This window comes from Piliocolobus tephrosceles, chromosome 8 (genome assembly GCF_002776525.5).
Source record: "Piliocolobus tephrosceles isolate RC106 chromosome 8, ASM277652v3, whole genome shotgun sequence".
NCBI lineage: Eukaryota > Metazoa > Chordata > Mammalia > Primates > Cercopithecidae > Piliocolobus > Piliocolobus tephrosceles.
In genome coordinates this window covers 20,686,889-20,758,977 of record NC_045441.1, presented here as the reverse complement: position 1 = coordinate 20,758,977, position 72,089 = coordinate 20,686,889, and the positions used below count along the sequence as shown (strand labels likewise).

At 39.3% G+C, this 72,089-nt stretch overlaps 1 protein-coding gene across 2 annotated transcripts; it reads left to right on the top strand.

Moving 5' to 3' along the window:
- Positions 1 to 29,345: 29,345 nt before the first annotated feature.
- On the top strand, positions 29,346 to 71,692 carry GARS1 (glycyl-tRNA synthetase 1). Of its 2 annotated transcripts, XM_023188382.1 has the most exons (18): positions 29,443 to 29,742; positions 30,422 to 30,539; positions 33,366 to 33,467; positions 34,522 to 34,624; positions 35,608 to 35,749; positions 37,286 to 37,374; positions 37,749 to 37,825; positions 47,156 to 47,301; positions 49,686 to 49,835; positions 53,155 to 53,317; positions 54,373 to 54,537; positions 58,785 to 58,892; positions 59,713 to 59,858; positions 63,630 to 63,715; positions 66,224 to 66,333; positions 69,112 to 69,205; positions 69,911 to 70,101; positions 71,393 to 71,688. In XM_023188382.1, the coding sequence occupies exons 4-18, from the start codon at positions 34,567 to 34,569 to the stop codon at positions 71,516 to 71,518; spliced, it is 1,851 nt and encodes a 616-aa protein (XP_023044150.1). In that variant the 5' UTR covers positions 29,443 to 29,742; positions 30,422 to 30,539; positions 33,366 to 33,467; positions 34,522 to 34,566; the 3' UTR covers positions 71,519 to 71,688. The 2 variants fall into 2 exon arrangements, with proteins under 2 accessions (XP_023044149.1, XP_023044150.1); XM_023188381.2 differs by lacking the exon at positions 30,422 to 30,539 and having other exon boundaries at positions 29,346 to 29,742; positions 71,393 to 71,692.
- Positions 71,693 to 72,089: the final 397 nt, after the last annotated feature.

The following is a 72,089-nucleotide window of genomic DNA, read 5'->3' as shown; positions in this document are numbered from 1 at the left end:
TCGGTTATGTCCCCTTCAAGCTCTAGGGGGAGGGGAATTTGGCTCAAACTGGGTACATGTCCTCTTCTCCCCTCTGATTTAAAGTAGATCAAGGCAGACCTGCGGAAGTTTTCAGATGATCCTAATAGGTACATAGATGTTCTACAGGGTCTAGGGCAAACCTTCAATCTAACGTGGAGATATCTCATGCTATTGTTAGATCAAACCCTGGCCTTTAATGAAAAGAATGTGGCTTTAGCTGCAGCCCAAGAGTTTGGAGATACCTGATATCTTAGTCAAGTAAATGATAGAATGACAGCTGAAGAAAGGGATAAATTCCCTATCGGTCAGCAAGCTGTCCCCAGTATGGATCCCCACTGGGATCTCAACTCAGATCATGGGGACTGGAGTCGCAAACATCTGTTGATCTGTATACTAGAAGGACTAAGGAGAATTAGGAAAAAGCCCATGAATTATTCAATGATGTCCACCATAACTCAGGGAAAGGAAGAATATCCTTCTGTCTTCCTCGAGCAGCTATGGGAGACCTTAAGAAAATATACTCCCCTGTTACCCGACTCACTTGAGGGTCAATTGATACTAAAAGATAAGTGTATTACCCAATCAGCTGCAGATATCAGGAGAAATCTCCAAAAGTGAGCCCTGGGCCCTGAACAAAATCTGGAGGCATTATTAAACCTTGCAACCTCAATGTTCTATAATAGGGACCAAGAGGAACAGGCCGAAAAGGAAAAGTGAGATCAGAGAAAGGCCACAGCCTTAGTCATGGCCCTCAGACAAACAAACCTTGGTGGTTCAAAGAGGACAGAAAATGGAGCCGGCCAATCACCCAGTAGAGCTTGTTACTAGTGTGGTTTGTAAGAACACCTTAAAAAAGATTGCCCAATGAGAAAAAAGCCACCCCTTTGCCCATGTCCACTATGCCAAGGCAATCACTGGAAGGCACACTGCCCCAGAGATCAAAGGTTCTCTGGGCGAGAAGCCCCCAACAAGATGATCCAACAACAGGACTGAGGGTGCCCGGGGCAAGTGCCAGCTCATGTCATCACCCTCACTGAGCCCCGGGCACGTTTAACCATTGAAGGCCAGGAAATTGACTCCCTCCTGGACACTGGCATGGCTTTCTCAGTGTTCATCTCCTGTCCCGGACAGCTGTCCTCAAGGTCCGTTACCATCTGAGGAATCCTAGGATAGCCTGTAACCAGGTATTTCTCCCACCTCTTCAGTTGTAATTGGGAGACTTTGCTCTTTTCACATGCCTTTCCTGTTATGCCTGAAAGTCCCACACCCTTATTAGGGAAGGACATATTAGCCAAAGCTGGAGCTACTATCTACAAGAATATGGGGAACAAGTTACCCATTTGTTGTCCCCTGCTTGAGGAGGGAATCAATCCTGAAGTCTGAGCATTGGAAGGACAGTTCAGAAGGGCGCAAAATGCCCACCCAGTCCAAATCAGGCTAAAAGACCCCACAACTTTTCCTTATCAAAGACAATATCCCTTAAGGCCTGAAGCTCATAAAGGATTACAGGAAATTGTTAGACATTCAAAAGCTCAAGTCTTAGTAAGAAAATGCAGCAGTCCCTGCAATATCCCAATTCTAGGAGTCTTTCTAATTCCCAACATTAACATTGCCCCAGGAAATCAGAGCCTATCAGTGTCTCTCAAAGCTCAAGTCTGTCAGTGCAGAGTCATACAACTAATACCCCTACTTACAGGGTTAGGAATGGCTACTGATACAGGAACTGGAATAGCCAGTTTATCTCTTTCATTATCCTACTACCACACACTCTCAAAGGATTTCTCAGTTTACAAGAAATAACAGAATCTGTCCTTACTCTACAATCCCAAATAGACTCTTTGGCAGCAGTGACTCTCCAAAACTGCCAAGGTCTAGACCTCCTCATTGCTGAGAAAGGAGGACTCTGCACCTTCTTAGGGAAAGAGAGTTGTTTTTACACTAACCAGTCAGGGATAGTATGAGATGCCACCCGGCATTTACAGGAAAAGGCTTCTGAAATCAGACAACGCCTTTCAAACTCTTACACCAACCTCTGGAGTTGGGTGACATGGCTTCTCCCATTTCCAGATCCTGTGACAGCCCTCTTGCTATTACTCACCTTCAGGTCCTGTGTTTTTAACCTCCTTGTCAAATTTGTTTCCTCCAGGATCAATGTCATCAAGCTACAGATGGTCTTACAAATGGAACCCCAAATGAGCTCAACTAACAACTTCTACCGAGAACCCCTGACTTGACCCAGTGGCCCTTTGGCTGGCCTAGAGAGTTCCCCTCTGGAGGACACTACAACTGTAAGGCCCCTTCTTCACCCCTATCCAGCAGGAAGTAGCTAGAGTGGTCATTGCCCAAACCCCAACACTTGTTGGGGTGTCTTGTTTAGAGGGGGAATTGAGAGGTGAAGCCAGCTGGACTTCTTGGGTTGAGTGGGGACTTGGAGAACTTTTCTGTCTAGCTAGAGGATTATAAACACACCAATCAGTGCTCTGTGTCCAGCTAAAGGATTGTAAATGCACTAATCAGCACTCTGTAAAAATGTACCAATCAGGGCTCTGCGTCTAGCTAAAGGATTGTAAATGCACCAATCAGCACTCTGTAAAAATGCACCAATCAGCACTCTGTGTCTAGCTAAAGGATTGTAAACGCACCAATTAGCACGCTGTAAAACCGTGCCAATCAGTGCTCTGTGTCTAGCTAAAGGACTGTAAATGCACCAATCAGCACTCTGTAAAATGGACCAATCAGCACTCTCTAAAATGGACCAATCAGTGCTCTGTAAAATGGACCAAAGCAGGACATGGGTGGGGACAAATAAGGGAATAAAAGCTGACCACCCCAGCCAGCAGCAGCAACCTGCTCAGGTGCCCTGCCATGCTGTGGAAGCTTTGTTCTTTTGCTCTTCATAATAAATCTTGCTGCTTCTCACTCTTAGGGTCTGCACTACCTTTATGAGCTGTAACACTCACCGCGAGGGTCTGCAGCCTCATTCCTGAAGTCGGTGAGACCACGAACCCACCGGGAGGAACAAACAACTCCAGGCATACCACCTCTAAAAGCTGTAACACTCACTGCAAGGTCCGTGGCTTCTTTCTTGAAGTCAGTGAGACCAAGAACCCACCAGAAGGAATAAATTCCGGAAACACTAGCACCAGACTCTTTCTCTCTGTACCTTGAGATGTAAATTTCACTATCTGACTTTTAAAGGAACTAAGAGTTCCTTTAATATGCATATTTAGGATTATCTTAGCTGACAACTGCCTAAGGTAACAAGATCAAGAAATTGGAAGTCTAAAATAGGAGGAAAAAAAGAAGTCTTGTGAAATGATAAGCTCTACTTCTATCTGTATGTATAATACATCTATGTATTTATGTGTCATGTATATGATGTTTCACTACTAAAAACATATAAAAGTGCTATAATTAATTGGCTTAAAGAAAAAATGGGGCTTTAAATCAAATACTTTATCAGAGAAATAGAGATTTTAAGCCAAATGTCTTTTCAAGTTCATGTGACTTAAGTAAATCTTTAATAAATAAATAAGCTGGTTTTGAAAGTATTCATGAAATAAAGTTAGGATGACTTCAGAATCGTCAACATACACTATTGTTTAAATTTATTGGTAAAGTGATTTCATATTTATCTCTGCTAGATGTCAAAATTTGGCATGAGGGTTATAAAACAATGAAAGGAGTCCAAAGGAAAATTATCTTTGTGTAAAATTTCATAAATAAGGCATTTAATATTGTTTAGTTAATGAAAACAGCTAAATCCTGAGTTATTGGCCAAAAAAAAAGAAACAATTTATCTAGCCTTAAGTTTCTTACTTAGGAAAACCCAAAATTCATAGTCTATAAAAATGATTAACTGGGAAATAACTTTCAATGATAACTATCACAGTTTTCAAAAGTAATCTGAGTAAACTATTAAAAAACTAATTAGGTAAATGTAATGGAATAAATGCTTGTAATTAAACTTGTTGTATAATTTAGAATCTAAAATTATATTAAGTTAAATAGTAGGTACTCATTAAACATCTGGGTCATTTCCAATCTAAAAAATTAGGCTGGGTGCAGTGGCTCACACCTGTAATCCCAGCACTCTGGGAGGCCGAGGCCGGTGGATCACAGTCAGGAGATCGAGACTATCCTGGCTAACACGGTGAAACCCCGCCTGTACTAAAAATACAAAAAATTAGCCAGGCATGGTGGCATGTGCCTGTAGTCCCAACTACTCAGGAGGCTCAGGAAGGAGGATGGCATGAACCTGGGAGGCAGACCTTGCAGTAAGCCAAGATTGTGCCTCTGCACTCCAGACTGGGTGACAGAGCAAGACTCTGTCTCCAAAAAAAAAAAAAGAAAAGAAAAATATTTTTCTAAAAAAAGAAATATGTTATTATTTAAAGGAAAATAATTTTTTATCTAATTCAAAGGCTATTTAAAAGTTACTTATGAAACAAGGTAAAAGTAACCACTACATAAAAGTAATGTAAAGAAAGTTATAAAAGGTATTTCTGCCAAGAAAAGTTAGTAGGAAGATAATTTTATCTGAGAAAGAATCTTGTATGATAAATTTTTGGCCTAGAATAAAATGACTGGTTGTTTAAGAGGGATGTTCAGAACAAATCAGAAAGTTCAAGTGTTACTGGTAGACGATCCTGCCTATAAGTCATCCAGGTTCTTGGCATTTTGAACAAAGAATTGGACAAAATGCACAAACAAAGCAACGAAAGAATGAAGTGACGAAAGCACAAATTTATTGAAATGAAAGTACACTCCACAGAGTGGGAGCAGGCTCCAGCAAGCAGCTCAAGAGCACTGGTTCCAGAATTTTCTGGGGTTTATATACCCTCTAGAGGTTTCTCATTGGTTACTTGGTTACACCCTATGTAAACGAAGGAGTAGCCCATGACCAGTATGATTGGTTGTGTTAGGGGACCAATCTGAGGTACTTCCCAATTTTTATCTGCAACGCAGTACAAAGGGAGTAGCCTCTGATCCTTTTGTTACTTGGGTGTGGAGAGGTGGGGTTTTTCTTTTCATTCAATCCTAGAAACTCAGCACAAATCAGCCTTAGGTTCCCTGTCTCCAGATCTTATTCTCCTGCCTCATTTTCCCCTGAGAGATGTGATCCCCATAAATCTTTCTAGGAGGCAGAGGGACTGATGGTGTTTCTTACATAACTACTTCATGCTGACTTGGGGCACAGTCCATACCTATTGGGGATTACAGAACTCTCACCCTGCTCTGTCTAGTGGAGACAAGGTTACTTCTTGATGGCTGGGGTTGACATCATTATCTGAAACTGGCTGGTAGCCCTGCTGCATGATTATAATGGTCTCTAGGCAAGAAGAAATAAATCTGGTTAAAAGATTGAACAAACATGGTCCAAAAACTAAGGTAAGTATAATAATTAATAGTGGACCTGCCAGAGGAAGGAGACATGAACCCCAACTTAGCATTTTGACTAGGAGCCCCATGACTCAGACAGCTGTTGTCATAGCTTATGGTCCCAATCGGCTAGTTTTTGGGCAGCATCCCTTACTCATCCTGATTGGTTGACATAAAAACAGCATTCTTCCTCTAGGAAAAAGACATAAGCCACCTTCTTCAGCGTTTAGGAGATCCAGTCCCCTTCTATTCTGCAAAGCCACCACTGCCAAAGAGTCTATCTGATTTTGTAAGGTGATGACAGTTTTTGGCAGTGTCACCCAAGCTTTCCATAAAATCCTTGGACAAGCATTGGTAATAGGATAGGGAAGTTGCAAGGCTGCTAACTCTCATTCCTACTCCTGCTGTTATTCCTAGCTCTACCAAATGTGGTATGAGTTGGATGGCTCATTTGTGTCTGGTGGTTGCAGTTAAAAGTATAATGAGGGATTGCTTTTTGGGAGCTATATTAATTTCAGGGGCTAAATAAACAACTGTACAGGTTCCAGTCCAATTGGCTGGTAAAACACAAGTAGGAACTGGTCCCACATGGGAAAAAGGGTCCTTGTTTTTCAAGACAAAATTGTTTTTTATGGCGAACATGTGGGTTAGCTTGTTGTTTTCACTTTCCCAAGCGATTAAGGTCCCTGCTAAGGTGGCCAAGGGAAAATGTGAGCACAGCTAGTCGGCCTACCTTGACAGTACTTAGACTATGTATCCTTTAAAGTGTCCTTAACTAAGGATGGTTTCCATAAAAACTGTACAAGTTTTCTAAATGATGCAGCTTGGGTAACTGCATAGCTTACATGAGCATGTGAGGGTTTAATCTGTAGGGTGTAGTTACATTGGTGACTTTAGATGTCCCAGGGCCTGACTAAAATTTTGGCTTCCCTTAATACAAAGTGGTGCCTGGAATTTTAGTTCTATGTGCATTGATATTGGGCCCCAAATGGGTTTCTGAGGGGAGCAGCCCCAGAAAGGTTGCTCTGATAGGACTGGGGAAGGTTTAGTGCTCATTCTGACATTGTAACCCTTGTCGTTTCCATAATTTTAAGGCTATGTAAGTCAGCCAGGTTCATTAATTTGAAAGGAGTTTCTCCCTTGTAGTTAGGATGATAGGTCATTTTTTCAAGGGCCCAAGATTGGGCTGGGATCAGGATGGTAGTGTGTTTGGATGATGATGGAGATAAACAAAGCCAACAGTGCTTTGCCAAAGCTGGACTGGTGGTATTTAACAGTCTTTGTGTTGAAGTTTTTAATAAATACCCAGAATACATTAATCACCAGAGGGGTAAAGTGAAACTCTGTTGTAAAATAAAACTGATTCTCAGTATGCAAGGTCTTAGTATACACAGGCTGTGGGTGACCATTATAGCATAAAAAAATATTTGTTATTTTGTTCTATAGATAAAAATTAATTAAAACACTTTACTTAACTATTACAAAGAAGTGATTCAATCCATTTGGAAGAAAGCAATTAAATTGTAAAAATATAAAAATGGCTACTATTATATATATTTATATTACATATATTTATATTATATGTAAAAATATAAAAATGGCTCACAGTAAATATACAAGAAGGACACCAAGGAAAGTTGATAGGAATTTACTTATCTTTTGGCTGCCTTTTAAACAGGTACTTCAGGTCTTCCACAGGTTCACAGGTTTAGTGGCTGTTAGGATCTTCAGGTTCCAGGTCTGGGGCTTCAGTTATTGCAGGTTGGACCCTGGAAAGATGCATCCAACTAACTATTCCCAGTACTTTGACTGCAGAAGACATGGCCAGTACCACTCAAAATAGTCCCTTCCATTTGCATTGTAATTGTTCAACAGGTGATCCCTCATTCCATGTTTTAACAAGTATCTTATCTACTGGCCTGATTTTAGATTGCTGGTTAGTTCCTGGTGTGGGGAGTCTTTGAGTTCTAAACTTCTGTAAAGCCTGCTGAAATTGTCCCAGGTTAATTAGAGATATTACTAAACTGGCTGTTTCTGGATCAGTAATTAGATCATTATTTTAAAATGGCCAGCCAGGAGCAGTGGTTCATGCCTGTAATCCCAGCATTTTGGGAGGCTGAGGCAGGTGAATCACTTGAGGTCAGGAGTTCAAGACTAGCCTGGCCAACATGATGAAACCCCATCTCTATGAAAAATACAAAAACTAGTCAGGCATGGTGGTGTGTACCTGAAATCCCAGCTATTCAGGAGACTGAGGCAGGAGAACTGCTTGAACCAGGGAGGCAGAGGTTGCAGTGAGCCAAGACTGTGCCATTGCACTCCAGCCTGGGTGACAAGAGCAAAACTCCATCTCAAAAAAAAAAGAAAGAAAATGGCCTTCTGTATAACATTTCATATGAGCTCATACTAATTTTTGCTCTAGGAGAATTACGGGTTCTTAAGAGGACTACAGGCAATAAGCTGACCCAAATTTCTGATGTTTTCTAGCATAGCTTAGCTAACACCCATTTTAAGAGTCTGATTAGCCCTTTCTACTTTCCCATGTAAATAACTTTTTATTCTGAGATCCTTAACAGCCCCTTGAGGTCTAAAACATGGGTCTTTATCACATTAGAGGCTTTGGGGTAATCCAAACTAGGGGATTTATTTCCTTTAAAACAAGCTTAGCAACTTCATGAGGCTTCTCCGTTCTCACAGAGTAAGCTTCAACCCAGCCAGTAAAAGTATCTATTAGTACTACCAAAAACTCATATCCTTTGCAGACTGGCATATGGGTGAAGTCTAATTGCCAGTCTTCCCCTTTAACTTTAGCCAATATGTTCACACACATAATCTCTTTTACAATTAATTTTTCATAAGCCTTCCACAACTTGTTCAAACCTTTAGATTGTTCCTATCTCACTTAAAACCCCCTTTCACCCTCCAAACTTAGGCAAGAAATCTACATTTCCATGCTTTTTACCAAAAGTACATTCTCCTTTTCTTACATGAATTATTTTCATAACTTACCCAGACCATCTACAAAATGCTTGGACTTTCTGAGTTTTCCTAAACATCCTTCTCTTTAAACAACCAGTCATTTTACTTTAGGACAAGAATTTATCATACAAGATCTTTTCTCATACAAAGCCATCATCTCTACAACCTTCCCTCACAAAAACATATCTTCATATATATAACTTTCTTCACATCTCTCTCCCCTACTTACTAGTTCCTTACCACTTTGTTTCATAAATAACCCTTTTTTAAAAAAAGTCCATAATTTGAATTAACTTTCAGATAACCTCCAAATTACACAAAATCATTCTTTCTCACCAATAACACATCTTTTCTGGGCACATTTTGTGTACGGAATTATATATTAACTATAATTCATATCCTTATTATTAGTCTGTTTTCATGCTGCTAATAAAGACATACTCAAGACTGGGCAATTTACAAAAGAAAGAGGTTTATTGGACTTACATTTCCACATGGCTGAGAAAGCCTCACAATCATGGTGGAAGGCAAAGAAGAGCAAGTCACGTCTTATGTGGATGGCAGCAGACCAAAGGAGAGCTTGTGCAGGGCAACTCCCATTTTCAAAACCATTAGATCTCCTGAGACCCATTCACTATCATGAGAACACCATAATTCAATCACCTCTCACCTACTGGATCCTTCTCCAAACATATGGTAATTATGGGAGCTCTAAGAAGAGATTTGGGTGGGGACACAAAGCCAAACCATATCACCTTAGTAAACTTAAATTGTAGTGAAACCTTAGGAAGCAAAAAATCCTGAACTATCAGATATTAGCATTTTATAGATAAAAATAATTCCACAATTTTTGGGAACATATTCCTCCATATCATAACCCTTTCTTAATTGGAAATGACCCAGATATCCAATGAGCATCAAAAATACTTTTAAGATTTTAAATTACACAAAATTTACCTAAACATTAATCACATTTACATGTACTTAATTCTTTCATTTTTAACAGTTTATCTAGATTACTTCTGAAAACTGAGATATTAAACATCATCATTTAAAGTTAGCTATTTCTTTGTTAACCATTTTTAATAGCCAATGAACATCATGTGTTCACCTAAATAAGAACCTCAAAGTTAAATACATAGGTACTTTTGCCAATAACCCAGAAGATTTAGCTAACAACATTAAATTAGTCTCATTTGTCAAAGAAGGCACATAAACTAAGACCATTTTGTTTTGGCTGGGTTCATAGCTTTATAATCTTCCATGCCAAATGCTGACACGTCAACATTTCTAGCAAAGACAAATATGAAACTCAGACAAAAATGTATGCTGACAATTCTGAAGACATTTCTATTTTCATTTTACCAATAATTTTAAAGCCAGCTTGTTTAGTAAAGATTTACTTAAGTCACATGAACTTGAAAACTGCTTAGACTTATTTATTTAATTTATGAGTGCTCTTTTATTTATAAGCTGATTTGGTTGACACAACATGTAACAAGTGTACATACAAATAAATACATCTAGACATGTAGATACACACACAAATGAAGATCCAATAGCTTTTACCTTGGAACTCTGGCCATGAGATAGCAATACAAGCTCACAGGGTTTTACATGGTTACACTGTTTGCCCCAATAGGTAATCCACTGAAGGCTGTGAACCAAAATTTTCAGTAAAGCAGTTTCCATGGCAGTTTGATTTTTAAAAGTCAAACCTCCTCAGACTCCAAAGAACACTGGAGCCAAATAGCACCAAAGGAGAGCATCACATGCTGACCAGGCCTGACCCTTCTTAGAACAGCAGCACCAAAGCCTGGATACATGCAATGTCATCCCACTTTCCCATTCAACAGCAAACTCCAGATTCCAAACAATATTGGGGCCAAATATTATTGCAAAAGAATATCAAATGTTTCCTCCTTAGATTATCAGGGTCAAATTCATTTCAATGGTTGAGGATTCAGCCAAGTGGGAAGTCAGGTGGAATAGATGGAGTGTTTCCTATAGTGGTCTGCAAGAGAGAGAAAATTCTAAGGAGGGCTTAGTACTAGACCTGAGAACCTCTGCCTAGGGAATCCCGTTTGGAGAGGTTGAGGTCTGGAGTTGGATCCCCTAGGGCATCCCCCTTTGGGGTCCAGTCTAAAAGCGTCAGACATCTCTGACCTTAGGTGGGTACCAGTGTTGCTTTGTATGTTTTCCCTCCAGAGGCAATGGTCTAATATGAGCTTTTCTTTTGTCCCTGGATGAAGGTCTCAGCTTCTAGCATCCTACCAATTTAGATGGGCCATATCTTCCTGCATTCCTTGCAAGACTAAGGAGGTTCCCGAACACTGTGGAGTTAACAGTACCAAGGTTGGTGGGGTATTCCCCATGAAGAAATGGTGCAGAGGGCATATAAAAGATTGGGTTTATATTGGGTATATAAAAGATATATAGAATTTTTATGGGGTTCAGGGCAAGCAAATTGATGCCAAAGCAATGACCACCAAGCTCCCCTAAGTGGAGATCCAAGATGTAGAATGTATTCTAAAGCCTGTGGGTCCCAAAGGTCCTCAGCCAGTCAATAGATTGAGTAGGAGAAGGGAGGTCAAAACATCTAAGAGATACTATCTTTTGCCCTTACAGGCTAACTCTATGGAATAATTTAGCTTAAGAAAAGAGGGTTTAAGTCGCCTAAAATGTGTGTGAGTTCACCCTGGATGAGCCTCTGCTGCCAATTGCATCACTATAACTCAAAAAGATACAAAAGAGTCCCTCCGTCTTCTGGGCAGGGAAGCTATCCCAGGTTCACTCCTCCGCCTTCAGGTGACACTAGAGAGTGGTCCCGACCAGTTGCCCTCAATTACCAAGAAGCTACTAGGAAACAGCCATTGAAAGACTAAAAAAAGGAAAAGGACTCAGGTCCGTCACCCGAATCGGGCAGTGGTGGTCAGGCACTTTCACACAGAAACCTTTCAGTTTCACCGGGGAATGGCCCTAATTAGAAATCTGCATTTGCCTCTGTGCTTAGGCGCTGTCCACCGAGGGTCCCAAGCTGGAAAGGGAAAAAGAGAGAGAGAAAAGAGTTCCCCTGTAAGGAGCAGAGAGGAAAAGGGAAAACAAGAGAAGAAAAATAAATCCCAAACTTTGGGCTTACCTCCTGGCTGGCTCGCCAATATATGTTACTGGTGGAGGGTCTTGACTATGAGTCATCCGGGTTCTTGGCATTTTGCACAAGGAATTGGACAAAATGCACAAACCAAGCAACAAAAGAATGAAGCAATGAACGCACAGATTTATTTAAATGAAAGTACACTCCACAGACTGGGATTAGGCACCAGCAAGAAGCTCAAGAGGCCGGTTACAGAATTTCCGGAGTTTAAATACCCTCTAGAAGTTTCCCATTTGTTACTTGGTAACAAATACCCTATGTAAATGAAGGAGTGGCCCACAATAAGTCTGATTGGTTGTGGGAGGTGACCAATCAGAGGCTGAAGTGAAGTTACACGTGAAGACATGACTTGGAACCAGTCTGATTGGTTGCGAGAGGGGACCAATCAGGGGTACTTTCCATTTTTCATCTGTGAGGCAGTGCAAAGAGAGTAGCATCTGATACTTTCCTTAGTTGGGTGTGGAGAGGTGGAGTTTTCCTTTTGATTCAGTTCTAGAAAGTCAGGGCAAATTGGCCTTAGGTTCCCTGCCTCCAGACCCTGTTCTCCCACCTCACAAGCATGTCTGTGTAAATCATAAGAGGATTTATGGAAAAAAAAAAATTTTAGATGATCAAGTTGTCTATAATTAAAGGGAAATTATTTTTAGTGGTCTTTCCAGAAACTGGGTTTTGGTATTTCCTAAAAACCATTTATATTATAAAGAATCTCAGCACTTTCGGAGGCCAAGGCAGGTGGCTCACATGGTCAGGAGTTCAGGACCAGCCTGGCCAAGATGGTGAAACTCTGTCTCTACTAAAAATACAAAACTTAGCCAGGCGTGGTGGCAGGTACCTGTAATCCCAGCTACTCGGGAGGCTGAGACAGAGAATTGCTTGAACCCAGGAGGCGGAGGTTGCAGTGAGCCGAGATCACACCACTGCACTCCAGTCTGGGTGACAGAGTGAGACTCCATCACAAAAAAAAAAAAAAAAAAAAAAAAAAAAAAAAAAGAATTGGTTAGAACAATGGAATTTTCTTGAAGTATTGCTTCATTCTTAATAAAATTAATAAAAGACATCATAATTTTTAAGCAAATTTCACCTTGTATTGCATCTCACTGTTTTCAGCTTTCTCTCCCCTTTTAAAGTGCCTGAAATAATCACTCTATTCTTCAACTTATTTTCAGCTTCTGTAAGTTTCTTTTTTTTTGGGTTCTGTTGTGGTCTGATGCTAAAAATGTTTTCTCTTAAAGGTCTAAAGAAAATGTTCCCTTGCAACATAATATTCTGTGCTCTTGGCTTTAAATTGTTCTATGAAATCAAAAATTTTCACATATGACCCAGGAAACATTCTTCCTATGTCTAACTGTGTCTGGAATTGGTTCCTTCCTATGGATTCTTGGTCTCACTGAGTTCAAGAATGAAGCTGCTGACCCTCACGGTGAGTGTTACAGTTCTTAAAGATGGTGTGTCTGGAGTTTGTTCCTTCAAATGTTCAGATGTGTCCAGAGTTTCTTCCCTCTGGTTGGTTCATGGTCTTGCTGACTTCAGGAGTGAAGCCGCAGACCTTCACAGTGAGTGTTACAGCTCTTAAAGGTGGCACGTCTGGAGTTGTTTGTTCCTCTCAGTGGGTTCGTGGTCTCACTGACTTCAGGAGTGAAGCCACAGGCCTTCACAGCAAATGTTACAGCTAATAAAGGTAGTGCAGACCCAAAGAGTGAGCAGAAGCAAGATTTATTGTGAAGAGCAAAAGAACAAAGCTTCCACAGTGTGGAAGGGGACCCTAGTGGGTTGCAGCTGCTGGCTCGGGTGGCCAGCTTTTATTCCCTTATTTGGCCCTGCCCACGTCCTGCTGATTGGTCCATTTTACAGAGCACTGATTGGTCTGTTTTTAGAGTGCAGATTGGTGCGTTTACAAACCTTTAGCGAGACACAGAGCGCTGATTGGTGTGTTTTTACAGAGTGCTGATTGGTGCATTTACAAACCTTTAGCTAGACATGGAGCGCTGATTGGTGTGTTTTTACAGAGTGTTGATTGGTGTGCTTACAAACCTTTAGCTAGACACAGAGCGCTGATTAGTGCGTTTTTACAGAGTGCTGATTGGTGCATTTACAAATCTTTTTAGCTAGACACAGAGCACTGATTTGTGTGTTTACAATTCTTTAGCTAGACAGAAAAGTTCTCCAAGTCCCCATCCAACCTAGAAGCCTAGCTGGCTTCATCTCTCAAACTAATTCAAGTATCTCTTTCATTAGTTTTGACTTGCAGTTAATCTAAATGGATTCTCCATAGGGAACAGCAGTCACACTGCAGAAGCTCTTTTCTTTTGCTTTTGGGTAACTGGCCTAACAACGGATTTTACACTTCATATTGAAATAATTCCTATGTCATTATTACTAAGTTTTGGTCTGTTTAGAAAAAACTGAGATTAAAAGAAAAAGTATTTTCCATTAAGGTTATTACATCTGTGTAACTTTCTGTATGTGCTTTTAAAATCCTTGTGCCATCAAGTTACACGGTTTAGACTCCTGGGTCTAAAAAGGACGCCAAGTCCTGCTAAATCTTAAACCCTGGCAGCAGTTAAAGCTTTGTCTTCAGACCCTGTAGAAGTTACCAATCAAAAGTGTTCATGATACACAGGGCCAGAAATTAAAACTATTCAACTCCTCAAGACCCAGGAGCTATCATGGAAGACACGGATGTGTGACATAGTAAGAGCCAATTTTGAGAGCTAAAATAAGTTTAGTTTCTCTATAAATTAACCATTAACGTCAAAGGCACTGATGCAAGACTAGCATATGGGCCTCTGAGTCAGATTAACAAGGTTTTTTTGGAGCATTAACCCACTCCTTAATAAAAGGTTATAAAAAAGGCTTAGGGAAATTACATCTTATTGTCAAGATGATTAAACTATTTAATATTATAGACTGTTTATAAAATTTTGAAAAACACATTTAATTGGCCTCATTCTATCTTGATTAAGGCTTATAGTTTGGGAAATGAAGTCTCCTCTCAAAGAATAAGGGTTTTCGCCTTAAAAAAAATCTTTGAGTTATCACTTTGTCTAAATGAATGACTTTACAATGACCTGTGATCCTACTTTGTGCTATTAAGTGTTTTAAACTTTTTGTTTGACAAACCTTCCAAAATCAAATTCTAACTTTGGTTCTCATTAATTTTTTTGATATTAGTTCCCTGAGGTTCAAAAGAGACATATTTGGTTTATTTGATATAATAAAATCATACAGGAAGTATTGTCAAGTAAGAAATAATGTTTAACCTTCTTTGGATTATATTTATGCACATGTGTTATTGGTATGTGTTTGAGAATTGTATTAAATTCCTGTGATTCTGATATGTCTTGGCATATGTTATCAATGGTAATTATGATTATGTAATTATGGTAATTATAATTAGGTAAAATTGTTGTATGCCACAGAAGTAACCAAATATCCTTGTCAATTGTGTCTTTATAATTGTTCTAAGACTTTTGTCATCCACAGTTGCTTAACTTTTATCCTATTCAAAAGGTGGTTTTATAGTCAGCTATGGGACTCTGACAGGTGCTCTTGAATGCAGGCTTATAATAACTTTGGAGACTGTGACACTAGAAGAGAGGAAAAACTTCCAAGACTCCATTGGAGAGCTGAAATGTTCATGAATATCAACCAGAAAAGGAGTTAACTGCCTGGACTGAACTAATAGAAAACTGAAATAATCCTTTTATGACTTTTTGCCTAAAACATTGCTGACCCTTTATTTTTCAGAGCCAAGAAAACTTTTGAGCTATTTATAGTTTAACAGTGGAGTAAAGTATATTCCTGTAAACAAAATTTGGAGCATATTTCCCTCTACCTGATTTCTCCAAAATTTAGAAACCACTTGTGAGTATTCTTAACTTATGGCAATATAGTTATTTGCATACATGCAATAAGAATCTTCCCTTTGAGAAAGATTCTTTCTCAAGAATGTTCCTTTGTAACAGGGCACAATTGGAGACACTGGTTATTTTACCAAGGTTTTGACTGGAATGGGATGCTTTCAAATACAAACAGACTCCTTTAAAGAATGAAACTTGACTTTAGAGCCAATAAAAACTCCTTGAGAAAGCTGGTCTCATACCTTGTCTACACAGTCCTGAAACAGGGTGACCTGTAGTGAGCAAAGAATGTCACTTTCTGACAGGCCCAAGAGCCCCAAGTTTTCTTGGGACGTTGAAATGAGGAATTTACTCAACTAATGCAAGTATTTGCAGGCACAGGCCAGGCTTAATGCATTAAAGTTAAATCTGAGTGGAATAAAGTTCCAGCAAAGCCAATAAAAAAAAAGAGGAGCCTGTATAGCAAATAATTATTCTTCTGACTTTATGCAAATACTCCAGCCAAGTATAATAAGACTAAAACTTATTTTGCAAATGAATTCGTCCTACGACTTGTCGTTAGTGAAAATGAGACTGGAGAGAGGAAAATTATATTTCAACATAAACTATAGTACACCTATTATTATATTCCAGTCTTGCCTTGCCTAATGTTTTCCAATTTCTATTATTTTCTACAGTTTGGATTGAATTCTAACATTTTTCCTGGCTATAAGTCTCCAAAATAATGTTTTCAATTTTTTTCTTCTTTCCTTTACTTCCCCCCACCCCATTTTTCCTGATTTGAAATCACTCAAAATTAAGCAGTCTTTCTTAAAGCCCTACAAACTGAAGCTAGACAACATAAATTTCAGAAGAAAACAATAGCAACCTATTTACACACATAAACCACTTTCATACCTGCCTACTGACATGGACTTCAGGTAATACAGCCTATATCGATTTTCCAGGGTTCTTCTTCATTTTGTTTGTTTGTTTGTTGTTGTTTTTCTTCCTTCCTCCCCCTATTTTCTCTTCATAGGACATGAGACTTCATAACCTACTAAAAATGAGCTTTCCAAATAACATGATACTTGTCCATCTAGGAATAAACTATCCTAGCCATGAGAGATCAGACAAACCCTGAGACCAGAGACTTGTTTTCTTCTAAAATGCTCTCTCTGAAAGATTTTAAAAAGAAAAGGGGGGAGATGTGAGAGGAAAATAAATCTCAGGACTCCAGAATTACTAAGCCAAAGGGAAAAGTCAAGCTGTGAACTGCAGGCAAACTTGCCTCCCATTTTATTCCTAAACAAGATAGCTACAAAGATTAAAAAGCTACGTACCTCCCTCACAATTTGCCTACAAGAAAATTCCTTGTGGACAAAAGACAGACAGAACTCAAAGTCATCCCTTTGCTCACGTGAGATAAATGCATATCTAATTGCTTCCTTTCCCTATTGTTTCACTAAGCCAGACTAAGGCATAAGTGACCATTCCTGTAAGTTATGTATTCAGTGAAAGGCTAATTAGAAACTCAAAAGAATGCAGTTGTACCTATGACCTGGGAACCCCCTCCCTGCTTCATGTTGTCCCATCTTTCCAGATGAAACTGATGTATGTCTTACATATATTGATTGATGTCTCATGTCTCCCTAAAAATGTATAAAACCAAGCTGTGCCCCAACCACCTTGGACACATGTTGTCATGTTATCAAGACCTCCTGAAGCTGTCTTGGGTGCATCCTTAACCTTAGCAAAATTAACTTTCTAAACTCACTGAGACCTATCTCAGGTATTTTGGGTTCACATAAAGTTTTAGACATGGACTTACTGTAAAAGTAAGGCTTGTTGTTTCTAAGAACTACATTGCGGAGATGAAAAGAGGGGGACTTTCAGGCTGGAAACTATCACATCCATATTCCTTTGCACATCAGCAGCAGAGTCTTTCTTCATACATGGACACAATCCAGGCTCCTCCCTGAGAATTGCCTTGCAGTCAGCAGGAGATGCAGGGTGTTAGGACACTTAGAACTGAGAAGAGTTGGCCGGGTGCAGTGGCTCATGGCTGTAATCCCGGCACATCAGGAAGCCGAGACGGGCGGATCACTGAAGTCAGGAGTTCGAGACCAGCTTGGGCAACACTGTCTCTATTAAAAAATACAAAAAAATTATCTGGGCATTGTGGTGTGTGCCAGTAATCCCGAGTACGGGAGGCTGAGGCAAAAAAATCGCTTGAATTGCCACTGTACTCCAGCCTGGCAGTCTGGGTGACAGAGTGGGACTCCGTCTCAAAAAAAAAAAAAAAGAAAAGAAAAGAAATGAGAAGAGTTTATGATATAATGCAAGAAGGGAGGGGCAGACCTTGAAGACATAAACTTAATACATTTCAACACCATACATTTGAAAGGGGCCACAGGACTGGCCCAGAAAGCACTCCATGTGTATAAAAGGGCTGCAGTTTGTCCGGTGATATAGAACATTAAGAATCTATTTGTTTGTTGAGACTTCAGCTTTCTCTTACTCCAAACATGCTGTGCAGTTTTGCCATGGAGGGCTGATGTCTTCAGTAGTAGATACCCCAAGTCTCTTGATGCCTCTTCTTTATCCCTACCAATTCTCTCTCTTTACTTCCTTCCCCTTCCAATCTTGAGGCCTATATTAGTCAGCTCAGGCTGCCATAAGGAAATACCATAGACTGGGTGACTTATGCAATAGAAATGTACTTATTCACAGTTCTAGAGACTAGAAATCCAAAATCAGAGTGCCAGCGCGGTCAGGTTCCAGCATGGGCCCTCTTCCTAGCTTGCAGACGGCTGCCTTCTCACTGTATCCTCCCATGACAGAAGGAGAGAGCAAACTTCCTGATGTCTTGTAGGAGCACTAATCCCACCATGCGGGCTCTGCTTCGTGACCTCATCTAAACCTAATTATCCTCCAAAAGGCCCCATCTCCAAATACCGATACATCGGGGGTTAGGGCTTCAACGTATATATTTTGGGGGGCACAATTAGCCCAAAATATGGCCCAAGTCTATCATTTTGGTCATTCTTTTGCCCGTGGTCTTACTCTCGTTCCCTTTTGTCCTCCTGGTGCAACCTTTTAGTCAAACCCCAGCCTGGGATTGGGCCAGTAGTCCCTTTCCATGGGGTAGCTCCCAGCTGTTGAGCACTGTCAGGGAAAATCAAAACAGATTAAAGACCTGTGGTCACTGAAAATTAGGGTCTTCCCAGATTCATGTACTGATATGAAAGAACTATCACTTATACATTGTCTTAAGTTTAAAAAACAGCAAGATGCATTTCAATAGGCTTAATGCAATGATTTCTGTAGAAATGTAATGTGTTATCTATGTGAAATGGACTTGTGTTTGCTTAGAAATAGTACAAGTTGGCCGGTTGTGGTGGCTCACACCTGTAATTCCAGCACTTTGGGAGGCCGAGGCAGGCGGATCACCTGAGGTCGGGAGATCGAGACCAGCCTGACCAACATGGAGAAACCCGCCTCTACTAAAAATACATGGTATTTTTACAGGCATTGTGGCGGGTGCCTGTAATTCCCAGCTACTAGCGAGGCTGAGGCAGGAGAATCACCTGAACCTGGGAGGGGGAGGTTGTGGTGAGCTGAGATCACGCCATTGCACTCCAGCCTGAGCAACAAGAGCAAAACTCCATCTCAAAAAAAAAAAAAAAAGAAAGAAAGAGTACAAGTTGTGAACCCAGCTGACAAAAGTATTTTTAAATGTAGAGGTAACTTAGGTTGTAAAAATATAAACAACACAAATGCATTCTAAATATTTAAAACCAGAGGCTGGGCACAGTGGCTCATACCTGTAATCCCAGCACTTTGGGAGGCCAATGCTGGGGGATCACTGGAGGCAGGTGTTGGAGACCAGCCTTGGCAACATAGCAAGCCTCTCTCTACAAAAACCAAAAAAGTTAGCCAGGAGTAGTGGCATATGCCTTGAGAGGCTAGGGCAGGAGGATGGCTTGATCTCATGAGTTCAAGGCTTCAGTGAGCCATGATGGCACTAATGCACTCCAGCCTGGGTGACAGAGTGAGAAACTATCTCTAAAAAATGTGTGTGTATATTAAATATTAATATATATTAAATATATGTGACTTGTCCCCCTCCCTCCTTATTCTTTCTCTCTCTGGCTTTCAATTTCCAAGCCATATGCTGCTATAATATTTGTATTTTCCAAAGAGCTTGTATTATTTTTGTAATTAGAAAGAATAAAGATTAAGAGGATGGAGAAAGAGCTATGGTCTATAAAGTCTATGAATTAGCTTCCTGGGACTGCCATAACAAAGTACCACAAGCTTGGTGGCTTAAACATCAGAAATGTATCATCCCAGCGTTCTAGAGGCTGGAAGTCTGAAATCAAGGCCTCAGCAGGGCTGTGCTTCCTTGAGTCCCTGGGTGGCATCCTTCCTTGCCTTGTCTCAGCTTCTGGTAGTGGCTGCCACCTGTGGTGTTCCCTGGCCTGCAGCTGCATCGCTCCATCTTCACTTGGCATTCTCCCTGTGCAAATCTGTCTGTGACCAAACTCTTCTAAGGACTCCAGTCATATTAAGGGCCTATCCTAATGACTTCATCATGTTTACATCTGCAAAGACCCTATTTCCAAACAAGTTTATATTCCCAAGTACCAGGAGTTGGGATTTCAATAAACATTTTTGGGGGACTCAATTCAATCCATAACAGTCTCCAAGCTCAGCTGGGCCTCCAGCACTGGCCTGAATTGTTTACACATCTCCCCAACAGGGTTTACGCTGGTGTTCTTTATAGGGGCTCTTGCAACCTCCTCCATCCTGCACAACATTACAGCCTGGCAACCTTTCCCCTCACATTCAACAGGTGACTTTACCTCCTACTTCACAGAAGTCACAGAAAGGAAATCTCTGAATTTCATGCAGCTTCTACCTCTCACTTCACTCATCCTCCTTTCCTGTTCTCCATCAGCATGTTCTTCCACAGGTCTAATCTATGTCTTATTTTTTGGATCCCTTCTCACTGGTGCAGGGAGCCTGCTCCTCTCCCTGTTCCCTCCATACTAGGAAGTGACACCACAACTTACTCATTTTCTTAGAGTAAAACTATCTACAAGTAAGTATGATTTTCTTCTCTTGATTTTCCTCCCTCCTGCAGTATGTCTTTCTATCAGCAAGTCTGATTTGCTTCACTTTCAAAATAGCTTCTAAATCCAACCTCTCTTCGCATCTCCACTATTCATACCCTGACCCAGGCAAGCTAAAGGGCACCAACAATGACTCCCTAACTAGTATCCTGCCTCCATCCTCATCCCATTCCAGCCCAATCTCCACACACAGCCAAAATCATCCTTTTAAAGCAGACATCAGACCATTTACACCCCTGCTTAAAATGCTTCAGTGACTTCTCATTGCACTGAAAATACAATTTTCTTACCATGGCCCACAATATCTATATGATTTAGCTTCTGCTTACCTCTCTGCTCTTATTTTATACCAGTCTCCTCTTCACTCACAATATTCTAGACAGACGGGTTTTCTTACTGTTCTTTTCACTGGCCAAGCAGGTTTCTACCTCAGGACCTTGGCACATGCTCTTATTATGACTGATTCCTTGTCATGTTCATGTCCTAGAGCAGATGTTCCTTCCTCAGAGAGGCCTGACCACCTATCTAAAGACCACCTTCATCTCACATCACGCTGTCAATTTTCCCTACTTTATTATTTTTAGAGTATCAATATCTGAAATGATGTATTAATCAGCTTATTTTTATTTGGCCAATCTGGTCCCAAAGACTGTGGGCTCCTTGCAAATAGGAACTTCATCATTTTTGTTCACTGCTGCCCCTCCAGTGCCTAGAACAATGCCTGGCACATAGTAAGTGCTTGGTAACCTTTATTGAATGACTATGTGACAGGTGTAGGACTCTCGTGCAGCATAGAAGATTCACAGAGGACACTACCTCACTCCCACGACATACACGTTTAAGTCCTAAGAGGTCTCTTGAAGGCCAAAAGTTTGGTCATTCAGTGTCAAGTTGGAACACAGGAGTCCTTTCAAAGGTTCAGAATCCCATCACTAGGATCCAGTTTCCACCAGAGCAACACATGACCATTTCTCCCTGAGACCCTGGCATTGTCACAGTCAGTGAACAGGTCTCCATTTCTTCTGGCACCCACAGGTCTTGATTCTGCAGGCTTTCATCTCAGAGAAAATCTTGTCACTCTGGCCACTTCTGCTTCTCACCCTCCAAGCCCCTGAATGCCACCCCCGCAAGCCTACTTTAACAGATTAGAAGATAAAGTTTTCCCTTACCTATGCCCTGGGAATCAAGGAGGGAGGGAAGGGAAACATACCTCTTCCCTCCTGATGCTTCTGTACCAGTGAAATCAAAAGAGAATTAAATCTTACAACAAATGGCACTGCTTCAGCTATTGACACAATCCCACAGAATTCAAGGGACCTCACCTCCTCATTTTTGGAGGACAGAGGCTGAAACAAATCTTTGCTAAGGGAGGCTGGAAGTTGGGGCAAAACATTATTAATGGGTCACGGGCCAGAAAGGAGAGTCAATGAGAGAGGATTAATGAGGCCAGATCATCTGGCCCACCAGCTGGGCTCACTTATCCGCATTCTGAGGCTTCTTCATTGCACCTATCTGCTTTGGTTCTTGCTAGGGCTGCGTGAGCCTAAGAAAATAAGACTAAAAAAATCAAGCCTTGTGTATTAGTCTGTTTTCATGCTGCTGATAAAGACACACCGAAGAGTGGGCAATTTATAAAAGAAAGAGGTTTAATTGGACTTACAGTTCCACGTGGCTGGGGAAGCCTCACAATCATGGCAGAAGGCAAGGAGGAGTAAGTCACATCTTACATGGATGGCAGCAGGCAAAGACAGTTTGCCTAATAACCATCATATCTCATGAGACTTATTCACTATCATGAGAACAACACAGGAAAGACCTACCCCTATGATTCAGTTACCTCCCACTGGGTCTCTCCCACAACATATGGGAATTCAAGATGAGATTTGGGTGAGGACACAGCCAAACCATATCACTTTGGAACTCTCAGCTTCTCAAGGGGTAAATGTTGATTAAATGACTATACAACAGGTGCCAGGGCTCTTACATGGCACAGAAGATTCAGGGAGGATACTACCTCACTGCTGTGACACTCATTGTCAAAGCCCCAGGAGGCACCTTGAAGGAACCTCCCTTCTCAAGAAAAGGAATCGTATACTCGGTTCAGGGAAGATCCCTGTATTAGTTATCTACCGTTATGTAACAAATTACTCCAAAACTAGCAGCTTAAAAAACAACAAATATTTATTGTCTCAATGTTTTTGAAATTCAAAAATATGGGAGAAGCTTAGCTGGCAAGTTGTGGATCAAGGTCGTTTATAAGGTTAGATTCAAGAGGTCATCTGGGGCTACAGTCATTTGAAGGTTGGACTGGGGCTGGAAAATCTACCTCCTGCATGGCTCACCCCCATGGCTGTTGGCAGGAGGCCTCAGCTCCTCACTGACTATTGGTAGTAATCATAAAAAAGCTGGAGTGGCTATATTAATGTTAGGCTGAACAGATTATAAGATACAAAGTATATTTTGAGATGAAGAAGAATATTTCATAATAATAAAAATGTCATTTGCCAGTAAGATATAACAATTATAAATGTGTACATGCCTCATAACAAATTCAAAATACATAAAACAAGCATGAAAGAACTAAAGGGAAAAATAGACAGATCCACAGTCGTGGTTAGATATTTTAATTTCCTCGCTTAGTTACTGATAGAACTAGATAAAAAATTAGTAATGATCATGAAAGTTGTCAGAGTCTAAGTGGAATTACTTATGTCAAACTCTAACAAAAATAAATAAATAAGGCTGGGAGGCTGAGAAGTGAGGCGGTGGCGGCGAGAGGGGGGCTTGTACACATATCTGTGATAAGAACTCAATTACAAAGACTCTCTGAAGAGCTCTTACCCGCCCATGCCTGTAACAAGAAGTTTTGTCAAAGACTTCCCAAACTGCTACATGGATCACAAGGACAGCCAGCCAGATGTACAAGAACACCTGCCTGACACACTGTCTTCACTAATGAACTGGCTTCAACTCCTGTGATAAGCTGCTGTAACCAATATTCTCTTTGTTTCAAAGCAAATTATGTGTACTTTTCCCTGTTGCCTTTAAAAGCTTCCCTTTGCCTCAGCCTCTTCAGATATGCCTATGGTCCCAAGAGCCCCATGTCCTGGATTTGCAAGTCCCCTGCACATCTCAAATAAACTCAATATCTCTGGAGAATCTCCCTCTGTCTGTTATTTGGGTTGAAGTAATATAGAAGACCTGAACAACACTATCAACCACCTTGATCTAATTGACATGTATAAAACACAACATACAATAACTGGATAATACACACTTTTTAAGTACACATGGAGTGTTCGCCAAGATATACCATATGTTGAGTCATAAACAAGTCAATAAATTTCAAAAGGCTTTCTCAGATTACACAGGAATTAAACTAGAAAGCAACAATTAAAATAATAGGATATGTTAAAAAGCCCTAAATATTTGGAAATTAAACAACACTCTTCTTGATAAGGAGTAAGTCAAGGAAGAAATCAAAAAGAAAATTAGAAAGTACTTTAAACTAAATGAAAATGAAAACAATGTATCAAAAATTTGTGGATTTAACTAAAGCAGTAAGTAGAAGGAAATCTATAATTTCAAATGTTTGTCTTAGAAGAAAGGCTTATAAATTTTCATACTGAGAAGCTAAAAAAGAAGAGCAAATTAAACCCAGAGTAAGTAAAAAGGAAAACTTATAAAGATAAAAGTGGAAATCAATGGAATAGAAAATAGACAGAATAATAGAGAACATTAACAAACCCAAAACTTTTATGTTTAACAAAATTGATAAAGTTGTAAACTTTTAGCAAGACTAATCAAGAAAAGAGAGGGAGAGAAAAAAACTAATTACTGGTATCAGGAATGAAAGAGGAGATTTCATTCCAGATCTTATACATATATTCAAATAATAATACTGGAATATTATGAACAACTTTAAAACAATAAATCTGATAACTTACATGAAATGGCCAGATTCCTTGAAAAACAAAACTTACCAAAAGTGGCAAAAGATGAAATAGAAAGCATGGATGGCTCTGCATCTGCAAAAAAACTTTTCCACAAAGAAAACTCCAGAATTCACTGGTGAATTCTATCAAATGGTTATGGAAGAAATGATAACAATCTTACAAAGACTGAAATTTCAGAAAATAGAAGAGAAAGAAACTCTTATTTTATAAAGCCAGGCCAAGACCTGACAAAGATACAAGAAAAGAAAATGATAAGCTGATATTTTTTATGAACATACAGGCAAAAATCTTTATCAAGATGTTAGTAAATAAAATCCAGCAGAATATAAGAAAGACAAAATCAAGTTGAATTTGTTAACATTACATTAATAGAGAAATATTGAACACTCTTCCCTCTAAGATCAGGAACAAGGCAAGATGTTCATTCACTGCTTCTATTCAATATTGTGCAAGATGACCCAGACTATGCAACCACGCAGTAAAAGAAAAAGGCGTAAATATTGGAAAGAAAGAAGTAAAACTGATTCTATTTACAAAAGATATGCATATTAATATAGAAAATCCTAAGGAATCTACAACCCCTGCCCCTACAAAACAAATAATAGCACTAATAAGTGAAAGTTTCAACATCACTATACAAAATCAATTTTATTTCTCTACATTAACAGCAAACCAATGGAAAATAAAATAACATTTACAAGACTCAAAGAATAAAATACTTAGGAATACATTTATTTACCAAAATGCATTCAGTCCTTTAAACTATGAATTCTCCCCAAATTAACCTACAGGTTCACAATACCAGCAGGTATTTTTAAAAAGTTGGCAAGTCAATTCTAAAATATATATAGAAATAGAAAGAACCCGGAATAGAAAAACAATTTTGAAAAAGAAGAAAGGATAGACAATATACATTATTTGACTTCAAGAATTATCCTCAAGCAACAGTCATCAAGGAAGTGTGATACTAGCATAAAAAGTATTGATAGATAAATGGATCATTAGAACAGAATAGAGACCCCAGATACAGACCCACCTTATATGGTCAACTTGTTTTTGACAAAGGCACTACAGCTGATCAATGGCAATAATTTTTTGTAAGCTCTTCTTTTTTCCAACAAATGGTGCTGTAGCAACTGGATATCTATATGGGAAGCGTCAGGCCTCTGAGCCCAAGCTAAGCCATCCTATACCCAGTGACCTAAATGTATACATCTAGATGGCCTGAAGCAACTGAAGATCCACAAAAGTGAAAATAGCCTTAACTGATGACATTCCACCATTGTGATTTGTTTCTGCCCCACCCTAACTGATCAATGTACTTTGTAATCTCTCCCACCCTTAAGAAGATTCTTTATAATCTCCCCCAAATTTAAGAAGGTTCTTTGTCATTCTCCCCACTCTTGAGAATGTACTTTGTGAGATCCACCCCCTACCCCCAAAACATTGCTCTTAACTCCACCACCTATCCCAAAACCTGTAAGAACTAATGACAATCCCACCACCCTTTGCTGACTCTCTTTTCGGACTCAGCCTGCCCACATCCAGGTGAAATAAACAGCCGTGTTGCTCACACAAAGGCTGTTTGGTGGTCTCTTCACACGGACATGTGAAACGGGAAGAATGAACTTTGACCCTTACCTAAAACCATACACAAAAATTAATTCAAGATGCATCATAGACCTAAACACAAAACTATTAACATTTTGGACAAAAATATGGATGAATATCTGAGTGTAGGCAAAGATTTTTTAGAACCCAGAAAAAAAAAAGAAATTGATAAATTAGACTTTATCAAAATTAAAAATTTCTGCTTATCGAAATCATCATTAACAAATAGGCACGCCACAGACTGGAAGAAGATATTCATGAAACACGTACCTAGCAAAAGACTGTATCCAGCATATCTAAAATTCCTATAATTCAATATTAAAAAGCAAAGACAAAAAAATGTGGATGTTTCACAAAAGAAGAGGTACAAATGACCACTAAGCACATGAAAACACAGTCAACTCTATTAATCACCAGGAAAATGCATAAAAGCCACAAACAGATACAGCTGTTAGAATAGCTAAAATCTGGAAGGCCAGCAACATCAAATGTTAACGAGGATGTGGAGCAACTAAAACTCTTACATGTTGCTCATGAGAACATAACATAATACAACCACATTGGAAAAACGTGACAATCTAATAAAATTAAATATGCATCTATCGTTTGACTCAGCAATTCAGCACCTAGATATTTACCCAAGATAAATAAAAACATATATCTACAAAAAAAGATGTATGAGAATGTTCACAGTAGCATTATTCATAATGGTCTAGAATATGAAACAACCCAAATGTCTATCAACTAGTGAATAAATTAATAAATTATAGTATACTCACACAATGGGATGCTACAGAGCAAAAAAGGGCAAATTTCTGATATGTGAAACAATATGGATTAATCTCTCACACATTATGGCCAATTAAAGACATCAGACACAGAGTACATATTACATGATTTCATTTATACAACAGTCTAGATCTAAGAGGAAATAGTGATTGCCTGGTTGTGGAGGGTGGGACGACCAGGATGACATGCAAGGGAACTTTGTGGGGTCAGGGAAAAATGTTCTTTATCTTGCTTGGTGTTGGGGTTACAAGAGGGTGTTGTTTTGTTGAAACTCGTTGAACTATACATATTTGTTCATTTTAATGTATGCAAAATGTATTTCCCTCAAAGAAATGAACTTTAATAAAGAAAGAAAAATATATGATCATACATACACAATACTAGGGCCTCTTGCAGGGTACTTAAAGAGCCCAACCGAGAAAGGGGCTAAACTCACTTGAAGCTTCATTAGCTATGTAGAAAATCTGCCTCTGCCCCCAGCTCACATTCTGGCCCAACACTCACTCAGTTGTGTGACCATGGACAAGCTGTTTGATATCTCAGTCCCTTGAATCCCACATGTGAAAACTGGGAATAATTATAGAAGCTATCTCACTAAATTGGTGAATAAATTCCATGAGATAAATTAGAACGAAATGGTACATAGTGAGTCCTCAACAAACGTAAACTATTATCATTATTGTGCAGACACAGGAAAACAGTTTGGGAAATTCTGCCAAGGGCCATGAAGGACCTACTGAAGTGTCTTGAGAAGAGAAGGGACACAGTCAGATTTGCCTTTCACAAATAATGACTGGGCCGAGCGCAGTGGCTCACGCCTATAATCCCAGCACTTTGGGAGGCCGAGGAGGGTGCATCACGAGGTCAGGAGTTCAAGACCAGCCTGACAAAAACGGTGAAACCCTGTCTCTACTAAAAATAAAAAAATTAGCTTGGCGTGGTGGCACGCGCCTGTAATCCCAGCTACTCAGGAGGCTGAGGAAGGAGAATCGCTTGAACCGTGAGGCGGAGGTTGCAATGAGCCAAGATCATGCCACTGCACTCCAGCCTGGGTGAAAGAGCGAGAGTCTGTCTGAAAAAAAAGAAAGAAAGAAAGAATGACTGAAGCAGCAGTGGGAAGGATGAATTGGTGGGGGAGGAGGGAAGAACAGATTTAGAGTCCTTTCAGGACTGTTCTAACATGAAAATGGATGAGACATTATTGATCTAAGGAATTCTTTAGAAATAAAATACAGTTTTATTCAAAGGATATAGAATTTCAACATTTTAATAAAAATCTAAATAAAAATAAAAGTAATACTTAAAATGATTTTCACATTTAAAAATATTAAAATAAATTCAAAATTACCTAGTAAAATAAAAGTCAAATAAATTATAATTAATATCAAATCTTGAAATGAAAGTGTTTAAAAATATAACTGTTCAATATTGCAGAAGGTTCTTAAGCAATCCACCCTGCTCATGTTGAATTGGAAGAACTTCTCCAGAACCGCACACTGGAATGGGAAGAGAACAAACATGGACTTTCATCCTATTAGGAAAGGAGACTTCATTATAGTGAGCCCGTCTACTCCTGCACACCCCTGGGTGGGATTGTGGGTGATAGGAGATGTATGTGTTCCGCTTCAGTGGATACTGCGGAAGAGCTCCCAAGTGGCTGGCTACACCAGTTGACACTCCCCTGAGCAGTGTAGGAGAGTCTCAGAGGGTCACTTGGCATTTTCCATCATTTTCATTTCAGCCATTTTTGCAGGTGTGCGCAATGCTCTTTTTTATAACCAACACATTATTTTTCTCTTCCTTTTCTGGAGGGGGAACCCAGCTTTTCTAGGCCCTCCACTCTTTGGGCAGGAGGAACCTAATGTGGGGCAGGCGGAAGTCATCTCTGGGTGGTTGGTCTGCTGGGGCCTAACCACAGGAGGCAGACAGACTGACGCTATGCCAAGCAGAAGGGCTTATCAGGCACCTCTTGCCTTTCCTCATCTCTGCTGGTTCAAATCCTGCTCGCCCCGCAAGGGCAGATTGGAATTTACCTTCTCCAGAAAGCCTGGGGTGACCCTTTCTCCTCACTCCTCCGCCTTTCGCCAGCTTTTGTCTTGACATCGGCGGACCAGGAATGTATGACACTGGGAAAATCATTAACCTCTCTGGGCCTATTTCCTCATCTGGGGAACATCTGCACTTGAGCAACGTAAATCTAAGGTCCCTATCTGATTTGATGTTTTGCGACCCTTCTAAGGCGCAGGGCGCGAAAGAACAGAAACAGAAGTGTGCGTTCAAGGAGGTCCGCTGGGGTGTCACTCGTGTAAGAACCTATGCTTTGAAGGTTCTCGTGTGCCTCGGCCTGCAGGTCTCGCTCAGAGCTGTGTCCTTGAACATCCACCCCACCCTGCTAGGGTGGCTTGACGCACTTCTGTACAAATCTGTTCACTCGCAGCCCTACCCCTCGCCCGAGCCGGAGAAAACCCTACGATGTGTCCTTCCGGGTTTTGTGTCGAATCTGCCGCGGCTACTCCGCACCGCGTAGTGGGGTGGGGAATGTGCGGCAGCACGCGCGCCGCGGCGTTTACGCGGCGATTTCATCATGCTCCGGGCCGGGCCTCGCGCGTCGCTTCCGTCGCCACCCTCTCTAGACCGCCCAGGGCCGCCGGCTCATGCCCTCTCCGCGTCCAACGCTGCTTAGAGGTGCTCGCGCCGCTCTACTGCTGCTGCTGCCGCCCCGGCTCTTAGCCCGGCCCTCGCTCCCCCTCCGCCGGGTCCTCAGCGCGCCCTCCTGCGCCCGGATCTCCTTCCCCGCCGCCTCCTGGAGCAGCATGGACGGCGCCGGGGCTGAGGAGGTGCTGGCACCTCTCAGGCTAGCAGTGCGCCAGCAGGTACCGGTGTTTTGCGCCCTCTGCTAAGCCTTCGGCTCTTCTTCCAGGGCCCTCTTCTGGCTATCCTTCCCTCCTCCCCGAGGAACTGTCCTCCTCTTCGGTTACCCCTTTCTTTCCATTCATCCTCTGGCAAAGTCTTCTTCGCCTCCCCCACTTTGGTCCCAAGTCCCCCGTGCTTCAGCCACCTTATCTCCCGCGGACCTCCGTTCTCCTCTCTTTTTGGATGACTCCCTGGAACCCCTCCGACTTCCTGCGTCTCTCTCCTCTGGCTCTGTTTCCCTTCCCCATTCTGTCACAGCCCGCGTCTCCTCTTATTTCCAGTGGGGCTGGGATCTGTGACCCTTTGGTTCTCCTCGCCTCCTAACTGAATAACCTTCAGTTTTCCAGGCTCTGCTGTACTCTGTGCACCTTGGGTGGAAAGCTTCCTAATACTTTCCGTGGTCAATGATGAGCCGAAAAACTGCCGGTTCTTTTGTCTTACGGCCAGGCCCTTTAATCTTCAGGACGCTTTGAATAAATAGTGTTTCCTCCTTAACATCTTCCTTCATTCAGTGCTTAGTTTAGCCGAATGATTGAGAAAACAGAGTTGAACGTGGATGTGGGGAGGTGTCGAACTTTTCTATTAATGCTGTAAACTCATCATCCTTTGCTCGTGTCATCTTTTCTGGCTTCTGAACAGGCCATTTGGAACCAGTGAGCTCTCAGATCGTAAACCTGGGAAACTAAATGTTGCGGAGTTACTTGGTGATGTCAGCCATCCTTAGTATGGAATATTTTGAAATTTGATTTTCCCGAAGGTGAGGGAAGGTTTCATGGGCTGGAGGGCTTGGTGATTTAATATAGACCTCCTTTACCTAGGGCACTGCCATAGAGATTAGAATTTAGAGATGGCGAAGAAAAGATTATTTCAGATGATTCCCATATCCAATTAGGGAGAGCCAGAAGCTTGCAGTAGGACCCCGAGATCGATGACCTAGTAGTAAACACCAAACGGGTTTCTCCTGCATGGGCGCCTGATGCAATAATTTGCCTTAGCTACAGAGGGTGGAACCCTCTCTCGGAAATAATTCATTGGGGCATAGCTGCCGCAAATTCAGCCACTTTGCCATCTGTCCTCTTCGCTGGTTTGAGCCTGACCGATATAAATAGCCTTTCATTTTGAAATATCACCACGGGCTTAACTTTTTTCTTCCTGATTGGTGTCAGAACACAGATTGTATTTTCTCTGTCTTCCTCCACCCACCTTCCATTCCACAAATAAAATTAGGTGTGGTTCTTTTGTCTTTTCTTAACTTGCCATTTTTTAAAATATCCTTCCCTTTAGAAGGGAGCATACAACTAATTTGGGGAAAAAAAAACCACACCCAAACCCCTCCCTCTGCCACGTTAGCTCGGAACTGCAGTGAAAATCATCCATCGGTAGTTAACTAAAGTAAACTTTGATCGCGGCAGCTTTCCGATGCTGTTACTGCCCTGTGTACTGTTTATATTGTCTTGATTATTAATTGTTTTGTACTTTAAGATATTTTCCGAATATGTGAGTTAGTTGATTTAAATTAGTTTGGTTATTTTTTCTAATTTTCCAGGAACACACATATATCAGTTAGTTAATTGTGTGAATTATTGAGTCCGATGTCAGCTGAAAGATAATTTAAAGAGGATCTAATTTTACCCACTTTTTGTTTATGGGGAAATGAGACACACTGTCACCCCTATCCATTTTGGATAATTCCATTGTGAAGTGCAATTGAAAGCCTTTCCGGAGTGGGATTTTTACTTAACAACTGGTCTTGTTAGTAGCACATGTTTCATAGAAATTTGTTAATTTGGAAAATGAATGAGTGAGCTTGTCACTTTAAGAAAACAGTGGTTACTATTTGTGGCCAATAATAACCTTTGGAGAAATTTTAGAATTTGAGAAAACGTGTATCTTTTGCTGTGAGTTTGGCAGCTTCACAGTCCTTAAAGATATTTGTGATGAGATGAGTGGTGATATTAACAAACGTGGATTTTTTTTTTTTTTTTGATAGTAGTTGGATAATCTGCATAACTCAGTGAACCAATGTTTTTCCAGGTGACCAGTGCATGATATGAAATCAGGTATTGGTGAAAGAGCCATTCAAAGCTTAAGATACATTAATAGATTTATTTTAACAGTACAAAAAATTCGTTGCTATAGTTTCTGAGTTAGAAATAACCTTGAAGAAAGTAACACTTGTCAGAATTTTGAGGTAGTATCAAAGAATATCCACAATTATGCGAAACGGCTTTTAAAATTATTTTTCCTTTTCCACCTACGTATGTCTTTCTTCATATACTTTACCCAGAACGTCATATTGCAAAAGAAGCAGACTTTCCACATTGATCTTCTAGGATAATTCACAGATTACATTTACCAAAATAATAAGTGCTAAACTCAAAATTTAAAAACCCACAAGGAAACAATCCACCTTGATTGAGACTCAGGGGAAATGATAATAGAATTAGATTCTCCAAAAGTATTAGAATAATCACATACTTTTAAAATGCTTAAGATAATTTTTTAAAATAGAAGGAGGACTCAAAGACATGAGCAAAGAACAAGAGACTACCAAAAACAATCTTGCAGTGTGAAAATGAACCACATATTGTATGGAAATGGATCACTGAAATTAAAACCTCTGTTGGGTGCCCAAGGGCTCTATCAATTTAACAACTTTAATTACTCAGCTGAAAGTTTTTCATCCTATATAGGTAATATTTTGTTTGTTTTCTCATATGACCTAGTTCACCATATTACTATAAATACGGAATTAGTATAGGTTGTTGGAAGTTAATAAAATAATTCAGAAATATTAGCAAGGAAAAAATTCCAACTATAAAGAGAAAGGCAAAGGAAGATGAGCCAGCAGTGACTGAGAAGAATGATCAGAGAGGTGGGAGGAAAACTGAATAATATTTTTTTGTTTTTTGTAAGCGAGAGGAGAGAGATTTAAGAGGGTGGTCAATTTATTGGTTCTTCTGTGTTCTCAGTACAAATCTTGCTCTTTCTTACTTTTTAATCAATGCTTTTCTCCCCTCCTTTTTCTCCCCTCTATACCCAAAGGAAAAAATTCACCATGTGAGCAGTTATTTGTTAATTTGCCTGTATGTTCTTCTAGATTATAAGTGAAGAGGGCAGAGACCTTCATTCATAATGACCACTCGCATAATAAACATTCAAATTGCATCATTCTTTTTTTTTTTTTTTTTCATTTTGAGACGGAGTCTCACTTTGTCGCCCAGGCTGGAGTGCAATGACGTGATCTTAGCTCACTGCAGCCTCTGCCTTCCGGGTTCAAGTGATTCTCCTGCCTCAGCCTCCCGAGTGGCTGGGATAACAGGCGCCCACCACCACGGCTGGCTGATTTGTGTATGTTTAGTAGTGATGGGGTATCACCATGTTGGCCAGAATGATCTGAAACTCCTGACCTCATGTGGTGAAGAGGGCCTTCCAAAGTGCTGGTATTACAGGCGTGAGCCACCACACTTGACCTGAATTGTATCATTCTTACATAGACTTTAAAAGGCATGCTTAAAAACACATTTCTAACATTTCTTGACTTCTGAAACCAATCCTGAACATAATTATTTTTGTTGGCTAGGGAGATCTTGTGCGAAAACTGAAAGAAGATAAAGCACCCCAAGTAGATGTAGACAAAGCAGTGGCTGAGCTCAAAGCCCGCAAGAGGGTTCTGGAAGCAAAGGTGAGTCCTGGGATGCTAAAATAGGAACGTAAGTAGGTATGGGATTGTTCATCTTTCATTTCTTTGGATGGGAGAGACCTAGAAAAGTTTCTGAACAAGTATCATTTGGTTTATCTGTTTATCCATAATGCCTTCTCCTTTCCCTCTACCTGGTAGGCTCCTCATCCTTTCAAAATGTCAACTTTTTAATAACGCCTTCCTGACCCTGCAAATTCTGGACTCAGTACACTACATGAATTTCCATGGAAAGGATTGTGCTCTTCTTTACGACTTCTCTTATGTCTGGAAATAATGATTTTTGTTTGTTTGTTTTAAGGAAAAGGTCTGTTTATTTGATACCTGCTCCCAGACCTTTCAAACAATAGATCTCCCATAGATCTCCCATCACCAAACTTAAGTTGTTTGGGGTTTTTAATTAATTATTTTGCTATAGCAATCCATTAACAATTCAAATATTGCTTATATTGCTTATCAGTATCTACATTGAAGTAAACTTAGTCTTTTTTTTTTTTTGAGATGGAGTCTCGCTCTGTTGCCCAGGCTGGAGTGCAATGGTGCGATCTCAGCTCACTGCAACCTCTGCCTCCCAGGTTCAAGTGGTTCTCCTGCCTCAGCCTCCCAAATAGCTGGGATTACAGGTGCCCGCCACCACGTCCGGCTAATTTTTGTATTTTAGTAGAGACGGTGTTTTGCCGTGTTGGCCAGGCTAGACTTGAGCTCCTGACATCAGGTGATCCACCACTTCGGCCTCCCAAAGTACTGGAATTACAGGCATGAGCCACCGCACCTGGCCAAGCTTAGTCTTGTAATCTTGGAAATGATCATATATTTTCCTAAATGATGAAGTAAAGGTATCTTTTATATTACTCAAAGGGAAAAAAAAGACCTGTGGCTTCTATTGTTTTTAACCTATCAAAATCTTGTCTGTTTGATAAATTTTATATTTAATTCTGGTGAGGAATAAACTAAATTCAGATACTTATGTATACTTATGTATAAGTTCAGATTCCCACCCACCCCTCCAATCACTCACTTTTTATTTAATCTCTAACAGGAGCTGGCGTTACAGCCCAAAGACGATATTGTAGACCGAGCAAAAATGGAAGATACCCTGAAGAGGAGGTTTTTCTATGATCAAGCTTTTGCTATTTATGGAGGTAAGGGATTAACAACAAAAAGAACTGTTGTGTTGTTAGTGGCTCTAATATCGAGAACATGGCTTGCCTGTTGGTATCCGCTTGTATCGGGCTACGAAGCAGAGGATAGATATTTTGCTTTTGTTTGCTTGGAGTCACCATTTGGTGTAATACCTGTTATTTTTCTCCACTGTATTTATTCTTGGAGAGCACTATTTTCTATTAGGATGTAGGGAATTGTTGGCGGCCCATGTATGCATTTGATGTGTCTGTGTACTCATGTACTCTTTTGGGCCATTGTAGTACTGGCTAACTATACTGTGCCCCTTCACACAGGGGCGGTGATAAAACAGTCCTTAGTTTATTCTTTATGGTCATCTGCCAGGAGAAAGCATTCTTCCCAGGGATGTAGATAAATCACTCTGAATGCCATATGAAGGTATATAGGCAAATACAATTCACTGATGAAATGTAAAACTGTATTTTTCATAGTCAGTAGATTATTACAACAACGTTAGACATATAATACTTTGCCACTGAAAGTTGACTTGAGTTTGGCTAAGCAGATCTGTAAATGTTTACCCTTTTGAGGTTAAATAGTGCCTCAAATACCCAGGAATAAAGTAGAGAATTGGATGCTAAAATTATAGATCATTGTTATCAGATGTGAGAAATTATTTTCTAATTTTTATGGCAGAAAACTATAATCTTATTTCATTCTGTTTCTTGTACAAGGGGGAACTTTTGTTGTAGATTTTGGGCTAGTCCTGCTTGAAATTAGGGAATAAATAGGAAATTAGTAAATGGTGTAAGAGCTTTTTTATTTTACTTCCATCAGCTAGCTGAAAGTAAGGCTCTTCATTATTGAGGGATTTGCATTGTTGACTTGAATACACTTTTAGGGAGTATGTGAAGTCTTGTAGGTATCAGTTTCTCATGTCTCCTTGCCTTCATTTGTTCAGAGTAACAAGGTAAAGTACATGTTTTCCTCTCATATTCTATAGGTGTTAGTGGTCTGTATGACTTTGGGCCAGTTGGCTGTGCTTTGAAGAACAATATTATTCAGACCTGGAGGCAGCACTTTATCCAAGAGGAACAGATCCTGGAGATCGATTGCACCATGCTCACCCCTGAGCCAGTTTTAAAGTGAGATCCTACTTTGGAGTGGGGGGAATCCTACTTTAAATAAAACAACTTATTAAATTATTTAATATACTTATCTAAATAACTTCCTGATTATAAAGAACTACTCATGTTCATGTAGAAAATCTGGAAAATATGGAAAAACAAAGAAACATATACCTTCTGCTCACAGATAGCAATGTTAAGATGATTGTGTTTGTCCTTCCAATCTGTTTTTTCTGTATGTCCCTATGTATTTCAGTGTTAGCAGTACACTGCTTATTTTCATGTAATATAGATTAATATATACTCATGTCATTAACTATTCATCTAAAGCATTTTTAATGACAGCATAGTATTGTTTTATGGAAGTGCCATAATATGTTAGTTTGTGCCATATTGAAAGCATTAAGGTGTTTCTCATTTTTGACTGCACTGAATATCTTGATAGATGGATTTTTGGGTGTATCCTTGATTATTTCCTTAATACAAGTTTTTAGAAGTTCTGAGCAAAGGTATATTTGTAGAGATTTTCAATTAAATACTATTTGTATTGAAGTTTCAATGCAGAAACGTAGATTATTCCTACCAACATTATTGAAAGTAGGGCAGAATTTTTTTTTTTTTGAGACGGAGTCTCGCTCTGTCGCCCAGGCTGGAGTGCAGTGGCTTGATCTCGGCTCACTGCAAGCTCCACCTGCTGGGTTCACGCCATTCTCCTGCCTCAGCCTCCCAAGTACGTGGGACTACAGGCATCCACCACCACGTCTGGCCAATTTTTTTTTGTATTTTTAGTAGAGACGGGGTTTTACTGTGTTAGCCAGGGTGGTCTCGATCTCCTGACCTAGTGATCCGCCCGCCTCAGCCTCCCAAAGTAGGGCAGAATTTCAGAATGTGAAACTGAAAGAGGAATTCTTGCCATTTTGTAACTCATCATTATTCATTTAAGGTTGCCTGGTGGAGAGCTAATTTTTACTATTGGCATCCATTAGGTTCTCTTAATAATTTCAGCCAGTTAAGATGAGGAATTCTGGATGGTGGCTCTATAAGATCAAGACTACCTATCCTTTTAGCTACTTGTTCCACCAGTAGGAACTTTGTAGAGATAATACCAATGTCAGTACAGGTTTCAGTGGCAGAAACTACTTTCTTAAGGTTCAATGTCTATACCAAGCTGCCATGAATTCTTAACTAGTCAAATTCCCAATGATTTTGACCTTTGTTTAGATCACTAATAATAATGGCATAGGCATGGATTAATTGATCCTGAAGAATAGTACAGACTTTATGACAACTTGTAGAAAAGAATTGTCTTTTTATTGTGTGGTTAATGTGTTTTTTCTTATGGGAAGGAAGAATGTGGGAGAGGGTGAAAAATAGATTTGAGGAAGAATTTTGTCTGGCATACTGTCTGTCATGGATACATCATTACTATAGATGTGGGAGCTTCCATCCTTGAGATACACAGATATAAACACTGATGGGGAATTATCTTATAAGGTAATATCTATGTGTAATTTGTATGAGAATGACAAATTGAGTTGGCGTTTGTTAATTTAGGACCTCTGGCCATGTAGACAAATTTGCTGACTTCATGGTGAAAGATGTAAAAAATGGAGAATGTTTTCGTGCTGACCATCTATTAAAAGGTGAGGTTCTTCATCTCCTTCAGGTAGGATTGATCAAATTAAAAGGTTTGAACTTTCTCTCAGATGTTCTCCATTAAATGTTTTATTGAGGCATAACATTCAAAGAGTAAAGTGCACAGATGTTAAGTATATAAATCAAGTCCCTTATTTTTTAAAAAAGTTATGTGTAGATTAATTAGTTATATACAGATAATTTTTCTAATTAGCAAATGAATCAAGACAATACCATGACTACTGCTGTAAAATCAACCATGGGATTCATGTAACTTAAGAACTTTATCCATGGATTTACTTTTTAATTGTCCAGCATTGAAACTGAAAAGTGCATTGTCCTTTTTCCCATTGATTATCATATGTCAACACTGTTCTTACAGCTCATTTACAGAAATTGATGTCTGATAAGAAGTGTTCTGTCGAAAAGAAATCAGAGATGGAAAGTGTTTTGGCCCAGGTGAGTACTCTAGAGATGTTATCAGAGTAACCTAGGTGGTTGCTGTCCTTCTTCCAGTGTTTAATGATTGTTGCATTTCCCATTATGCTGACCCTGGCCACATTGTAAAGAAGCAGAGGTTAATACTGTCCTTTATACCATCTCTTTTTTTGCAGTTTTATTTTCTTCTCTCTTTTGTGGCTAACCCTTTATTTCAGCCAAAACTAACAAGTCAGTGTAAATAGGCATTAAATTTGTCTGTCCTTGGAAACTGCTTTTCTGGATTTAATAGCTAAAACCACAGGAGTGACTGATGATGGGTAGTGTTCAGCACTGGTGTGGAGATTTCGGGGCAGATAACTTGAGCACTTTCTCACTATCTATTTGATCTGCCTCTGCTTGGACCCTGATTTTATGCTATTATTCTTAGAACCTCATCAGCAGGTCCCTACTTTTCTGTCCTTGCTTTTCTCAGTTTGCCTGTAGTTCTTTTTTTTTTTTTTTGAGACGGAGTCTCGCTCTGTCGCCCAGGCTGGAGTGCAGTGGCCGGATCTCAGCTCACTACAAGCTCCGCCTCCCGGGTTTACGCCATCCTCCTGCCTCAGCCTCCCGAGTAGCTGGGACTACAGGCGCCCGCCACCTCGCCCGGCTAGTTTTTTGTATTTTTTAGTAGAGACAGGGTTTCACTGTGTTAGCCAGGATGGTCTCAATCTCCTGACCTCGTGATCTGCCCGTCTTCTAAAGTTTTATAATTTGTATATTTAAGCTGACAAATTTTAGATAAGACAAAAAAGAGACCACAGAGATAATTTATTCTGACCTTTTGCCAATTGCAGGAATACTTTCTATATTAGAAGTAGTTCTTATCCTTTTTTTGAGTCATAGACCACCCTAAGAATATGATCAAAACTGCACGTCTCCCTGGGAAGATGCATGTGCTCAGGTATATATGTTGCTAGTGTCTCTCCTCATCTATTGGCTGTTCCATTTAGGCAAAGTACATTTCTCCAACACCATGTTTACTCATGAGGTCTACTGAGGCTCACTTCTTAAATTTTATTTACTTCCTTGGGTGAAAAACAAACAAAAAACCAGTATAGTGATTAAACCTATTCTTTACACCGATTGTGTCTCTCTCTGTGTTTGAATATAGAACTCCCTAATTTGTTGTTTTTTTCTCATGGGAATTACTGGATGCTTTTCCACTGTTGTCCTAATTTTTTTTTAGCATGCTTATTTTTCTCTGTGATAGTTAACTTTCCAACATAGCTAAAATAATTTCTCCTTCATTTACATTGAAAACTCTCTTAATTTGGCTGTTGAATCATCTGCTGATTTATTTTGATCCTTGTGGAGTATAATTTTATCCCTTACTTGAAGCTCATTGTTTTAGTACAGTTACTCATGGTTTAGAAAATTATTTCTTATATTTTGATGCTGTTGAAGCGTTCATCTCATTTTCTTTTCCAAAGGCGTACCCTTTATTAGAAAAAATGGAAAGTGCCTCTAAGTATCCCTAAAATTTTCCATTCAGAATTTTAGATTTACTGAGGTTTTGTATATATATGTTTTCAACCTTAACAGTATCATTCATTTCCAAGTACGTTGTCAGAGTTGGGAAGTAACTAGTTGATTTGACAAGTCAATTTATTGTTTGAGCATTGGCCTTCTCTTTTATTTTAGATCCGTGTTCTAGGAGAGCAATTTGTTTTTTTATTTGCCATATCAGATACATGTACAGCTGTCAATATAATCTTCAGTGAAAAGTTAGGGACCCATGGGAAATGGTGTAGCACTCAGAAACGGCCCTGGTGGATTCACTGGCTGGAAGCCCATCTGTTGCTTAAGCACAGAATAGCGTTTTCTGCACCTTAGTGTCTGACTCCTTTTCAGCTTTATGAAGCACGATTGTTTCTTTAAAGGTCCTGATTCACCTTCTGTGGTAGAAGGATCTCTACTCCTATTATGTGGATTTAACAGCTCAGAACGAATTCTTTTGTTTCTCGTCTCTGTTTTTGCTGGCACATCTCTGGATGTTCCAGTTTTAAAAATCATTTTTAATTTGTTTATGAAAAATTCAAAACATGCGAAATTTTATATGTTAAATAAAAACGTAATAAACAATTATGTACCTATCCCCAGCTTCACTGTTAAATTTTTTTGTATCTATTCCCCTCACTTTACTGACTTCTTTCCCCTAAATTTTGTGTGTAGTAGGGTGGGGACAGAGTCTCACTCTGTAGCACAGGCTGGAGTGCAGGGGCATGAACGTGGCTCACTGCAGCCACGACCTCCTGAGCTCAAGCGATCCTCCTGTCTGGACCTCCCAAAGTGCTAGGATTACAGATGTGAGCCATGGTGCCCAGACTGAATTTTTTTGAAGCAGATCTTAAACATTATTTTATTATACCTGTAAATTTTTCATTATCTATCTCTAAAAGAGAAAAATCCTTTAAAAATAAAGGCTTTTTAAATGATTTAAAAAATGCTTTTCAATCCTCTTACTTTGGGAAATGTTAATAATTTAATATCAAATATTTAATCAGTGTTCATGTTTTCTAGGCTGTCTTAAATATTTCCAGTTTTTAAAATTTGAATTGGGATCCAGATAAAGTCTGTACTTTGTGATTGGTTGGTATGTTTCTTAAATCTCTTCCGGTCTATATGGCCTTCCTTCATTCCCTTTTTTCCCAGCATTTTCATTAAAATTTTTTTCAAGAAGCTGAGTCATTTGTTCCTTATTGTTTTCTACTGGAATTCGGTCTGGATTTGGCTAATTATGTTATTGTAGTGAGGTTACACATGTTCATCTTTTTCTGTATTAGATTTAGAGGCTTGACCAGGTATTTTTGGCAAGACATTTGGTTAAGTGGTGTTATGGCCTCCTGTCCAGAGGTACATAGTACCTGGTCAGCTCTTCTGTGGGCTATGGCCATTGATGTCCATTGTTTAGATGCATTAACTGATGAGGGAGTTTCAAAATGGTGATTTTTATCATTCTTTTTTTTTTTTTTTTTTTTAGCTAGACTATTTCTGTATGGAAAAACTTTTTCTATCAACTATTTGATTTCTCTGAGACACCATTTATAAAGAAAAGTGAGAAAAAGTGCTTAATCCATTTTCCCACCCATTGTCTTTTTTAACCTGTTTTCCTTTAGTTGGTTCCCTAAGATCCTTCAGAATGCACGAGTTCCTGCCTGCCTTTTCCTTTTTTCCTCCTACTGTTGTGAACTTTAGATTTAAATATTTGATATTCAGTCAGTTGCATTTATCTTATTGATGGTTAAATTATCCAGTCTTTGGTGACTAGGAGTTCTCTGCTGAGTCCTTTTGACACAGCCCTAGTAGTCTCTGAAAACTTCCTTTAAGATGACAAGATATTGCCATGTCTTCTTGTACATTTCCTGTCCCAGACTTGGAATCAGACATTTCTCCAAGGAGCCCTCGTACTTACTAGTGGGGATGGTATTGATCACTAATTATAGACCTTGTCAGTGATCTGAGCTAGGAAATTGGTATTTTTTAAAAGGTAAAATTTTCGTGAGTTAATGTAGATACTTAATAGTTTACTTAAAGTTAGGTTTATGGAGTTTTTACTGTGTTAATCTTAAATCTCTCTCCTTCATGTAAACCTCACCAAAAATCTCACTTCTCAGCAACAAAACGTAACTATTGACATGCCTTATCTCCCACTGTATACATTAACAGTCTCAGAATGACAGTACCCACACCACCATCGGCAATATGAATGTTAAAAACAGTTAAAAACATTTTTATTCTTTTCTTTAGGGATATGCCAGCAGTGTGTAGTCTTACAGTCTGATAACTGTATTTAAAGTCACTTGGAGTCATTCTCTCTGTGTGGCTATGTCATCAGCTAGATATGCAGTTAGTCCATGTATTTCATTTTATTTTCAGTATTCAGGGTTTCATTTTTAAAAAGTTGTATTATAATCATATAGCACAATAGCAAAGACTTGGAACCAATCCAAATGTTCATCAGTGATAGACTGGATTAAGGAAATGTGGCACATATATACCATGGAATACTATGCAACCATAAAAAGGATGAATTCACATCCTTTGCAGAGATATGGATGAAGCTGGAAGCCATCATTCTCAGCAAACTATCACAAGGACAGAAAACCAAACACTGCACATTCTCACGCATAGGTGGGAATTGAACAATGAGAACACTTGGACATAGGGTGGGGACATCACACACCTGTCGGGGGGTGGGGTGGTGGGGGAGGGATAGCATTAGGAGAAATACCTAATGTAAATGACGAGTTGATGGGTGCAGCAAACCAACATGGCGCATGTATACCTACGTATCAAACCTGCACGTTGTGCACATGTACTCTAGAACTTAAAGTATAATTTAAAAAAATTAAAATTTGTTTTATAATCATATAAAGCATTTTTTATACCTCTACAGGCAAATCTAAAAAACAAGATATATTTAAGTAGTCTACTATCTCTCTTCCCTTCACCTTCCGTCCTTCCACTTCCCTGCTTCCTGAGGAGTTTTTAACTTGAAACAGCTGCCTGAAGGGCTGTTGAATTTTGTCAAAAGCCTTTTCTGCATCTATTGAGATAATCATGTGGTTCTTGTCTTTGCTTCTGTTTATATGCTGGATTATGTTTATTGATTTGCAAATGTTGAACCAGCCTTGCATCCCAGGGATGAAGCCCACTTGATCATGGTGGATAAGCTTTTTGATATGCTGCTGAATCCGGTTGGCCAGTATTTTATTGAGGATTTTTGCATCGATGTTCATCAGGGATATTGGTCTAAAATTCTCTTTTTTTGTTGTGTCTCTGCCAGGCTTTGGTATCAGGATGATGTTGGCCTCATAAAATGAGTTAGGGAGGATTCCCTCTTTTTCTATTGATTGGAATAGTTTCAGAAGGAATGGTACCAGCTCCTCCTTGTACCTCTGGTAGAATTCAGCTGTGAATCCATCTGGTCCTGGACTTTTTTTGGTTGGTAGGCTATTAATTATTGCCTCAATTTCAGAGCCTGCTATTGGTCTATTCAGGGATTCAACTTCTTCCTAAATTCGGTATTGATGGAACATACCTCAAAATAGTAAGAGCTATTTATGACAAACCCACAGCTAATATCATACTGAATGGGCAAAAACTGGAAAAATTCCCTTTGAAAACTGGCACAAGACAGGGATGCCCTCTCTCACCACTCCTATTCAACATACTGTTGAAAGTTCTGGCTAGGGCAATCAGGCAAGAGAAAGAAATAAAGAGTATTCAGTTAGGAAAAGAAGAAGTCAAATTGTCCCTGTTTGCAGATGACATGATTGTATATTTAGAAAACCCCATTGGCTCAGCCCAAAATCTCCTTAAGCTGATAAGCAGCTTCAGCAAAGTCTCAGGATACAAAATTAATGTGCAAAAATCACAAGCATTCCTATACACCAGTAACAAACAGAGAGCCAAATCATGATTGAACTTCCATTCACAATTGCTTCAAAGAGAATAAAATACCTAGGAATCCAACTTACAAGGGATGTAAAGGACCTCTTCAAGGAGAACTACAAACCACTGCTCAGTGAAATAAAAGACACAAACAAATGGAAGAACATACCATGCTCATGGATAGGAAGAATCAATATCATGAAAATGGCCATACTGCCCAAGGTTATTTATAGATTCAATGCCATCCCCATCAAGCTACCAATGAGTTTCTTCACAGAATTGGAAAAAACTGCTATAAAGCTCATATGGAACCAAAAAAGAGCCCGCATTGCCAAGACAATCCTAAGTCAAAAGGACAAAGCCGGAGGCGTCACGCTACCTGACTTCAAACTATACTACAAGGCTACAGTAACCAAAACAGCATGGTACTGGTACCAAAACAGAGATATAGACCAATGGAACAGAACAGAGTCCTCAGAAATAATACCACACATCTACAGCCATCTGATCTTTGACAAACCTGAGAGAAACAAGAAATGGGGAAAGGATTCCCTATTTAATAAATGGTGCTGGGAAAATTGGCTAGCCATAAGTAGAAAGCTGAAACTGGATCCTTTCCTTACTCCTTATACGAAAATTAATTCAAGATGGATTAGAGACTTAAATGTTAGACCTAATACCATAAAAACCCTAGAAGAAAACCTAGGGAATACCATTCAGGACATAGGCATGGGCAAGGACTTCATGTCTAAAACACCAAAAGCAACAGCCGCAAAAGCCAAAATTGACAAATGGGATCTAATTAAACTAAAGAGCTTCTACACAGCAAAAGAAACTATCATCAGAGTGAACAGGCAACCTACAGAATGGGAGAAAATTTTGGCAATATACTCATCTGACAAAGGGCTAATATCCAGAATCTACAAAGAACTCAAACAAATATACAAGAAAAAAACAAACAACCCCATCAAAAAGAGGGCAAAGGATATGAACAGTCATTTCTCAAAGAAGACATTCATACAGCCAACAGACACATGAAAAAATGCTCATCATCACTGGCCATCAGAGAAATGCAAATCAAAACCACAGTGAGATACCATCTCACACCAGTTAGAATGGCAATCATTAAAAAGTCAGGAAACAACAGGTGCTGGAGAGGATGTGGAGAAATAGGAACACTTTTACACTGTTGGTGGGATTGTAAACTAGTTCAACCATTATGGAAAACAGTATGGCAATTCCTCAAGGATCTAGAACTAGATGTACCATATGACCCAGCCATCCCACTACTGGGTATATACCCAAAGGATTATAAATCATGCTGCTATAAAGACACATGGACACGTATGTTTATTGCGGCACTATTCACAATAGCAAAGACTTGGAATCAACCCAAATGTCCATCAGTGACAGACTGGATTAAGAAAATGTGGCACATATACACAATGGAATACTATGCAGCCATAAAAAAGGATGAGTTTGTGTCCTTTGTAGGGACATGGATACAGCTGGAAACCATCATTCTTAGCAAACTATCACAAGAACAGAAAACTAAACACCGCATGTTCTCACTCATAGGTGGGAACTGAACAATGAGATCACTTGGACTCCGGAAGGGGAACATCACACACTGGGGCCTATCATGGGGAGGGGGAAGGGGGGAGGGATTGCATTGGGAGTTATACCTGATATAAATGATGAATTGATGGGTGCTGACGAGTTGATGGGTACAGCACACCAACATGGCACAAGTATACATATGTAACAAACCTGCACGTTGTGCACATGTACCCTAGAACTTAAAGTATAATAAATAATAATAATAAAATAAAATTAAAAAAAGAAACAGCTGCCTTTTTAAAAAAAATAGAATGTAAACAAAGACATAGATACTTGTATGCCCCCCTTTCTAGATAAATGGTTGCATTCCATACACACTTTTCTCCATTGTGGTTTTCTTCACATAACAAAATATTTCAGAGATTGGTCCCTCATAGTATATAGAGATTGCTTCCTTCCATTTTATAGCTACATAATTCTGCATTGTGTGGATATATTTTACATAACCAGTTGTCCACTGCTGGACATTTGGATTATTTCCCATCTTTAACATTACAGATAGTGCTACATTGAATAATCTTGTGCTTATATCTTTTCATGTTTTTGCTATTGTGTCTTTGGGATAGATGCCTGGAAATGGGATTGCTGGGTCAGAGGATACATACAAATGTAATTTTGTCAGATATTGCCAGATTCCCTCTCCCAGGGGTTTTGATTTCTATCTGTATTGGCAGAATCTTTTTCCTCCTGATTTCTTTTTAAATTATGCCTTTTATTGGAAAGCACTATATATTCTTGAATTACCTGGGAAATAGATGTTCCTCAGGCTCTTTGACTTTTTGCTCTAGTAGGACCAGCTTATATTTACGGTACCCGTGTCTTGAAGGTCACTGGAACAGTTTCCTCATTGATCCAGCCTCTTGGGTAATTGTATAATGTTATTTTGTAGATTCCCCCTAGAAATTCTGTAGAAATAGAGTCTAGAAGGCTTAGTGTTTTAAATCGCGCATTCAAACCTGGAACATGCGGTTAGTGTGAGTGAGTTGCCTTTTTATGCAGTAGAAATACGATTGGATTTATGAGGGGAGCAAACATAATTGCTCTTTATCGAGTAGGTATTATGTACCAGCTCCTGCCTGTGCTAAGTACTTTACATGTTTTGTTTAATCTTCATAATAGTCTTACATAGTGAAGTAGATGCTGTTCTCCCCTGTTCTTAGAGAGGTTACGTAAGACTTAATCTGTAGTCACACAACCCATAAGTGGCATAGAGTTGGGAGATACATCCAGGTCTTTCTGAACTCAAAGCGTCAGTTCTTATGGCCATTAATTGATTTATTGAATTATTTTGTTTCTATTAGGAGACTTTTAAGTTTTAAATATTGCTTACTATTAAATGGTTTGTCATAGCCACTTGAAATTCTTGAATTGGAGGTCATACCTCATTTTACAGGATTTGGCATTGATGATCAATGTATAGAATGTGCAATACACTGGAAAATGCTGAGGTGAATAAGATACAGCTTCTATCTTCTAGGAGCTTAATATCTTAGCTCCTAAGGGAAAGTTCAATGCACATCTAATTACTCATTTGAGGAGAGGGTGGTGGCTATTAATAGTATATTTGCTTGACTGGATCTTTAAAATATAGAGAAATGCAGAAATGCACCTTAAATGTGTTCAGAGTAGTAAAATTCAGCTTTGAAAACTTATTTATGTAATTTCAGATTCTTGCCAACTAATAACTGTTATAATTGAATAAGAGGTATTTTGCTTTATCTTTCATTTTGTGACAGTGACTATATGAGTTTTAGGTCCCAGAAAGATATTTTGTTTCTCTCTTGATAAATGGAAAGTGTGTAAATTGGTTGTGGGCTTTTTATTTTTATTTTTATTTATTTATATTTTTGAGACGGAGTCTTAGTCGCCCAGGCTGGAGTGCAGTGGCGTGATCTCAGCTCGCCGCAAGCTCCGCCTCCTGGGTTCACCCCATTCTCCTGCCTCAGCCTCCTGCGTAGCTGGGTCTACAGGCGCCCACCACCACGCCCAGCTAATTTTTTTTTTTTCGTATTTTTAGTAGATACAGGATTTCACTGTGTTAGCCAGGATGGTCTTGATCTCCTGACCTCGTGATCCGCCCGTCTCGGCCTCCCAAAGTGCTAGGATTACAGCTGTGAGCCACAGCACCCGGCTGGTTATGGTTTTAATGTGGGTATCCTGAAGGTTAGGTTAATTGTGATGTTCCTGAATTTTGTGTGAGTTGTAACAGTGGATTGCTAGGGTTATATATAATACTTTATATCTTATGCCTTGTTTTCTTTGTCTTTTACACTAATTTCTTTATATGTCCTTTAGCTTGATAACTATGGACAGCAAGAACTTGCGGATCTTTTTGTGAACTATAATGTAAAATCTCCCATTACTGGAAATGACCTATCCCCTCCAGTATCTTTTAACTTAATGTTCAAGACTTTCATTGGGCCTGGAGGAAACATGCCTGGGTGTGTATCACTTATTGTTTACCTGTTTATGTAATGAAGTTTTTAAAATTGCTTATAATAAAAGGTAAATATCAATGTTATGAAGGAAAAACTTTTAAAAAGTGATATACAGAACTACAGATGAATATATTATGGAGAAATAATGGCAGAAGTGTCTTACTTTAAAAAAATTCTTTCTGAATATAATTTCTGTTTTGGTATATATGTATTTTTTTTGCCATAAAATAGATGTAAAATCTCTGATCACTATGTCTTCTAGTTATAGCTGCATAGGGCAGAAGGGACAGTTGAAGAATGGTTTTGAAAGCCATGGAACTTATTGCTGAAGGATACTTTAGAAACCATTTAGTTTAGTCTGACACTGTCAATGGAACTTTCTGCAGTGATGGAAATGTTCCGTAATCTGTGTTGTCCAGTGTGATTAGCTACCAGCCACATTTGGCTCTTGAGCACTCGTAATGGGTCAAGTTCTTCTGAGGCACTGAATTTTAAAATTTATTTCATCTTAATTGAAATTTAAATAGACATGTGACTAGTGGCCTACCATATTGGACAGCATAGGTGTAGCCTTTTGATTTGAAAGATGTGGTTTTCACGGATAAAGAATATCTGGTTAGTTTACAGTATGATTCAGAATTGGAATCTTTATCTTCTGATTCCTTGTCCACTGTTTAACAGACTTAGCCAATGTTCCCTTTCATAGCTTTAGATATTTTTCTTAGGTTAGGGTAAGAGAGTAAGTTTTTGCTACATGAGCTAGATAGATCGTGTTTCCCAGAAGAGGAACTGAAGAATAAGGAAAATTCATTGTGACAAAATGTGTCACAGTTAATTATTCTAATGAAACATCAGGTTGATTTGGAATATTTCGTGGAAAGAGGCCAGTGGCAAGCCTTTCATTTTGGCCATATGTACAGAGAGTCATAAAACGAGACATAACCTGTGACCCAGACGTTCCATTTCTGGGAACTGATCTAAGGAAATAATTCAGAAGGAAAGGAAACTATACTTACAAGAAATATATAAACTGAAAGTAGAAATAACCTATTCAGTAATTTGAGAGTGGTTAAACAAATTATAGTAAAGTGGATTAGTTTAGTATAATATTCTGCCACTATTAATGTGAGAAATTTGTACTATTATTTAGAAAATGGAAAAGTATAAAATATAAATAATACATAATTTTATACATAGTAACTGTAAATATGCATGTAAACTTTACTTACATTTGGATTAAATCTGGAAAGGGCCATAAAAATCAAAAGAGTTTGTCTGTTAAGTAAGAAGAGGGTACAATTTTAGGGTTTGTACCCCTTGGTTTTAAAGTTATTTTAGTAAAATACTTATTTTGAAGTAGGCCATTGGGAGCACTTCCTTAGTGGATGTTTTGCACAGGATATTTCCTAGGAAATTGAGAGGGCAGTGGCTTTAGTAGTGTATTTGCTTGACTATATCTTTAAAATACAGAGAAATGCGGAAGCCTCTGGTTGAAAATATAAAATACTGCAGAGAATAAAATGATTTGAAAAACATTGAAAATTACCTGGCTTGGTGAGGTGATAGTTAGTGATAAGTGAGTGCTGATGTTAAATGTGAGCCCATACTGATTTCTTTTTAGCCCCTCAGTTAAGTTTTAATATGTGGGTTAACAGGGCTAAACATAGGCGTAGGTATTATTTTCCAGAGGATCTAAGATTGTCATCTGCCTTCATGTACATGATGACTTAGAAGACATCAGGGGTTTAAGGGGCACTATGGGAGAGGTGGTGTTTTTTTTTTGTTTGTTTGTTTTTTGAGATGGAGTTTCACTCTTGTTGCCCAGGCTGGAGTGCAATGGTGTGATCTTGGCTAACTGCAACCTCTGCCTCCCGGGTTCAAGCGATTCTCCTGCCTCAGCCTCCTGAGTAGCTGGGATTATAGGCATGTGCCACCACGCCTGGCTAATTTTGTATTTTTAGTAGAGTCGGGGTTTCTCCATGTTGGTCAGGCTGATCTTGAACTCCCAACCTCAGATGATCCGCCCACCTTAGCCTTCCAAAGTGCTGGGATTACAGGTGTGAGCAACTGCGCCCGGCCTGAGGTGGTGTTTTTAAATTATTTTTATTTCTGCTTTTTGAGAAATGGGGTTTTGACTCACTGGTGTAATTAAATGAAATGGCATTGCCAACAGTAGTATTGCCACACTAATTAATACATTTTCTAATACTTGCTATGAAAATGTTTGATACTGAGGAAAATATTTCTAAAACTTCATTTTAGGGCCTGTACAACTTTGTCGTGAAAATGGTATATTTAGGACTTTTAGGATTTGTATCTAGAATTTCAGGATTGTTGGAAAACATAATTTCTTTCTTTGTAACAGACTGATTTACTTAAATTTATAGGTACTTGAGACCAGAAACTGCACAGGGAATTTTCTTGAATTTCAAACGACTTTTGGAATTCAACCAAGGAAAGTTGCCTTTTGCTGCTGCCCAGATTGGAAATTCTTTTAGAAATGAGATCTCCCCTCGATCTGGACTGATCAGAGTCAGGTACTGCTCAGGTTACTCTTACAAATTAGTGAATGACCTTGGCATTGCATTGAAAATGAAAGCTTGCTATATTGAAACAATTCTGCTTCATAATCCTGATTATGAATTTATTTTTGTCTTCTCCAAAAATCATATTTTACATTTGGAATCCTCTAAATGTAATCTCCAGGATGACAGGCAGTTTTGGGTGACAAAAGTGAACTTGAAGGGAAAGGAAGGAGGATGGAGAATATCTTAAATCTCACCTGCTCCAAAATTACCTTTTTCCTTGTTCATCATATATTTCAAGGGTGGTAGTATCTTGATTGTCTAAACCAAGTCATTCCGGGCAATGGTGATGTGTATGAAAGTGTGGAGTGGGGATAGGCTGAAAGTTATGACAGGAGGATTGTTCTAGGTGTCTAGGGCAGACAACATTGGTAAAGTTGGGGTGAGGATGTATCAGTAACCAACTAGTGTTCTGGACACAACTTCCGTCCAGGTATTTGGGGGCCTGTATGACAGAAAGGCCAGCAAGCAAGCTTACCCTCATCACTCATGTTCACTCACTTACCTCTATTCAATTAGCCTACTTTTGTCTGATCTATCCAGGGTTGTATGGGAAGGCATATTGGGGCCGGTGAGTTCCACATTTCTTTAGAAATTTATTATGACTTAGCTGTTTATGACTTAAGCTTTTTGTGATTTCTATACATGTTATTCCTGGTACCATCTCTCAGTGTAATACATTCCATATAAAATATGAGGTGTAGCTAAACATAACTTTCTAAGGCCCCAAAGTGTTTTCCCAGCCCCAGCGCCCACCCATTTCCTATCTTCTCTTCTTACTCACTGTAATTACAGACTTGAGTCATAACATAGCCCAGTCACTGACTCTGAATCAAAGCATCCACAGCACCTGCCTCATCTTGTTAGTTCCCATGATGCCATCTGGGAGAAGATGCCTACGTTCTGTGCAAACTGTATCTCTAGGCCCTTCAGGCTTATAGTTTAGGAAGGAGGGACTTACAGAGGAAAGAATGTGCACAACTTAGAGAAAGTTGGGGGAAGGACCCCGCTGGGCTTTCATGTAAAAAGAGGAGGTCATCAGAAACTTTAGCCAGGTATGATAGCAATGAAAAATTTGTCAGATTTGAGACTTCGTTTTATTTTCCAGTGTCTGAGTGTTTTTTTTGTTTGTTTGTTTTTGACCGTTTCAATATCTAGCAAGCATGCCTTCCCAAACTGAGGAAGCTGCGTAAGACTGACCTTGTCTAAAGCCAGTGTTATGAAGAGGGTTTACACAGAGTAGCTATGGGAAGATTATTGAGAAGTAAGGCAGTGTCTGGGGCCTGTGCACTAAAAAAGTGGTGGGTAGGGAAACCAGCTTGGAACTTGGGAGTGATTTCAGGGGTTAACTGGTGGAAAGGCTCTGGGGTTTCTCAACAGTGTATTCTTTGGTCATTTTCACTTCAAAGTGTTGTGTCTGAATTCTGGCTAGTTTTGTTATGTCCCTTGCAAGTTCCTGACCAGAAGTCGACTAATATTTTCATGAGTCAGCATCCTCCTGGCTTTTGTTCCATGGTAGGACATGTAGTGTTCTGATTCTTCTTGATGGCAGAGTTCTCTGGTGATAACCTTTGCATAGCTGTATTTCCTTTTGTTAGTTTAGGGGTATTAGATTGTTCATATGAAGATTTTCTAAAATTTTATTTTATTTTGATTGACTTGTCTGTCTTCCTAGCCTGTATATATTTTAGTTCTCTATAGTTTCAAGTACAGTCTCTGAACTCAGATACAGTTGCTCAGAATTCTGATGATGCCTGCCTCCTATCTATGAGCTGAGATTATTGATGAGTAAATTTTGTTTGATTTGTATGATTTCAAGTCACCCAGTGTGGTGCTTTGATATGCTTAAACATTGTGAAATGATTACCACAGTCAAGCTAATTAACATAATTATCACCTCACATAGTTACTTTTTTTTTTTTTTAGTGGTGAGATCTACTTAAGATCTACTCTTTGAGCAGATTTCAGGTATACGGTGAATCATTAACTATAGACACTGTGCTGAGATTTGTGACGGAACAGGTGGAAAGACAGCAGCCTTTTGGAGATTCTAAACAGGGCCCTTAATTTATCCTGTCCCGCATTGTAGATGTTCAGTCGCTGTCAGCCCAGTTACAAGCTATTTGAGAACAAACATCATGTTTGTTTCTCTGACATTTATATAGGCGCAGAAGATGTTTCCTAGTTGTTGAAAGACAACTAAAACATAGGTGCTGCAGGACCAAATAAGAGACACTATTAAAAATAAAATTTAAAAATTAAACCTCTTTTGCAGTATATTTCATTTATTTTTAGGATCCATTTAAGCAATTTTACATTACTTGTAAAACATCTGCGATAATCATGGAAGTACACCAGAAAATGTGATTTTTCTTGAAAGAAGAGAGATTGATTTTGACTCATAAAATTAACTTGAAACACTTTCCCCCCAAATAGCTACTAAATTGCATGCAGAGAAATCTCTTTGGGAAACCATTACAGTGTGCACTTCATCGTTAGGTAATTAGCTTGATGTTAGCTTGTTCAATTCATGCCTTATGTCCTTTGCCTTGAATAACACTTTATTTAAGAAACTCTTACTCCAAAGAAACCAGCTGTATGATGCCATTATCAGTCATTTACTTTTTTGTAGCAGTAAAAAAGAAGAAATCAAACTGCTGTGAAAACTAAAGAACCATTTCATTTCGCTTTTAATTTCCCATTCTTTGAATGGGATGAAGAACTTCATTTAGTGTATACTTATAAAGACTTGCTAATGCTTTAAGGAAAACCATTTTATCTGGATGTCACTATTCAATGTCCTATTTCTTATTTTGCATGTGATATTTGCGTATGTTTCCCTAATTTAAAAAACTGTATTAATCTGCCTTTAACAAGTTATTTTCAGTTAAAAGTAATAATCTTTTTGAACGTAGCTGGAGGGAAGGAATTAGTACTTCAGAGAAGTTAGATCATGTTTATTTTAAATAGTGAGTAATAAAATTTTCATTAATGTGTTTAAAAATAACAACTTTCACATGTACCCCATACATTTGTAGAAATATAATACATGAAAAAAATAAAAATAACAACTACCTAGACAAATTTAATTCAAAATTTTTTTGGCCATTCCCTTAGGAAACCAACTTTCTGTTTAGTGAAAAAGGTGACTGTAGTATGGAGCCTTTATCACTAGAATGCAGTTGAAAATAGGGGCCTTATTTACTGTTTGTTTTATTGTTTTTTTTTGTAGTTAAATATGCAGATTTATTACTTATGTTTTTGCTTTCAGAGAATTCACAATGGCAGAAATTGAGCACTTTGTCGATCCCAGTGAGAAAGACCACCCCAAGTTCCAAAATGTGGCAGACCTTCACCTTTATTTGTATTCAGCAAAAGCCCAGGTCAGCGGACAGTCCGCTCGGAAAATGCGCCTGGGAGATGCTGTTGAACAGGTAGGATTCTGGAGGTAACTTAACTTAGATTGTGCCTGTTCAGGGTTTGCAGTAATTAGCAAATTCTGTGTGTTCTGGGTGACAAAGTATTTTATTTTGGCGGTCATTTGCTTTTTATATAGAACTTGGTTTTGTACAGAATTTATTATACAGTATTATTATAGTAAGAGAAAAATCACCTGAACATCTCAATTTGTGGGCCTTGGGGCTAGCATGAAAAAAAAATGTTTAGCAGAGCACTTGGAAAATAGACTTTGGTTTGCATTGTGCCTCACCAATCTGACTCTCAACAGTATGTACTTCTTTGGGGGAGACAGAATTGGACGCACAGAGAGCAAGCCCTCTGGGTTTCAGACTCTTCTGTATTCATAGCAGTGGAATAAGGCCTTGCATATAAGCACTTTGTAAATATTTGCCTGGAGAAGTGAGTGCATGAAAACTCGCCAACAGTAGCTGCTGTCCACCAGTGGAATGAGCTGCCTCGCGGAGCAGTGAGCTTCCTGGCCCTGAAAATATTCCTGGCAAGATTGGTTGATAGCTTGTCAGCCACTTTGCGGAAAAGACCTCTGCAGTGTATGGAGATGGGGCTAGATGTTTTCTAAGGTCCTTCCAAACACTAAAATGATTATGTGTACTCTATGGGGTTCACAAATTTCAGTGGGTAAGGATACATTAAAATCCCCTCAACATGTCTCATTACTTTGGTTAATTCAGAAGGGAATGTCTTTGCCATTCTTCAGTGTCATTATGAATATTGTTTTTAGTACTGTAGATTTAGAAGGTATGAGGTACTGGGCTGAATTTTTGCTGACCCACTAAGTATGTTGGACAGATTTTGAATAACTCCATTATCATCATCTTGACATTAACCCATTAAAAAATAACCCAGATCTCATTCTGAGTATTTGAAATTGTTTTGAAAGCAAGATAAAATAGTTTGCGTTGGGTTTCAAATATTTTTCAGTAGGAGTCAATGGAAAATGGTATCTTGGCTTTCAAATTAATATGTGTTTTCTTTTCTTCCTCCATGCTTGCTTTCTTACTGGTTGATTTAGGGTGTGATTAATAACACAGTATTAGGCTATTTCATTGGCCGCATCTACCTCTACCTCACGAAGGTTGGAATATCTCCAGATAAACTCCGCTTCCGGCAGCACATGGAGAATGAGATGGCCCATTACGCCTGTGACTGTTGGGATGCAGAATCCAAAACATCCTACGTAAGTGGAGTGCTGTTTACCATGTGGTTTTCACATTGTTAACTTAGGAGCCCAGGTATCAAAATGGATATTTGTGCACTTTATGTCACAGAGGAACAAAGGGAAAAGAAAAGAGATCTTTTCCTGAGCAAAATGGAAAAAGCCATTGCCTCCTGCCTTTTTATGTGTCCTAAAGAGCCCGTTGTAGTCTTAGACAGCTGAGAGAAAGAGTTAGTTGATGATGGGACAGTGCTGATGTGTACACTAGCTGTACAGTGTATTGGCAGTGTTACCGGCAATATCCTGGAGTGGATCTAAGACACATTGGCCTCTCCTTCCTGGCAAGAATCCCAGCAAACATTGGAAATGGTGGAGAGGTTGAGTAAAGAAAGTCATAGTGCTCTTAGCTCAATGAGCTATGTGGTAGCTTTGGGGAATATACTAGTTGATTCTGATCTCTTGCTTAAGTATTACCTTTCTCAAATGTTATGTATTTAACTCAGAATTCACAGACGATCTCAAGGTACTCTCCTGCCCCTGTGCCCTGTCACCCCTCCAGCCTCCACCACCAAATGTGAACATCAGTACTGAAGCTGAGGGACGAAAGGCATTTGCGTATAGGAGATGCTGTCTATACTGGTGGCAGGAGGAAATGTGGCATCTAAAACAAGGCTGAGAGTCTTTTGGCATTTCCCTTCTTGGGTGTTAGAGAGGCTTCCTCACCTGCATAGAAAGAGACTTTATTCTAGTCCAGGGTCATCTGTTCCACTGTACCCTTGGTTCAGTTTTCACTCTTTATTTATTTATTTATTTATTTTTTTGAGACACAGTCTCGCTCTGTCGCCCAGGCTGGAGTACAGTGGCCGGATCTCAGCTCACTGCAAGCTCCGCCTCCTGGGTTTACACCATTCTCCTGCCTCAGCCTCCCGAGTAGCTGGGACTACAGATGCAGTTTTTACTTTTTAAAATGGCTTTCTTTTTATGGATTTTTGAAAATTAAAAATCAAAATCAGTCATATTTTAAAAAGTAATGGCTACTTTTTTTAAAACAAAAAGGAAAAAATAATTCTGAAGAATATTATGTAGAAAATGAAACTTCCAGTTATGTGCGTCTCCCCAGGTGTTTTATGTCTCATCTTTGTATTGAGCAGACATTTTCTATAAAGGACCAGATGGTAAATATTTTTAGCTTTATGAGTCTCTGTCACGTAACTTTGTTGTTTTTTTACAGCTTTTAAAATATGTCCAAACTGGCTGGGTGTGGTGACTCATGCTTGTAATCCCAGGACTTTGGGAGGCCGAGGTGGGAGGATTGCTTGAGCTCAGAAATTTGAGACCAGCCTGGGCAACATAGCAAGACCCTGTCTCTACAAAAAGTACAAAAATTAGCAGGTGTGATAGCACGCCCCTGTAGTTTCAGCTACTTGGGAGGCTGAGGTGGGAAGATCACATGAACCCGGGAGGTTGAGGCTGTAGTGAGCTGTGATTGCACCACTGAACTCAAGCCTGGGCGACAGAGTGAGGCCCTGTCTCAAGCAAACAAAAAAAGATCATGCTTAGCTCCATGGTCTTGGGTATGTCTGCCTTCTTTAGATGATTTTTCTATGTGTTCTAACACATGCATAAATGCATAATAATCTGCATATGTTTATAAATGGCTATTAATGATGTTGTTTTTAATATATTCTTTTTCCCTTGTGGAATTAGGAAAGAATTACTGTAATCTGTTAGGATTTTCTTGGCAAGCTTACTTGACATATGTCAAAATGATAATAGTAATTATTCTTAGGATTATGGGTGATCACTAATTTCTTTACACTTTTTAGATTTTCTGGGACTTCTTTTTATTTTCGGATCAAACCAATAAGATGTTTTTCTTTTTTTATCAGAAAAGATTATTTCTTTTCTTTTTGTTTCATACCCAGCTCCTTCTCTTAGTTTGCTCTGACTCTAATTTCAGATTAAACCAGATGTTGTTCTTGCTGTCTCCATTAAGTAATTTGCTTAAGTCTCACAGCCAGTGAGTGGTGAGGCTGGGATATAAACCTGGCTGTCTGACGCCAGGCCCATGCTCTTAACAGTTATGCTGTACTGCTTTATAAACCCCACTGTATGCCTTCTAGTCCTTATCTGAGTGCTACTGTGAGGCTGGGGATCAGAAAATGGAAAGTCACTGGAAAACAGGGCTAAATGAAACAAGAAGCTCCAGAGTCCCAGATGCTCTTAACGAGAGGGAAGAACTCCCTTAGAGAGTTTAATACTTTTGTGTGCTTTATATATATATTTTTTTAATAAAAAAAGTTACCATTGTAGTTAATGCCACACTAATCCTCTTTCCCTCCAGAGAAGTAATCACTATCCCAATGTTGTTATTCTCAGGCACGTTTTTGTAATTTTACCTTTTAGTACATAAATGTTAGTTGACATCTTTGGTAAATTATAACCACCAAACTCTATGTTTAAGAACATAAGTATATTTACCAGTCGACATGTATAGGGAATGTCAGATTGCCAGATTGCATGTTTTTAGGCTTTGTTCTTTAATTCCTTTTGTTGTTTTGTGTTGGAGTTTCCGAGCTCATATGAGTTTTATATTTGCTTGCTTTATTACAAACACCCCATGTGATAACATGTGCTTGGAAGGCTTAATAGTTTTGTCTTTTTTTTTTTTTTTTTTGAGGCAGAGCCTTGCTCTGTCACCCAGGCTGGAATGCAGTGGTACATTCTCTGCTCACTGCAGCCTCTGCCTCCTGTGTTCAAGCGATTCTCCTGCCTCAGCCTCCCGAGTAGCTGGGATTACAGATGCATGGCACTGCACCCGGCTAAATTTTGTATTTTTTGTGAAGACAGAGTTTCTCCATGTTAGCCAGGCTGGTCTTGAACTGACCTCAGGTGATCTACCTGCCTCAGCCTCCCAAAGTGCTGGGATTACAGACATGAGCCACTGTGTCTGGCCAAGCTTAGTAGTTTTGATGGTTTAATTTCCCCAAACTCTTTGGATCAAGGGCAAAAAAAAAAAAATGAATCTTCGTGAGAAGGACTAACTGGATATCTACGAAAATAAGCTCTTTACAAACTCTTTTTCTTATTGAAATAACGGGTTCTTAAGAGTTTGTCATAGTTGGAGTTGCTATAAGAAAGTACCGCATACGGAGTGGCTTATAAACAACGGACATTGATTTCTCACTGTTCTGGAGGCTGAAAGTCAGAGATCAGGGGGCCAGCATGGTCTGATTCTTGTGAGGGCCCCATTCTCAGTCGCATACTGCCAACTTCTTGTTGTATCCTCACATGGTGAAAGAGGGCAAGAGAGCTCTCTGGGGTCCCAGATTCCAGTGATCAGGGCTCCATCCTCATGACCTAATCACCTCCCAAAGGCACCTCCTCCTAATACCATCATGTTGGGAGTTAGGATTTCAGTATACGAATTTTGCCAAGGACACAAGTATTCAATTCATTGCAGGTTCTTTGAAAATAATTTAAATTTTGCTTTTTAAAAGTATCTTATGTATGTATTTATAAGACAGGGAACCTGGCATCAATGTGATCATAATGCTCTTATATAATTTTATTGTGTGACCTAAACTTTATCCACTTTTATACTGAGTTTTCTTTTGTTCAGTAAAGAAAGTGAATTGAATCCAAATGCCCACATTTATGGCAAGCTGAAGTAGGTGTTTAGTCAGCCATCTGATATCAAGTTGTGAGAACAGTAGGTACTTCATCCAAAGAATTATGGTTTCTGCCAAGTTCATTTTGATTCCTGTTCACAAATTTGAACCAAATTTACAGGCTTTGTCTAGGTTCACATTTAATTTCCGTAATTAAATTCCAGAATATATTAGTTTACACCGCAGACTCAGTATGACAATATAAATCCATCCAGAAAGGAAGACTATTTTGTGTACAGTGTGAATTATATATTTTTTCTTTCATTTTTTTTTCTTTTTAAGATGGGGTCTCACTATGTTGCCCAGATTGATCTCAAACTCCTGGTCTCAAGTGATCCTTCCACTTCAACTTCCCAAGTACCTGGGATTACAGGCGTGAGCCATCACACCCAGATCCGTGTGAATTATATTTTATAGGTTTATTAGCTGCCTGATATGTGAGGCTATTCCCATTTCAAATATTTATAAAATTTGAACGAAGATTATATAATCGAATTATCCTTGAATATATGAAAGGGTTATAATCTGCATGCATTTGTGAATGAACCCAATGTAAGTAATAAGTAAGTAATGTTTTTATTGATTATATCTTTTTAGGGTTGGATTGAGATTGTTGGATGTGCTGATCGTTCCTGTTATGACCTCTCCTGTCATGCACGAGCCACCAAAGTCCCACTTGTAGCTGAGAAACCTCTGAAAGAACCCATATCCTTTCTGGTCACTCCAAAAACTCAGGATTCACATGTGAACATCTTGCTAATGACTAAGTCTAAGTCTTTACCGTGTTCTATGGATAAATGGAGATGTTTTCAATACCGTAGTAACACTTGTTTAAACCTATTATTTTACCTATCTCTTTGTTCCTTTCCTATTCTCTGCACTTGTAGTCTGACGTGTGCCCACTCAATGTTTGGCCTTTAAAAGAAGCATATTTAGAAAAATACTCTGAATATCTTTCAGAGCGTTAATAGTCTTTCTCAGCTGTTTCCAAAATGCGCTTCACACCTGCACCTACCTACATGCTCTTTAAATAAAGAGTGCCTGGTGAAAGCTTTTTCCATTGAAAGATAAGTGCCATTTGATAGTAGATGAAATAATAATTTAACTCACTTGGTCTGAAAATCAGCAAAATAGAAATTTTCTTTCTTTACTAGGCAGTGAAGTTATGAGCTGATTTCTTAGGGGTAGGTCAGTGACAGGAAATAGATCTTGTTTTGGGCATTTTAGAAATAAATTCTTATCAGAAGTTCTTATGCCATGGGTTGGGTCATTGCTGATTAGATAATATCTCTTTTTTCTCGCTGTAACTGGAAAAGTTTCTATTGATGGTATTAATTTTGGGTGAGATTTGCCTGAATGATTTTGTGGACAGGTGTTTCATCTTGCCTTAAAATCAACATAAACAGGATCTGGAGTACTGATAGAGAGCTGGGGTGGTTTTAAGTTGTTGACTGACTGTTCTCAGGCTCGTTTTCTGAAATACTGAGGCAGTGCTGTAGTTTTGGATTCCTTGACTACTTCATACAAAACAGTCAATGTTGTTCAGTTTGAACCCAATAAGGGAGCAATTGGTAAGGCGTATAAGAAGGATGCAAAACTGGTGATGGAGTATCTTGCCATTTGTGATGAGTGCTACGTTACAGAAATGGAGATGCTGCTGAATGAGAAAGGGTAAGATTTCAGATGTTTAGTCTTCCATGGGCTCCAGTCAGTTGTGTCTTCTGCCAGATTCTGAAAGTTAGGGTGTGATTAATTTCTTAAGATTTTTTGCAGGTAAGTACTGTATCTTGGCTGCATTTGAAGGACTGTCTTTGCTGAGATTTTGGCATTATAGCCTGGAAAAAGATTTGAAGTAGAATATAAAGATTTTTTTTTTTTTCCTATTAACTTTCTTAAAGAGATTTACCCAGCCAGGAAGGGTTAGAAACTACATCTACTCTCTCTCAGGTCACTTCTCCTTTTTGGAGGTTTAGAATACTCTCTAATTGTTTAAGCATGAATATAAACAATAGAGAAGGCAGGGCATGGTGGCTCACGCCTATAATCCCAGCACTTTGGGAGGCCGAGGCAGGCAGATCACGAGGTCAGGGGACCATCCTGGCTAACGTGGTGACACCCCATCTGTACTAAAAATACAAAAAATTAGCCGGGCATGGCGGTGGGCGCCTATAGTCCCAGCTACTTGGAGGCTGAGGCAGGAGAATGGCGTGAACCTGGGAGGCGGAGCTTGCGGTGAGCCACGATCTTGCCACTGCACTCCAGCCTGGGCAACAGAGCGAGACTCCGTCTCAAGAAAAAAAAAAAAAAATAGAGAAAAGCCTTTAAAGGAATACAACAAAATCCAGCACTGAACAATGTAAAATTTTCAATATCCAGCAAACGATAAAAATTACTATATATATGAAATAGCAGGAAAATGAGGAGTAAAGTCAGTTGAAAGAAACACCTAGAAAAAACATGATATGGTAAATACATAAGGATGTTAAAGCACTTACTATAAATATGCTTCATGTACTCAAGGGTGTAAAGGAAAACATGAACATGTGAGGTGAGAAATGGAAAAATATATGTGTAATATGGATATAAAAACACATGTTTTTTATATATATAAACAACATGAAACATTTAGAGACAGTATCTCAAATGAAAATGTCACTGGGATTAACAGTAGATTAAACATTACAGAAGAAAGGTCATTGAACTCAAAGACATAGCAACAAAAACTATCCAAAATGAAGCATAGAAAAAACGAGACTGGGAAAAAAATGTCCAATAGGACAATGTCAGACCATCTAATGCATGTGTAATTGAGAGCCTAGAGAGAGCGTATAGAAAAAATATTATACGATAGCTGGAAATTTTCCAAATTTGATGAAAACGATAAAACTACAGATTGAAGAAGCTTAGCCCCAAGCAGGATAAACACAAAGATGACCATATGAAGACACATGAAAATCAAATAGCTAAAAACCAGGGATGAAGAGAAGAACCTTTAAAGCAGCTAGAGGGGAAAAAGACTCATTACATAAAAACAAATGAAGATAAGAATGATTAGAATTCATATCAAAAACTATGCAGATCACCATAAAATAGAATGAAATCTTTTAAAGTGCTTTAAAATCTTTTAAAGTGTTTTAAAGTTCCTACGCCCAGCAAAAAAATCTTTCAGAAATTAAGAGGAAATACTTTAAGACCAAGCTTGCCCAACCTGCGGCCTGCAGGCTGTATATGGCCCAGGATGGCTTTTGATGCTGCCCAACACAAGTTCGTAAACTTTCAGAAAACATTATGAGTTTTTTTTGCAGTTTTTTTTTTTCTTTGCTCATCAGCTATGGCTAGTGTTAGTGTATTTTACTTGCAGTCCAAGACAGTTCTAGTGTGGCCCAGGGAAGCCAAAAGATTGAACACCTGTTTTAGACAATCCAGGGCTCTGAAAGTGTACTACCAACAGATCTCCACTATGAGAATTGTTAAAGGAACTTCTTCAGGCAGAAGTATGAAAGTTTAGATCTACCCAGAAGACTTAAGAGATCTAGAAATGATAAATATGTGGGTAAATAGAAATGGCATTTTCTTTCTCATCTCTTAATTTCTTTAAAAGATAATGGAGTATTTAAAGTAAAAATAATAATACAGAATTTATAACTCGTGGAAGTAAAATGTATGCTATCAATAGCACAAAGGGTGGGAGCAAAGAATTAGGAATATACTCTTGTGAGGTGTATACATTATATATGAAATGGTGTAATGTTACTTGAAGATAAACTAAGATAAGTTAAAAAATGCATAGAGTGAACTCTAGAGCAATCACCTGGAAAAAAAACACACACAAAAAACAAGGAGTGTAACTAATAAACCAGTAGTGGAGATAAAGTAGAATAAGAAAAAATATTCCACAAGAAGATGGGAGAAGAGGAAAAGGAACAAAGAACAGATGGGACAAAGATGAACTCTTGCAAGTTGAAGATACCTGTTTCAGAAAAATTTTAAAACATTTCTAGTCTTCTAGAATTAACACCTATTTATACTAAAACAATATCAAATCCCATTAAAATGGACTAAGTTATATTACCAGTTAAATATCATTATCCATAAACAGTTTGCTTTATTACTTATTCTCAAGTAATGGCTGTCTCCTTGTCAATTGCAACTCTTTTCTTTTTTTTGAGATGGAGTCTCACTCTGTCACCCAGGCTGGGGTGCAGTGGTGCGATCTCAGCTCACTGCAACCTCTGCTTCCCAGTTTCAAGCAATTATCCCACCTTAGCCTCCTGAGTAGCTGGGACTATAGGTGTGCACCACCACACCTAGCTAATTTTTTGTATTTTTAGTATAGAGACAGGGTTTCACCATGTTGACCAGGCTGGTCTTGAACTCCTGACCTCAGGTGATCCGCCTGCCTTGGCCTCCCAAAGTGCTGGGATTACAGGCATGAGCCACCATGCCTGACCCAATTGCAACTCTTTTATAGCTGTTCACTATGATACACTTAGACTGTGCTCACAGAGAGGGTGAATATAACACTGTGTATGTAATGGAATCTTTAATGCATGCACACACAGACTTCAGACAGAATAGTAAAAACGGAAGAATTCAGTGAACACCAGTCAGATGAGGCATGAAATTATCACAGGTGGAAACAAGCAAAATGCAGTTGTTACGTATGCCAAATATCCAGCTTCCGAGACAACCACATGAGGGCTCTCTATCCTAGCACTGAATTGCTTGGGAGGCAAGAGAAATCCAAATTGATACTCAAAATGTGAGGAAACACCTCCTAAGCTGAAATACAGGTATTACATGAAATTCTTTATAAGGGTGAATTATTATAACCTGAAACTGAATGGGCATATCTCAGGACACAAATACATGACAGCCAGTGATTTTGGGGGGTATAATATTTTATGTTGCCATATGAAACAGAAACATTAAACTTCTTTTAAACTGATCTTCATCAACACAAATGTCAGAATTTATTTTGAAAATAGTGTGGGCATTGGACTGTAAAATTACTTCTGTAAGATGACATGCTGGTTCATTTGTACATTTGTTGGGACAATAATGAGAACCCTTGTGTTTTTACCAGCAGGCTTATTTCTGACAAAGTTGTTATTATTCTAAAACTGAATTTTCAAAAAGTTGTTTTTGGTTTTACCTTGATCTCAAAACCAAGGCATTAGTCATTAAGTCACTTGTGGAATTTTATGAAACTAGTCAAAATTTGGTGTATTTCCTCAGAGTACTTTTTGGTGCCATTGTTAGAATAATACTTAATTTGGTGTTCCTTATGAAATAATTTAAATTTGACATCACTTATTATATCTGGAGAGTTGATCAAGTTATAAAAATAAAAAAGCAATTTAGCAATCTACAAAATTCCTTTAAATTAAGGCATGGGGTGCCTGTTTGAACTAATACAAAATGTATTTTGTTTCTTTGTAGGGAATTTACAATTGAAACTGAAGGGAAAACATTTCAGTTGACAAAAGACATGGTCAATGTGAAGAGATTCCAGAAAACACTATATGGTAAATTTGTAAAAATGATAAACAAAAAGTCACTGCTCCCTAAAGCTTTTGCTGTTGTTTGAGACAGGGTCTCGCTCTGTCACCCAGGCTGGAGTGCAGTGGCACAACTTCTGCCTCCCGGGCTGAAGCATTCCTCCCTCCTGTCTCAGCCTCCCAATTAGCTGGGACTACAGGAGCACGCTACCATACCCAACGAATTTTTGTATTTTTTGTAGAGATGAGGTTTTTGCCATGTTGCCCAGGCTGGTCTTGAACTCTTAGGCTCAAGCAGTCCACCTGCCTCGGCCTCCCAAAGTGCTGGGATTACAGGCATGAGCGACCACGCCTAGCCCTCATTCCCTGTCTTTTTTGGCAAAATAACTTGTTAAAAAGTCCTTTAGGGGCCAGATGCGGTGGCTTATGCCTGTAATCCCAACACTTTGGGAAGCCGAGAGCAGGTAGATCACGAGGTCAGGAGTTTGAGACCAGCCTGTCCAACATGGTGAAACCCCGTCTCTACTAAAAATGCGAAAATTTTGCCGGGTACAGTGGCTCACGCCTGTAATCCCAGCATTTTGGGAGGCTGAGGTGGGTGGATCACGAGGTCAGGAGATCGAGACCATCCTGGCTTACATGGTGAAACCCCATCTCTACTAAAAATACAAAAAAAATTAGCTGAGTGTGGTGGCGGGCACCTGTAATCCCAGCTATTCAGGAGGCTGAGGCAGGAGAATGGCATGAACCCGGGAGGCGGAGCTTGCAGTGAGCTGAGAGCATGCCACTGCACTCCAGCCTGGGCGACTGAGCAAGATGCCGTCTCAAAAACAAACAAAAAATACAAAAATTAGCTGGGTGTGGAGGTGCGTGCCTGTAATCCCAGCTACTCGGGAGGTTGAGGCAGGTGAATCCCTTCAACCCGGGAGGCTTGCAGTAAGCCGAGATCGCACCATTGTACTCCAGCCTGGGTGACAGGGTGAGACTCTGTCTCCAAAAAAAAAAAAAAAAAAAGCCATTTAGACCAGTGATGTTTCATGCTTTTTTAAAAGTTAAGAAGATGATTTTTTTTTTGTAGAACAAATTCCGTGAATCAGGCAATGAGTAATTTGGAGCATGTATGAAGGATGCCGAAGTTTATTTGTGGCTGAATTGAAATTCCTGGAAACAGAATAGTAGTGGGTGTTTGAGAAGCTACTGCCAGTGGAGAGAGTGAGCCTTTGTTCTTGGCCTGTCTTGTAGCTAGGCTTCAGTGAGCAGTGGTAGGAGTAAGCAGGGGCTTCTCCATCACGCTCTGGGGCTTTGTAGCCACGATCCTGGCAGCTAGTTCAGAGCTGCACATCACCATTACTCAGATACCACAGAAGGATGGTGGGGGAATGCCTTGATCGTGGTTCTAAAATATTACTCTTTATCGTAGACAAACAGGATCTCTTTTCCCCTACATGTGTGAGTTTTTGGTTCCAATGATCTCATTTCCCAAACAACATAAACTCTCCAAGGTTATGGCCAGTTATCTTAGACCTGGACAGTGCTTAGCAGTGCTTCTTCCTTTCCACATAATAAGTAATAATTATCAGTATATTTCCTGTGTATACCATGGGTGTTGTCTTACCACAGGAAGAGCTGTAGGCCACTGTAAGATGTCTTTGATGGATTGCTGTTCTTTGAGCAAACTCTTCCCTAAGGGTGTCCTGACCCCAGAACGTTGGTAATACAATGCCAGTAATTTGGTTCTGAACAAGTTCTCATCAAGATAACAAGCTAAAAAATTAAAGAAACACAAACTGTGTAATACTTTTTGTGTGTAGGAATTGTTTTTGTGAATTTTGCCAGCTGTGTTAGATTTTAAATTCTAGTAAAATCTTATTAAAAGCCTTAGATTTTTTGTGCTTTCTGGGTAGCCAAGGCAGGTGATAGAGACAAAGTGTAGCTGCTGCTCTTCGTAGTTTGCCAACTGGTGAAGAAATATTCTGGTAACTCAAGATTTCATTTTTACACAGTATAAACAGAATTTGGTGAAAGGTTTTTTCACTCTAACTTTCTCTTCAGAGGCATGTTTCCTATTAGCAAATAGTTTTTAGGTATGTTCTGGTTTCTTTGTTCAAATATACAGAGATAAAAAATCCATCTAGAATAGAGATATTTTTAGTGCTAAGATTTTTTTTTTTTTTTTGAGACCAAGTCTCGCCCTTGTTTTCCAGGTTGGAGTGCAATGGCACGATCTTGGCTCACTGCAACCTCCGCCTCCGGGATTCAAGCGATTCTGCTGCCTCAGCCTCCCAAGTAGCTGGGATTACAGGCACCTGCCACCACTCTCGGCTAATTTTTGTATTTTTAGTAGAGATGGGGTTTCACCATGTTGGCCAGGCTGGTCTCGAACTCCTGACCTCAGATGATCCACCCACCTCGGCCTCCCAAAATGCTGGGATTACAGGCGTGAGCACCATGCCCAGCGAATTGTTTATAGAGAGAATCTGAAATGCATTATGTGGTATTTAAGAGAATGTTATTGAATTTCTATCTCTTTCGCAGTGGAAGAAATTGTTCCGAATGTAATTGAACCCTCCTTCGGCCTGGGTAGGATCATGTATACGGTATTTGAACATACATTCCATGTACGAGAAGGAGATGAACAGAGAACAGTAAGTTGTCATGTAGTGTGCTGTTATAGTGTCAGAAAATAAAAATGTTCTGAATTACATTGTGAAGTACATTAATAAGACTCTAGAATGATCAATTAGTTATTACTATAATCTACTAGTGCTATTAACATTCATCTTTGCTTAAGTTTTTATAGACAAACCACTTTCCTGTGTTATCTTATTTGAGCTTTAGGTTATTCTAGAAGCTATTGTTTTAGTTGCCTGGTGCTCTCTATTCTGAGACTGAACCAATTACTTTGGGGAACAATCTATATTATGTCAATGGAAGGAATGGTACTTTCTGGATATGCTGTGTTTTCAGAAATTTGAGAAGGATGAGATAACTCATAGAATTTAGCCAGACCACTAAACTCTATCTATACTCTGGTAAAATATCAAAGGGAACCCTCTCAAACTGCATAAAATTGTCTGGGGTACTTTTGGGGTAAAGATGTGAATTCCTAGGTTCTACTCTGGAGATGCTGATTCACTAGGTCTAAGACCCAGGGATCTGGGTATTTTTTTAATAATAAGAACCCTGGGTGATTTCACTGTGAAAGCTTGACAGATCATAAATGGGATAATAGTTATCTGGGGTATAGCCTTTCCTAGCATTCAAGTATTGCTGAAGATAGAAGTTTATAAGAAGTCTTCATCAACTCCCACAAATTTTCTTTTGGTTCTGATGCTTCTGAATCACTGCTCCTTGCCTTCTTCCTCTCTATCTCCTCGCCTTACTTCACCATTTTTACCTCTCCTCTGCCTGCAGAAGTTACGCTCCTGGTCAGATTGCTAGGAAAGCCAACCAGAAGAATGACTAAAAAGGAGAGGTTGTATATGTCAGGCTAATTGAAAGAAACAGTGTCATCCACTTGGCCATTCTAAAGCTTGAGTGTATGTAATGTTAGACATCAACCCTGTGGTTCTTTCTAGGACATTTAACCTTGAAGGATGAACTAGTGCATTCTCGGCAGCAGTACTTCAGTCTGACACACTATTGTAATACATAGCTAATAAAGTTAGTACTGTACTCTCTGCCCTAAAGTTGCATCTTCATTTCCCAACCTTGAAGAAGCAGCCCTATTCATTCAACAGATTGTAAGAACCTGGGCTAGGCCCCAGGTACGCAAACATAAGGCTTGGTTCTTTTTGAGAAATGATGACAAACATAACTGCGTGTGTTCTTTTTAGATGTCAAGTCTGCTTCAAGCTTTTTCTGCTTATTTTTCTAATACAAAGGTTTTAGAAAATCTTTTAGCTGTTCTTTGAATCTAACAATATTAATATAACTAGAGCTTTAATAGAAATTTCGTAAGGGCTAAACAAGAATAAATTAGTCACAGTGTTTTATGAATTGCGTGAATTCCCATGATGAAGAGAAATTTGATTAGACTGTGGGAAGCCAAAAATGCTTCTAAATTATTAGCACCTAGTTCCTCAATCTATTTGCCTATAAATTTCGTATAAAAACATTGCTAGTGAAATTCTAAAAACTATTTTTCTATAAAGGCAGGTCCCTATTACTGTCTCATATTAAATGGAAATATCACAAGATGGAGGAAGGGAATATAATTCTGAGCCTTCTGTGATGTGAGCAGCAGTGTTGGTGGAATACAGGCCTTACTTAGAGTGGGATATTCATTGCTTGGCGTTAAAGGTTAATTGAACTTTGGGTAAGAGGCTAAACTGGAATCTGTGTCATTCATTATTTTTATGGGACAAATTTATTCTGTGTTTTTGCCTTCAAGTGAACCTTTTGTACAAGTATTAAGAACTGCCTTCAGTTCCCATTTCCAACCCAAAGTAGTAGGTTGGTTTGCCTTCCACAGAATATTTTTATTTTTGCTTTTTTTTTTGTCTCGCTTTGTTGCTCAGCTGGAGTGCAGTGGCATGATCTCAGCTGACTACAGCCTCAAACTTCTGGGCTCAAGCAATCCTCCTGCTTCAGCCTCCCGAGTAGCTGGGACCACAGGTGCGCCTCACAATGCCCAGCTAATTTTTTAGTTTTTGTAGAGATGGGGTCTTGCCATGTTGCCCTGGCTGGTCTTGAATTCTTGGGCTCAAGCAATTCTTCTGCCTCAGCTTCCCAAAGTGCTGGGGTTACAGGCAGGAGCCACTGTGCCCAGCCTTATTTTTGCTTTCTTTGATTTCTGAGTTACTCAGAAACTATTTCAGGGCAGTTTCAGAAGGCTGTATGTACTTTTTAGTGTAGGTATATGGAGCATCTTTTTTGTTTTTTACTATTTCTTTTGGACATATGTTTGTGAGCTAATTAAACTTTTCTGTTTCACTTGGTCACTAAGGCTCATAGGTTCTTTTCTTGAAAGACAGAATGGGCTTTTGGTTTGGGGCGCTGCCACTTGTTTGATGATTTAGGTAGTCTCCACAGAAAAACTGTCTTTTATGTGGGACCAAAAATTACCGTCTTTTGTATGTAGTAGCTTTCAGAATGCTTTCACATCATTTGACTTTTTTAGTAATGGGCTTGTGAAGCAAGCAGAGCAGGTGGTAGAGACCTGCTTTTTAGATGGAGAAACTAAGGCTTAGAAAGAGAGCTCATGAGTTGGCCCAAATTCGGAGCTGAAACCAGGTGTTTCTGATGCTGGTTCTCCTGCTTCTCTTTTGCCATACTGCTTTTCATGTCATCTTTTCTGGCATTTGGGTAATGATGTGATGCTTGAACACTTGCTGAATATTAACCTCTTTTGGTTTGGGGTATTTGCATTTAGATATTTACGAATTAACATATTTGGATTTTTTTCTTTTTAAATCATCCAGTTCTTCAGTTTCCCTGCTGTAGTCGCTCCATTCAAATGTTCCGTCCTCCCACTGAGCCAAAACCAGGAGTTCATACCATTTGTCAAGGAATTATGTAAGCAAATTCAATTGGGTAAACTCCATGGGAACACCATCAGGAGACTGAATCTTAGGAAATGTATCATTTATTTCAATAAAAATAGAGATTGAATAAAGAATATAAATGATTTTATAAAGAGTACATGATTTTAGCCTGTACTCTTATTTCTAAGAGAGAGGGTATGCTTGCTCACATGTTTTATTGTGGCGTTTGAGTGAGTCAAGGTAGGACCCAAGAGTCAGATTTAAAAATTATTTCCTTCTCATACTGACGTTGGTGCTCAGTTCATTGAGGGAACCCAAGTGGAGTGTAGCAACCCTAGTGGATCTACAGCCACAGAATCCACTGCCCTGAAAGGAATCCTAGTGGTCATCTGGCACATCCCACTTATTTCAGAGTCGGGAAGTGGGGAGAGTCCATTGACCTGCTCAGAGCCATAAAAATGGAGGTGGTGGAGTCAGGACTCACCTTCTGGCCTTGGCTCTTGGTCCTATATTTGTTCCCCCTATAGCTGTATCAGATGGAGGTATGCGTGAAGATTTGGATTCTCGCAAGGGATTTATTAAACTTTAGGGATGTTTCTTTGTGTTGCAGCTCAACTTGTTGCTGTCTTGTCTTGGTCCCTTTTATAAGTCTCCTGAGCTTGTAAGACAGTAGTTAGATAACATTGGGCTTAACTCCATTGTTCTATATTTAATTTACTTTGTTTATTTTGGATAGCGGAAGCCCTCACCAGGCATGGAGTGTCTCACAAGGTAGACGATTCCTCTGGGTCAATTGGAAGGCGCTATGCCAGGACTGATGAGATTGGCGTGGCTTTTGGTGTCACCATTGACTTTGACACAGTGAACAAGACCCCCCACACTGCAACTCTGAGGGACCGTGACTCAATGCGGCAGATAAGAGCAGAGGTATCTGGCCTTCTCTGGCATTTTTAGCCTTAGAAATGTGTACTGCTTCTTACTGATTTGTGTTGGATTTTGATGTGTATATGCTCCCTTTCCTTTTTTTTTTCTTTTTAATTTTAATGAACGGCTTCTATCAGAGCCCAGATTCTCAAGTCCCCCTGGTTTAATTATGAAAATATCCATTAGCACTTCTCTAATATTTTATAACCATTTGTATTGCTCTGGGCTCATTCTCCAGCAGTTTGCTTTTATACTTGTTTGTTTATTGGGCAAGAGAAATATGATGCCAAGAATTTGTTGCCATAGTTTTATTGGTAGGCTTTTGAGGGGTTAGACATTTTAATTTTTTATTTTTACAGACACATATACATGTGTATGTATAAACTTTTCCATGTTCAGATATTCAAAACAGTGAGTCATGTTTCAGTAATTTTGGTCAATAGGAAGGCAGTAATGGAGATGGTAGAAGCACAGAAGGGGAAGGATGGGTGGTAAGGGAAAGGAAAGAGTAGCTGCTCTAATTGACGTCTGCCTGCCTAATTTATCAACTTTGAGCACATATTTCAAGTGCCTGTTCCGTACTTAGCTTGGTACAGATACTAATAGGGAAAACAGAAGCAAAAGACTACTTTTTTTTTCTGAAGGAGTTTATAGTCGAATCCAGAAGTCGTGAATTTCTAGCTTGACTTTTTAGAGACCATCTGGCTACTCTGGACCTGTGTACCCATCTAGGTGTGGTTCTCAAAAGTGTAGTCCCTAGACCAGCAGCATCAGTATCACCTGGAAATGTGTAAGATAAGCAAAACCTCCCCAGACCTACTACATCATAAACTGGGGATGGAGAGGCAGAGGGGGCAGGCAAAACTTTTTTAATTTTAACGAGACCTCCAGATGATTCTGACGTGCACTCGAGTTTGAGAACCATTGCTGTGTGGCATCCAGTGTTTGATTTTGGCTGAGGAACGGTGGCCTCCTTCGTCAGAGCTCTCCGGTTTGCCAGTCTTATGTAACTCCCTCACACGAGTTACTTGACTGACTCCTGTTTGTTCTAATAGTTAAATTTAATACGTGAAGTAAGGGACATGGAGATTTAGAAAAGTTAGGAAAGGCTTTGTGGCAGAATTGAGTTGTCTGGGGGAACTGGTGGGCATTGTAGGCTAGAGGAAGAACATGAACCCATGCCCGGCATGACATTGTTTGGCTCTGTGTAAGGTTTCCTGAGTTCAGGATGAATCTTCTTCTTAAAAATCTGAACAAGTTCGTTGATACTTGGCTTCTCTCTCCTTGTCTCTAGGTCTCTGAGCTGCCCAGCGTAGTCCGAGACCTAGGCAATGGCAGCATCACATGGGCTGATGTGGAGGCCAGGTATCCTCTGTTTGAAGGGCAAGAGACTGGTAAAAAAGAGACAATCGAGGAATGAAGACAATTTTGACAACTTTTGACCACTTGCGCTGAAAAACAAAACAAAAAACTCTTATCATGTCCACTTTACAAAAGAAAACAGCATTGTGATTACTCCCAGGGACTGTATTTTATCTTCAGTGGCTGCCTGATTTTACCCCCACAATTAAAGTTTGAAGGAATCCTGAACAAACTTGTGATCTATTTGCTCATGTTTTTACATTTTCAGCAAGGCTGTTTCTCCCACGTTTGGGTAGACATTCTCATGGCTTAATGTTAAACACAGTTAACACTTTTTAAAAAATTAACAGCTTTATTGGGATATCATTTACATACCATAAAAATAACCTGTTTTAAGTGTACAGTTCAATGATGTTTAGTATATTTACAGAGTTGTGCAACCACCACCACAAACCAATTTTAGAACATTTCCATCACTCCAAAAGTCTCATGCTCATTTACCTCACTCCCATTCTAACCTCAGCCCAGGCAACCACTCCTCTACTTTCTGTCTATTGATTTACCTTTTCTATTCTTTATCTTTTTCTGAGAAAATGGTGCATCGTGCAGATACTGTGACAACAGTCTCC

Coding starts and splice junctions, on each gene's coding strand:
- GARS1 (XM_023188381.2), top strand. CDS start 29,524: ATGCCCTCTCCGCGTCCAACGCTGCTTAGAGGTGCTCGCGCCGCTCTA. Junction 49,836..53,154: donor TCTGGACTGATCAGAGTCAG/GTACTGCTCAGG, acceptor TTTTGCTTTCAG/AGAATTCACAATGGCAGAAA. Junction 59,859..63,629: donor ATGCTGCTGAATGAGAAAGG/GTAAGATTTCAG, acceptor GTTTCTTTGTAG/GGAATTTACAATTGAAACTG.